The sequence below is a fragment of the Anarhichas minor genome, unplaced genomic scaffold, assembly GCF_050575085.1.
Source record: "Anarhichas minor isolate MPS153535 unplaced genomic scaffold, ASM5057508v1 ptg000042l, whole genome shotgun sequence".
Taxonomy (NCBI): domain Eukaryota; kingdom Metazoa; phylum Chordata; class Actinopteri; order Perciformes; family Anarhichadidae; genus Anarhichas; species Anarhichas minor.
Window position 1 is genome coordinate 5,463,218 of NW_027466488.1, and position 72,089 is coordinate 5,535,306.

Below are 72,089 nucleotides of genomic sequence, written 5' to 3' on the forward strand. Positions count from 1 at the left end.
AAACATGCCCTGCTACGACCCACAAAGTCACTGTGCCAAAGACGGGCTACGTCCTAGAAACATGGCATCAATAATATCGTAAATTGAACGTTAAACTATTGTTTAAATAAACGAATCTTCAAACGTGAACAACGAGCGTAATACCGACTTCATGTTTAAACCAAACAACCCTTACATTTAAATACATATAATGTTTACATATGCCTCACCTTCTGCCGGATACGTGTGCAAAACAAATGTGTGGTGGTTACTTAAGTGTTGCGCAGGTCACCATGTAGAAAACTGTGCATTACACAGGACAGGGACTTGTGTTGTTGATGTCCCGCAGACGATTCACTGACGTGTGCGCCGTTGACGTCGTGCGTCGTCACGTGGTAGAGTGGTTGGGTTGGCTTGATTTGTGGTCCGGCCCGCGCCGGCGGGTCCATGTTCAGCAGGTTGGCTGATGTAACAGTGTACGATCGTCCCTTATATTGCACTCTTCTCATATACAGTACATTAATGATATATATATATATATATATATATATATATATATATATATATATATATATATATATATATATATATATATATATATTTATATATATATTTATATATATATATATATATTTATTTTTACAAGAAAGTATTACAGCAGCAAGCTCTGAGATATTGATCTACATTGAAGACAAATAATAAATATTAATGTTTTTTTTTCTAATTTACCAACTCAGATTTGACAGAATTGTCAGTTTTTATAACACAACTGCATTCTGATTAAGACAATTTTACAGATTTGAGAATACACCAGATTAAAAGTCTGATCAGCGTGCTTTGGCAACAGCATTTGTGAAATTTTACAGCTGTCTTCATAAAGAGTGTCAATGGAGAGTGTCAGTTTCACAATGTGTTCACCAAAAATGATTTACAGTAATTCATCTCTAGGCAGTATCAGGGTGTACATGCAGACACCCACACACACACACACACACACACACACACACACACACACACACACACACACACAGTATATGTATATTAGTGCTGTAACGGATTGTAAAACTCAGATCAGAGTTACGGATTGATCACAGATCTCTTTTGTTTTTGCCACCATCCCAAAACTTATTTCAACCGCTCTGAAGTCTGTAAACCATAAACAATTCTAAACATTTTCCTTTTACTTTGTTATTGTAATTCATGTTTTTTCTTCTTCATAAAAACACACAATTCAAATGATTAGGAAAGAAAAGATTGTATTTTTATCGATTAAAACAAATCTTGTTAGTAGTTTTAATGAAATTTTGCCACCTCATTAGTGGGGAGCCCTGGCTCACCAACGTCTCACTGTCAGCCAACAACATAATGTACTAAAAGTATCACTGGGCTGCGGTTACAGTGTCCTTGCACATGACCAACAGAGGGCTCTTTCGAGCTCAGACAGACGTCATTCCTCTTTTTGATTCTACGCCCTTGTTAACACATCACACACTCTCACCAAAGCCACCGTCCTGCCACTCTCTCACTCTTTTCTCAAGTGTAACTCCGTGTTTTCCCATCATTTGATTTTGCCTCAGATGTGAAATGTGTTTCACTGCTCCTCCACTGTGTCAGGAATAGTCTAGCTGTAACTGTAGCTATAGTTTTATAAATAGGCCCTGGGCAAAGTTCAGCATGCGACTCAGTGTCTCAAGATATTTCAGATGGAGAAAGATCTTACAGAGCGACTAAAATACTGGTTAAAGTGTAGCTAGAAAGATTCAAATCTATGTGTGAAACGACCATATACGGTGGATATATGCTGCAACATTGAATTTAAAATACATTTTCAGAGTTTTAAGGTGCATGCTCTATAAGCTCTGAAATGCTCTCTAACGTATGTTTTATAATTCGTCAACTATGCCATTATGGTATGGAAGAAATTAGAGTGAGCAGCCTTGTTGCAATGTGGTTCTTGAATGAGCTCACTGTCTTGCTGCCTATTCTAAAAATGCTGCTTGAAAATGTGGCAGTGCCCCCGTAACAGATGCTGTGCATTGTCTAGATCAGGTGATATACTTGAATAACCAGTTGATGAGCATCGGTTGTTGAGCTAACATCCCAGAAAACAGCAATTGGGCTAACTACTAAAATCAAACAGTTGACTGGTTGTGGTGGCCCTGAGTCTTGAAGGATACTGGTTATATATAGGCAGGCTCTCTTTCCTTATTAGGCCTCAGGGAAAGGCAGGTGGGGGTCGGTTGAAGGCGGGTGGTGGTTTTTGTTGGCCTGGTACTTGGTTTAGGCTGACTCCCGGTGGATTCAGGCTGTCAACCGAAGTCGCTGCAAAGGAAATCTCAAGGGGTAAGAAAGCTATAATTTCCTTCTCTCTTTTTTTTTTATTTCTATCACCTTTGTATCCTCAGCTTTGAGTCTACTCTTGTTTCAAACCCAAGTGCAGCTGGTGGGATTAGTGGGGTGGAGGAATTAGGGAAAGACCAAGAGATGTTGTTTGGCCCTAGCAAGTGCTGATGATACTCATAGTGATGAATGATGAATGATAATTATATGAAGTATGAAGGGTGTGCTGAAATTCAATCAGAATGAATTAGTTAACTACTGTTTTGAAGATAATTGCCTTGTTTGAGACAAAACAACAGTTCTCTTTGTGTTCATAGTTAGACTCTTAATTGGTTAAAATGGAGTCCCTCTGGAGAATAAAACTCGGTGGGGACACTTAGGACTGTTGCTTCAGTGCACAAATTGCTGGTGTGTAGTTCTGGGACTCATACCTTGTTGACTTTGTTTGATCTTAAAATAATGAACTTACAATACAAAGGAGCCATTATTATTCCATTGTATTACAATTGCCACTATTGAGCACACAGCAAGTGTTGGTATCCAAATAGCAACTGTTCAGAGGTTTTTACGGTGGTTGAGCGTTTCAGAGGTTTACTGTTGCAGGCGGCGTGGCTCGGGTGTCATTTGGCAGACATTTGTGCTGTTACAGTCTTGGCTGGACTGACAGAGGCAGAGGACAGCCAGTGAGGTGTAGGGCAGATGGGACTATAATATGACAAGTCTGCAGTGAAAACTTGCCTGAGGGCAGTTGAATTTAATGCTGATTTTCTTTGGAAGCACGTCTCCCTATGTCTGCAGCTTTCATTTAGATTTTGTGACACTGCTCTAGAGAGTGTTGCATGAATAAACTGTACTAACTCACAAGAGACAGTAGGGACTTAAGCTGGTTTGTTGTTCCTTGAGTAGGGTGAAGAACATTTTCTGTGATACATTAGTATTATTATGGAGCTCTTCTACTGCACAACAACATGATTCAACCAGGATTGCCTTTAGGGGTTGGGGGCATTATGATATCATGTATCTGATTGTCTGGCTGCTTGATTAGCGGTTTTAAGACATTAGAAGTGAGTAAAACATGGGTTAAGTGTTTCAGAGATGTGGTAAACAGGAATGTCTTTGCCATCGGAGCACGTCTCAGTAGCTTTCAGGGTGTGGTTGGCCAGGGAGAATCGCTTCATGTTTCATCTGTCCTTATTTCTGGTGAGGCAATTATGTTTGAATGCCGCTATGACTGCATGATGTCAAAGTTATGCTCTTGCGTTGGTATGTGTACTGTAAAACGTCTTATGTCAGACACACAACAACTTAAACTACCAGTGATACGTGTGTAGCAGTGGTTCTCTGGCTTTCTTTTTTTGTATCATCAGTTTTATTCATGCCATGTTATGTCTAAGTCTAGTTACCAGTGCAGGATGTGATGTGAATAATAGAAACGTCTTATGATAAGAGCTGTTTTGTAGAGCTCGCACTAAGTAACAAACCTCTCATATTTCATTTAGTAGTGTTTTATTCACTTGTGTTTAAAGTTGAAAATAACTGTATTCACGGTCCACCACTGTATATAAAACTGTAATGAATATACAACTGCTCATGCTGAATTTGGAGCTGTCAACGTAATGGAAAGTGCAGCTGTACTCAGTCAGTTACTGTTCATATACATCACTGGTCCAACAATAGACTACATCCATGCCTTTTCTTTATGTATGTACATGTGTGTCTTTAAATCAATATAATGTCACCTTGTCATTCCTAAAGCTGACAGTGAGACTGCTGTGTTTGTGTTTGACAGTGTTAACAAGTCTATGTGTCCAAATCCCAGGAGCGCCTTTCTTTTTCCAAGGGATGAGGCAGTTAACACAAATATATTTTCCACTTATCTTACATATTGTCGCAAAGCACCAAGACAGGACTCTGTTTCTAAAAGCCCCCAAATGTCCTGTTTGTGTTGTATTGCTGTTGTGTCTTAACCAGGTCTCCCCTAAAAATGAGAGCCTGTGTTTCAATGAGATTACCCGTATGAATAAAGGTTTAATAAAAAATACACGCTCCTCGGGATAATTAACAAACTCTGTCCTTCCTTTGGTTGTCTTCATGACAGCATCATTGAGTGCATCAACTTCCTGAAGTCACGATGACAGTCCTTTAGGGTTGGTAGCCCTTGTGTTTGTGTATGTTGGCGTCACTGTGTTGCTGGTCCGACTTGTAGGTGAGGATTTACTGTACTTTGTTACCATGTCAGTCTGTGTGTGTGTGTTTTGTTGCTGGTCCAACAGGTCAATATCTACAGTGTCACCATGTCAGTGTGGATGAAACGTGGGAATTACAACCATGAATACCACCACAAACAGAGCAAATATGTGGTTAAAGAATACAGCAGGTACATGTTACACTCTAATGCTAAATACAACTAAAACATTAAGCTAACAGTAGTATTGTAACATTAGTAAGCTTTGACTATAGGTTAGAATAGAGGGCTAACCTGGTTAACATAAAACTAACATCAAGACAAAACTAATCCCGAGCTGGGCACGCTAAACTTGAAAATTGTTTTTTACAATGAATGTCCAAAGGTCATCTTCGAAATCCATATCACAGCATTTTTTTTTAATTAATTTTCTTTTTTTTTAATCGATCCTTTTTGGCGCTATGAAGGCTAATTGAAATTTAGTATTTCTCATGCTTAAGAGAGGCTGTCCAAACTTTTAAGCAGCAAGTCTGATCCTCGTGCCTTTTCCACAGATACAGTACAAAACACCACAGGAAAGGTTTGTTGCCGAGTGTGTTGTTAGATTTCAAGTATAACTTAAATTGGATTGACTTTACTAATTTTTACTCAGGCCTTTGTAAGCTGTATTGTGTAGAAAAATAGTCAAACAATCCCCAGTTTTCACTCCAACAAAGTCCAACACAGTGGGGGGGGGGGGGGGGGGGGGGTAAGCTAACACATTTCTTGTCACATTCTGCAACTGTTTAGTGCTGCTGTGATTGGTAACTATGTAGCATGTTTAGGTATTCGTGTTTGTTTTTGTGTGCTGTGTGTTTCATGTACTTACACCTTTAAAAATCTTTTTATTTCTGCTGCTCACTTCTTTTTGCTTCTTTTTTGTTTTTGCTAATAAGCAGCTAACCAGACACAAGTCTGTCTTTGTTAAACTTATACTTCTCTTTTAACAAAGTGCTCATTGGCAGGTGTTGAATTATCTTTACTCATCTAGTGGTACTGCTTATTTCCCTAACTGATTCCTTTGTCTTTTATTTCAAACTCAAGTAAGCATGCAGCTTGTATGTGTAACGTGCCCTGAACACTGATTGACTCATTTGCCGATGAAATATAAGTTGTCACATTTATGTTCAAAATAATTATTCCTCCACAGACCGTTCAACAAATCCAGGCACAATTAAACAACAACAAGAGATGATATTTTGTCTTCTTCTTCAAATATAATCAGTCCTAGTTGTGTAGGTGACAAAGCATATGGAGTCTGTTCTTTTCATAGGTTTACCCGCTCTCCTTTACGGAGCAGCCCCCTGACATTTTTCTTATTTTGCTGATTTGGACAAACCCGAACACATCCACAGGCTGCCTAAATTGTCATCATACTCCAACCTGGCATCCACCTGCAACACAAGACATTATTTTTGGTCATCTTCCTCTCTTAATATGCAACATGGCCCCTCCAGCCTCGGTCTCATCACAGTGGTGCCCAAACCAACTGCTCTGTCTGTTGCTGCCAGCTGATTCTCTGGACTGGAGGGTGCTCCCCTCCATTTTGCGGAGGCAGTGGTGGAATGACATCAGGCCTGAAGGCTTTGTGGACGCAGTGATGAAAGACTCAGAGCTTCCCACTGCTGGCTGTGTCTCCCCTGCTGGCAATCTCCTGCTCTCAGGCAACAGGCCTGTTGCCAGCTCTGGGGCAGCCTCTCGTGGGTTGGGCCTTCAGTGGCATAGTCTGCTGAATATAAGATTTGGCAATGCGCAAAGAGACTGTGTATAGCAGCGAAAAACAGGGAGGATGTTGTGATAAATCATTGTCCTTCTCTTAAACAGCTGTCTCAGCCACAATGGTTCTCGACAAAAATGACTCTACAAATCTACAACAGTTATTGTTGTTGTCCAGGAGGCTCGGTTTACAAATGACGGCAATATGTCAGTTTATTTGTTTGAGATTCTCAAGGCCTGATCATATTTTCTGTGCCCAATGGTGTACAGGCAGACCATAATAACCACATTTAAAGCTAATGACTCTCTGAAGCTCAGACTGCCATGTCTTGAACACAGATGTCGAACAGTAATCCTGTAATGCACCCTCTTTAAAAAAGAAGCTTGTATTTTGGGTGCTCAAGGCTCTCTGATGCCAGCCACCAGAGCCTTCCTATGACATTTCTGTTACGTTGGTGTCTCTTCCCCCCTCACAGAGGAGTCATAAGTGTTGATAGGCTGCTGGGTAAAGTCAGGCTCAGTCAAGGAGGCTTTACCTCTCTGTCTCTACTATGGAAAGTTCATGGAAGGTGTCCTGCATTCTTTGCATGAATCAGGTTTATACCCTTCTGTCTTATAGATCGCAGGGATTAAAAGCTTTGGGCTTCTCTCCCAACCCCCCAAAAAGTAATTTGTAATCCTAATATGGCAGCAACCACAGACACAACAGCCCATGTTCCAATAAGAAGGTGGGATTGGTGGATCAGTACTGTTTTTTTACTAATAATTTCAAATTTAGGTGCTCTGCTCTAGAGAAAAGTGAGCTGGTTTGCAGAGCTTGCTAGAGGCCACCATCTTTGCTCATATAGCTTTGAATGTAATGGATGATCTTTATTTAAAAGTATTTTTATAGTTACAAAAACGGCAAGAAACAATGTAGAATCAGATTTCAAGCACTGGCTATAGACTGCATACAACCTGTTGCACATATCAAACCAAACGTACATACAGCACAGCACTAAAGCTACTTTGGAGGCTTGTTATTTGGGCTGCAAGGCACCTGAATAAGTGAACCGTCAAGAAGCCCCATATACACTGTCAACAGCACAAGGCATTTTTCTCACACAGTTATTGTTTTGAAACTAGTGTTACTTACTGTAAATGTTATTTGGGCAGAGATGCGCCCTTATATCAGGCTACTGTCACACCTTGAATATTTGTAGACAGTTGTTCAAAATGACATTTTAACCACCTGTGTAGACGGACAACATTGATTGTCAGCAAAACTGACCTACTGTTTGTCTTTAGTTCTGAGGCGATGGAGGAAAGATATGAGCACAAAACACGACGTCGCATCCAGGAAGTGGTAAGAATTGATGAACTTTCCCTGTCCAGACCTGCATATAACATTCAATGAAAATGGTGTGTTATTATATGTACTATATACTTATTGAGACAATAGTAGTTACACTGCATTGTTTTAAAAATGGTTGTAGGTGGATACTATGGTATTAATATTTATTTGTTAGAATATAATTGAGTATAGATGTAGAAAATATAGCAATGTGGCGGGTGTGTGAGTAAGAGATGTATATTATTTATTTGCTTATTGGTATTCTTGTTTCCCTGTCTAGGTAAGGAGAAAGATCACGGACAAATATATACACGAGGAGCCGATGATCAGGGGACCACAGTTCATGGCCAGACTCAGATCCCACACCGTGTTTGAAAATACTCCAATCAAACTCTTCTGTACTGTTGAGGGCTTCCCCATGCCTGTTGTAAAATGGTGAGTAAGGCCTAGAAACCCATTTTTCTTTTAACATGGTAAGTTAATTAATTTTTTTCTTTGACAGTTACTCAACTGAAGACTTTCATGAGGATAGGATGGCCTAGCTATCTATTTATTTTCTTCTTAATATATAATAGTAATATGATTGTAGATCTGTTACTAAAGTTGCTGCTAAAATGTTTTCTATTATGGTTCCACATGTCTTTATGCTAGTGAGCAATCATTTCTTTCTCTATTTCAGGTATAAAGATGGTGTGATCCTGTGCCTGATCTGTGGACCGTACCTGTATGAAGCTAAAGGTGGAATCCATACTCTGGAAATCCCAAGGTGCAATAAGTCAAAAAACAGACTTTTAAAAATTATTTTAAAAGGTCTCCTGCGGTGGTTTTGACCACTTGATAAGCTGTTTTTTTTAACATGAAAATGGGCACTCACCAATTTTACTCTTAAAGGTCAGTTAACTTGATACGGTTTTAGTACCACTCGGCTTGTGAAAGCAGTTGTAAAACGTCTTCTGTGGCTCTGGGGAGAGCTTTGTAATGTCAAAATGTAGAAATTTAAGAGAAAACATGCGTTATAAACTGCAGATATGGAGATTGAAAGATCAGGGTGTTTATCAGGTAGAAAATGTGTAATGTGTAATGAAAGATTTGAGTTGCATTATGTAAATTGTAGGATCTATCATTTTTGACCGACTTGTCGCCTATCCCAAGACTAAATATTGAATCATCAGAAAATGTTCTCGTCAGTCCCATCAGGGTTGGTGCACAGATTCAAACTAAAGTATTAACGTCAGAGTCAGCTGACTGAACGCTCTCCCTCCAGTCCTAGGAAGCTCAGCTGTTGCGAGTGCTGACTTCAGTGCTACGTGATCCTCAAGGATTCTTTCAGTCATCACTATCTCCTTGGATCCAGTCACCTTTAGCGCCGTCTGTCTGTTACTTACACACAGTTCAGCCAACAACCCTAACTCCTTAAAAAGATAATAAATACTCCTTAACCCCATCACCCTCCTGTGTGGTCTAAAATCCACAGGATGGATTACCATTTACACTGAATGCTGTGTGTTATAAGTGGAAAAAAATAGGCTAGAAGACTTTAGAGGATACATCCCTTTTGACTTACAAATTTCCAGCAGCTCATTGTAATTTTAAGCCTTGCTCATGACAGACAGAGGAAATGCAGAATCCCTACCCCCCAGCTTCTCAGTCCTAGATCCTTACGCCATGGCATTCCTGTACAGCACCCCTCTCCCCCAACCACGCCCTACACACACACACACACACACACACACACACACACACAGTGCACCAGTGCAAACATTTCTGTGCATTTGAAGGTTTTGCTGAATGCTGCTTTTGCAACTTAAAGTCGCCCCCTCTGCCAATAACATCAGAGTCATCTCCTTAGGTCTACACCAGCCTACGCATTCTGCATGGGTTGAAATTCCCATGTTAGCTGACACAGTTGGTGAGGAGAGCATCAGGAAGAGAAAGGGATTCTGAGAGGGAGAGAGGAGGAAGAGCGAGAGACTTAAGGATAAAAGAGAGAATGAAAGAGATTTAACTTAAAGTCATGAATGCATGGCATGTAATGACAGTGAGACCAAAAACATGACTTTCTCTCTACATCCCTCCAACAAACCTGTAAATGCAGTTTTCAGTTTTTGCACCATCTGTTTGTGAACAGAACTTCGTCTCGGTCAGAAGCTTCTGCAATTTGCTTGGGGCTTGCTAAGATTGTTTAAAACATCTGTGGCCATATGGCTCTTGAGGGAACAAAAAACATCTCATTCAAATACGATTTAGAGGAAGCATGCAAATCATAAGAGACGCAGAACGTGATGTACTACATCCTGCAAGGATTTGCAGCTTGTAAAATGAGCATTTCTGTGAGAATGTCTTGGAAATTTTAACCAATTCTGACTGAAAAGCCCTGTCATCTATTCTCAAAGAAGACAGGCTTATGTCACAGCTTTGTGGCACTGTCTCCAAGTAGTATATCTAATGGCCAGTCTCGTTTAAGCATGTATCTAACCCGCCACTGCTGTAGGTCCTACTGTATGTGCGAACAGGGCTTTACTCAATCCCTACTGTGCCTTCTCAGCTGCTGATTATCCTTGGCAACATAATGCAGTCATGTGGGAAATGATTGCTTATTTAATGCATTCGTTTCTTCAGTGGTTTACACATAATCCTGTTGGAGCAGATCCTTTTGGATATACAGAACATCCAGTACTTAGGCATTTTCCATTATTTAACAGATGACTGTAAACGTTACTAAAGGCTCATTTAAACATCTATGGCTTGATATAAGGTAACTAAGATCCTTGCTACGATACAACCCTGACGCGTAGTGTCGTTTGTAGGCTGTTTTAAGCAATCTTTTAATCAAAGTACCACAAGAGTCTATGAGAACATTACAGGTTTATTGACCTGGAAACTTGTGTTGTTGTTTTTTTTCATAGATGCGCAACTGATGATACCGCCCAGTACACTGTGGTGGCTCGTAACAGCCATGGACAGGCCTCTAGTCAGGCCTCCATCATCGTTAAGAGTAAGTCCTGATTACCCTGTATCTGACGTTGTAGTGTGATGTTTATCATACAGTCCCATAACAACAAGTCTTGAAATATCAAATGTTTGGGTCTTGAATATCACATCCAGTTATTGGAGGTCACATGTTTTCACTGCACAATGGCAGCTCTTTAAACTTCAACTCAAGATTACTCCTTAACTAACTTACATTTATTTTTGGGACACAATACATTTAACGGTAAACTCTGGCAGAGCTGAGCGTTGTTACACAAAGGTGTGAATGATTCGTGTGAACGGGAAGGAGAACTACTGGCCGAGGTGAAAACGCAAATCGGCCTATCTAGAGTGTTTTGGCCCTTCTGGGCTACTGTTGAAACCTGATGCCGGCTGCGTGAAGAGGAACCACTCTTTATGTAGATATGAAATGCTCAATTCTACTTTTAAGGTAATTATTCACTAATTATGTACTTTTGGTATGTTTCTTTTTTAATCATGTAGGGTTCAAGCAGGAGGATGAGTCCTGTCCATATGCATGGTTGCCTTTCACAGGTAATCATCATGTTCAGAAATGACACAATCAGTACCACTACTTGGCTATAAAATGTCTCTCTTTTCAAAGTAGTATGTGAAACAACAAGCCGTTACCACCAGCCCTATTCCATCTCTCTTTCATTCTCTCTTTCGTCCTTTCTCCAATCTCTCAGCTGCTATGCTTCCCGAGATCCATTACACCAAAATCCTCATTACTTTTCTGGATAAGTTTGGACCAGTGTTTGCCACCGAGGGAGACTCTGCCAGGTTGACTGCTACCATGACCCTGAACCCCAACCTGGCCAACCTGCAGCCTGAGGCACAGTGGTATAGAGATGGTAATTGTTGTAAAGTAGCATTTTATGACGAAGTAATTACACTTTAATTGCTGGTAATATATTCTGCCTGACACCCCGATTACCAGACCCAATCTAGTCGACATGCAGCCAGAGCCGGAGGCGGAGCAGAGGAAAAATGGGAATATGTTATGGACACTATTTTGATTGCTAATTAATTATAGTGAAAGAAGTTAAATAGACTCTAGTGATATTGCCTCGATTCATGAGTAGTTTAATTTGCCATGTGTACATAAAAGGTATCACGTGGGATAAAAGCACATTTTGATAGGTTCATCTTTTATATTGAAAATCACCAGATGCAGTCAAACCTCATGTATAATTTAAAGAAACATGGTTTCTAAGCATTATACAGGAAGGGACACTGTATTCATGATCCTGTCTCATTTTCAGACACGCGTCTGTTTAACTCTAAATGGGTGAAAATTGACACTGGCAGAGGTGTCACGACTTTGACTATCCCCAAACTCTTCAAAGATGACGAAGGCCTCTACACAATACGCATGGTCACTAAAGGAGGCAGTGCAGAACACAGTGCATTTGTCTCTGTCTCAGGTAAGAGGGAATGAGTTCTTATTTCATTGTTATTGATTCGTTGTAAACATGATGGAACAGAACTCTGTTACTATTCTTTCTTAAATATGGATTTCTTACTTATAATATGATTGTTAAAATGCCACTGTGTTACTTCCTGTGAAGATGGTCCCCCCCCAATCCCTCGTGCACCTGGTGCTCCTATGGACATCAAGATCCATGATGCCAATAGGGACTATGTCATTGTGTCATGGAAACCCCCAAATACCACCACAGAGGGACCGATCCTGGGATACTTTGTGGACAAGTAGGAGTTACTAACACCAACACCATAAATAGATAGCCTGACCAACATAAAGACTGATTACTGTCAGTCATTACATAGAGTTTGCTTGACTATCTGTACAAGTGAAGGAGTTATTGTCATTAGGTACAGTACAGGGAATCCTCCCTTTTCCTCTACACTGACATATTCTACTGAACTTCTCCTTTCATTCTCCGCTCTGATCCGATTCCTTTTCCTGATTTTTGTTTTGTAGATGCGAGGTTGGAACTGAAAACTGGACCCAGTGTAATGATCACCCCATAAAGATTTGTAAATACCCAGTGTCTGGGCTGTTTGAGGGACACGCCTACTACTTCAGAGTCAGAGCAGTCAACTCACACGGAATCAGCAAAGCATCTCGCATGTCTGATCCTATCGCCGCTCTGGACCCCACTGAGTTTGAGAGGCTCCATGGTGGGTTTAACTGGATTAGTATAGAGAAATGTCAACCCTGGCTTTTATATTACATCATTTGAAGACTTGAAGAAATGTGTCCTGTAGTCCCTGACATGCCAAATGTCGCTGCTGTTTTGGTATGTTTGGATGCACTGACTGTTGATGATTACTAGTTATGTTGCTGTTTGTATGTCGATGAGATGTGGTTGAAGTGCAATTACTATGCTGCTCCATGACACCCTGAATTATAAAAGGTATAAAAAGATGGTCTAATGTAAATAGTTTACATTTTACTCACTGTAAATTCAGGTAGTTGAGATTTTCTCTGTCTTTGTTTTACATGGGATGCTGCATAATTTATTGCACGTCTGTGAAGTTTGCCACATGTAAGGGTTGTTGTAAAAAGTTGGTTTACGTTTGATGTGATCCTTGGTCAATGCAGTCTTAAAAACGACTGGTACTTCTGTAATCGTTGATCAAAAACTGACAAATAATTTGATATTTGATATTTGTTTATCTATAGCTTAACAATATTCTTTTTACAAAATGAACAATAAGTGAAGCCCTGTAACTTCAACATGACAGTAAAGCAGATTGGTGACAATTTTTTATTTTTTTATTTTCCTCTAGCCAAAAAACTCGGCGGAAAACTAGATGTTGTGTCTTACCATGATGAAGTTGAAGGTGAGTTTTGACTGAAATTGATACATATCTACAGGATATGTATTATTACAACATATCCTTTCAGTATATTTCTCTACAGAGTAGGAAGAAAACAGTGGGTTCCTCATAGTGCTATTGTGTATGTGTACTTTATCATCTTTGTGTGTGTGTGTGTGTGTGTGTGTTTCTCTGTAGCTGATGGAAAGCCACCAGGTGCTCCATCAGGAATTTATGCCGCAGAAATAGACAGGACATATGTTGTTCTGAGCTGGAAAGCACCTGGATATTCCAGCAAGGCTCCCATGTGGTACTACATAGAAAAGGTAACAAAACATGTCACACTGTTACCAATGCTGCTTGTCATAGGCCTACTCCTCTTTCTACTTGGAAGTCTAGAGGTGGATTAAAAGAACAGGATAACACTATTTTACGAACTATTGCACACATATATGCGCCCTTTTAAGGTATACATACGAGTGAAAACATACTCACTCAGACACAAACGCACAACAGCGAAACTGCTAAAATGATTATTAGAAGAATATTATTGTTGTTGCACAATGATTTATAGAAATTTCCTTCTCCCCTTATTTTTATTCATTTATTTATTTCCTACCTTTGTTTTATTCCGGTTTCTCTGTTGTTGCAAACAAATACGAAATAGAAAATAATTGGATAACTCAGCCAACTTAATCAGAGGAACATTAGAATGTATTTGATCGAACAATATTAATTTAATTTCTAAAGCTGACTTTAGTGTTGAACACCTCTAAATGTTGTGCCAAAGAAACAACCAAATAGCCAATGCTACATAAGTATTTTCCTTTTCTGTAGAATACATTGTTTTCATGTGCAATGGAAATAGCAGTTTTCTGATCTACTACAATCAGACTGTTGTGAATTTACCAGATTAATCTGAACTTTTACTGAAGATTTGCAATAAATGCAGGCTGAAATGTATCAGTATGTGTGTGGATGTACAGTAAGGGACAGCATGTTTTCTCTGTCTCTCTCTTCCCGCAGTGCATGGTAGACAGTGGCGCGTGGCAGCGTGTCAACACTCAGGTTCCTATTCGATCTCCCCGTTATGCGGTCTTTGACCTGTCAGAGGGCAAAAAATACAAGTTCAGAATTTTGTCTGCCAATATCCATGGAGCCAGTGAGCCATCAGAGCCGACTGGACCCATTGAAACCCTGCAACTCAAAGGTCTGTTCTGTTTTATTTTCATTATCACACAGATTTGTACAGCAATGGAATAAATCCACACTTAAGCTGCTGTTGTGTTTATGATTATCGTAATTTTTTATCATTTATTGAAATATTTGTTGAAACATTTTAACATTTGCTATTTTTTATATTCTTCAGGTGTGCCATCTGCTCCCGGTCAGGTGGTTGCTACCAGGGAAACGAACACCTCTCTTCTCATCCAGTGGGCTCCTCCCAAGGAACCCAACAATCTGATTGGCTACTACATCGACCAGTGTGTGAAGGGGTCCAAAGACTGGATCTCGGCCAATCACAAACCTCACAAGAGCTGCAAGTATGTTTTCAACCAAACAAAAGCGTGTCTTTCTATAGAAGTTGGTTGTTAGCATGAAAGCGATACTCAAGCATGGAAAGGGAAACTCATGCATGTGATTCTGTTTCTGCAGGTTTGTGGTTAGCGGTCTCGCCACAGGAGAAACTTACATTTTCCGTGTCCAGGCTATCAATGAGCTGGGTCTTAGTGATGAATCCCAGGAGTCTGCACCTCTGACTGTTAAGGCTGCCCTCAGTCAGTACTGGCATATTTTTGATTATTATTATTCACGATGATGGTTATGAAGTATTATTTTTGTAATTAATAGTATTAAAATTCAGTACTGCCTTTTCAGCCAACCCCTCTGCTCCGTACGACATTGCATTGCTGAACTGTGACGGACATTCGATGGTTCTAAACTGGAAGAAGCCTCTTCAGTCTGGAGGAGCAAACATCAAGGAGTATTATGTGGACAAAAGACGCAGTGGAACAACGATGTGGAGGGAGCTTCACATCCCACCCGTCTCAGAAAGACTTTATAAGGTACAATAATGGCAGTTGTTGAGGGAGCAACAATTTTTGCATAAATCCGATACAAGTGCGTCAGTTGGTTGGTTCTGACATGACAACGAAGGTTAAATCACATATGTGTTTAAATGAGGATTGGCATGTTTGTAACCGTGGTAGCATTTTATTGACAGGTGGAGGGCTTGACAGAGGGTGCAGTCTATCAGTTCCAGGTGTATGCAGCCAATCTGGCCGGTCTCGGACCAGCTGCCAAACATTCAGCCGATTTCAGCTGTGAGGCCTGGACTATGCCGGAGCCTGGTTAGTAAATGTCATGTTTTGACTGACTTTACACCTTTACATCAAACTTGAAAAGTCCAAAAACAAAACAAGCATCAGGCTCAGCCTCGAGAACTGGGAGGAAGAGAGTGAATGTTTTCATTTCAAAATGAAATACAAATGTGGTTTTGTGTCTCCTCTCGTGCGGTGTGTCCTTTAGGTCCAGCCTATGACCTGACCTCCGGTGAAGTGAGAGATAATTCATTGCTGGTTGAGTGGCAAAAGCCCGTCTATGCTGGTTCTGGACCAATCACAGGTTATCATGTTGAGTACGCTAAGGTGGGCACTTCTGACTGGACCACTGCCAATGAGACGGCAGTTAGTCACCGCTTCCACAAGGTGAGAGCATCTTTAATATGGTTTATGGTAAATTTATGAGGATTGACAGATTACCATAATTATTTATCTGAAATCCTGCCATATAGTGTTATCTTAATACGTTGCAATCTGACATAAAAGTTAGGCAGAACTGAAATAATACGTTTATTGAATGATTAATTGAGATTGAATTAAACAATTCCCCCATAGTATGTCTTTAAGCAAAAGTGCCAAACATTCTTTGGTTCCAGCTCAATTGTGAAAGTGTGCTGAACTTGTCAGTTTTCTATGACTGTAAAATTTATAATTTTAGGCCCGTTGGTCAGCTTGGACTTTAGCAAATTGAGATGAGTTGACAGATTTATCGATAATGAAAATAATCGTTAGTTGCAGCCCTTAATAAGTTATGCAATCATTTTTAAAGTTGATTCTAGTTCTTCAGCGGACATTGGTTACAAAATGTAAAAAGACAATATAATATACTGTGTATATATATACAATATGACAATATATTTTATAGTCTATAATATACTGTATATGTATATATAGTATTATAGACTATAGTGTTTTAATCGCCATATTGTGCAATGCAGTGATGCAATGCAGTTATATTAAATTGTGTGACAATGACATCTAGCGGACAAAGTAAACAGTTACAGGCTGTAGAAGAAGGTAGATGGAAATGCTTGTTTTAGAATGAAAAGTAGTAGCAATTATGACTTATATCATATGTGACATGGACAAGAAAGTCAACTTATCAACATTATATGTATGTGATTACTGTGTAATGCAAAACAATATTTAACAATCTGCTAAAACATGGGTTGCAAAACAGGATGGATTAATTATGAGTTAATACATTTATTTTAGATTTTTTACAAAAGAGCAATTGGTTTGTTGCTAGTATATCATATTACGTTTTGCAAATATTTGCTGCAACAGCTGCCGGATCTCAGAATTTACTACTTCTGTCACTATCTCATCAGCCAAATACGTTACCTCAGGAACAGTTTGAACAAAACATACTGAAAGAACGTTAATGTCAGTTGTCGTATCTGTCAAATTTCCCAAAATTGATGATTAACACCTGTGTAGTCGTACACCCTTCACCAACACTAGTTTGTTTTCTTGTCTGTTTGTTTCCTATAGATAACAGGCCTTGAGGCGAGCACTAGCTACACGTTTCGAGTGCGTGCGGTCAACGCTGCAGGAGTGGGTATGGCCTCTATGGCCTCTGACCCTGTGACTGCCAAAGCTTTGGAAGGTAACTTTTATTCACAAACAACAAAAAGATTATCTAATTTGTGTCATCAATTTCTGATGGAAGGGATGCACTCTTTGCCGGAGTGCTGGAGGCTGAATGGGAGTAGGGAGTCGAGCCGACAGTTATGATAAATGCCCACTGAAATATAAATGATACACACTGTGGCCCTCTGTGCCTTTCTTGGAGATTGAAATTGGCGTAATTTTTAAAAGACCACTTTTTGTCATTTTCTCTTTGTATTCAAGGCTCTCAGGAGGTGTCCTGTGTTGTGGATGAGAAATCAGGTGACATTGTTCTGTCATTCGAGTCCTGCCAAATAACCGAGGGTTCTCAGTTCGTCTGGAAGAAAGATTATAAAGAAATTACGGAGTTCTCCAAAGGAGTAGTGATTAAGACTGAAGGCAGCCAGTAAGACTACACACACACACACACACTCACACACACACACACAGGAATATTTGTGTGTCACATGTGAACAGTTGATACGGACATGCTGGACAAATGGACATCATCTGTCTGTGTCTCTCTCGTCGTGCATTTTAGTTCTAAGCTGATCTTTGAGCATGCAGATAAAGAGGACTTCGGGACATACTCTGTTTCTGTCACCAACACAGAAGGAGTGTCATCCAGCTACGCAATCTCTGCTGAAGGTAGGATTCACCAATCGCTGTATAACTGTTACTCCGGTGCTTAGCGACCAAGCCAAACTCTAGCTTTCAAAATGTACAGAAATCCAATACTAAACTACTAAAACCTAAACTATTGAATTTGTTATGTTTCACTTATTTACAGCCTAGACTGACACATTATGTTTTCCACTTGACACGCTCTCATTTAATTACAGTTTTGTACTCGTTAAAGTTCGGTGCACCGCATTAATCTGTTCCAAAAGCAGACATTGGATTGTTTTTCAATACTGGGACCTCTGTGGACTTCTTGCTGATAAATGAGGACATTTATTTATGGCTAAATGGCTACAAATAACTGAATAAATGAGGCATTACTAACAGCTTCATGATAAAGGCAATAATCAAACAAGAGAAAAAAAGATCTTAAATGGTGAGATCCACTTAAAGGTGACAGTGTTTTAAGTTTTAGTGGCATCTAGTGGTTCGTGGCAGGTTGCAACCAACTAAAGCGCGTCGGAGAACTACGGTGGCGTTCAGGGAGGGATAGGTATCTTTAGGATTTTAGTACAACAAGGAGCTACTCTTATCGATACTCGGTTCTTCTACATGACTAAATAATTGTCTTTAAAAAGATACTAAAGATTTAAAAAACAGAAGAGAATTAGAAGTTATTTATAATTTAGATTTAGCTACATATTGTTTCTAGAGCTGCAACAATTATGTTCACTACAGCAAAGTCTCTATATAAAGTCATTAATATCTCACTGGAAACACATGTCAATAATATAAATAACATTTCTGAGTGAAGTTTATAAAGAATGAAGAACACAGACATCCGTCATTCATCCTGTCTTCTGTCCACTTGTCCTCATGTCTTCTCTTCACCTTGCTGCTTTGTCTCAGCCGGCAGAGAAGTTTTTGGCCGATCATTCATGCTGTGCTTGTATAAACATAGCGGGGGTGGCTGTTTGAATTAGGTTTCACTTTCATTTACATGTTCACACATGTATTGATAAAGTATTGTTTTTTTACTATTTTATTGCACGTACAGTAACAAGCATAGTTGCGTCACCTTGAGTGTCCTTTACTTGTTCACTTCACCACAGCGACATGTCTGCTCGCGCTTCATGCGTGTGTGTGTGCGTGTTATTTGCATGTGTGTGTGTGTGTGTCTGTGTGCGTGTAGTTGGAGGAGGACAGCCCAAAATAGAGGGCAGAACTAATGCGTGCTGCAGTGTGATTAAAAAATGACATCAAAAGATTCAAAAGTACTAATAAAAAGCACCAGTAACGTTGGGGCTTATCAATACTACGATCTTCAATTATTTATCACCGGGGCCCGTTTAATTCCGGGTTTCAGAACGCATCCCAATCTTCAATGTTCCTTCTGAGCTGCTGTAAAAACATGGCAGTGCAAGATGGCGGACTCCGTGGAAGACGACCCGCTCCCTATAGGAAGATATAAATGGCTTTTTCTAAGCTAAGGAAAACATAACAATTCTTAGTTTCGGGTGATTATACACTGATTAAAACATAGTTATGAATTTTATATTCAATATCTGCCAATAAATTGGTGTGGTTCAACCAAAGCCCTCGTGGGCCAGCGAGACTTGGCAGAACAAATATATGAACGGCACAGAGGCTAAACACTGATTTCACTACAGACTAAATTAACAATGCAGTCTTGCATACGATATACACAGAGATATCATTATCCAATAGATGGCAGTGTGACCACATTGTGCAGAATGTATTACCTCAGAATTTTAGTAATTCGTCCATTTTATATCATACCATTGCCAATGTTAAGTCAACTTAAAAATGCACTCTTAGATTTACAACAGTGTCTTGCAGCTGTCTTATCTCAGCTCCTGCGTTGGAGGTAAGTGAGAAAAGAAAGAGGGGGGTTGCGTGTGTGTGACAGAGATGGGGAGGAAGAGAAAAGGAGAGTTCAGTCCCTTCTCTTGACTTGATCTCCAGCTATAATAATCAAATAACTCATTTTATTGTCTTCACATCCTTCTGTTACTTTGTTATCATGACAAAATATACATCTCGTCAGGGTGGAGAGCCCTGGTGCCTTCTCTGGCAAGTGTCAGATTGACACTTTTACTACTGATAGGTGAGAAGCCTGTTTACAGATCCAACAGAGTCTTCAGCAAAAAGGTTTATTCAATCCCCAGGTCCCCCACTGGGAGAAATTAAAGCTCAGTTCTGGGATCTGGAATGTCTGTGAAGCGCTCACCCCGATGTCTGCTGGTTGTCCAGTAGAATTCAAAATCAAAACAGGGTTGTTCTCACTAATATCTTCATTATTTCGTAGGCATAACATCAAATGACATTGAATATTTCTTTCCTCCATCTGTTAAAGTAATGCGTGCAAATATATTTCATGCCTTGATCATTGAACGGCTGTACTGCAACATTGGCACATCAAAACTACACTGTCTTTCGGAGAACTGAGGCGATGTGTAGGATGAAACACAAATGAAAGCAATGAGACTGTGCTTAAAAATGTCCACACTGTCACGTAGGCAACAAACATTTGTATTACACATCTGATGAATACTAGCAGAGCACATCGATTTCTCCAAGCTCGGGGCAGTGTTCGTTTTAGAGCCACGTCTTAATGGCAAAGGGCTTTCTGTCAGGACATTTCACAACATTTTCTTGCTATTGCACCACTACGCTACGAGTATTATTATTATTCAGTGCGCCTTACACTGATTGCTTCCCATTTGGCCTACAGTTTTTTCAGCCTAACTTACTATATAACCTACTATACAGGATTTGATTTATTTCACCTATATCAAAGGTACTTAAGGCTCCAAAACACAAGCCATAATAATAACCACATCGTCTTTCCTATGGCTGTATTTGCTTTAGTCTTTAAGTGTTTGCTCATTAATCTGTCTCTTCCTATTAAACATAATTACAGCAGTGACTTCTCTAACTCCAAACTTGGTACTAGAAGCACCCGCATGATAAAATGACATCTATGTACGAAGTGTAAGATGCATTTTAATTGCTTGTTTGTGCTCATGCTTGCATGAAATGACTAAACTGTCGCTTTATGTTTCAGAGTTGACAAAGATGCTGGCACTCAGCTATGACATCAGACACCCAAGTAAGTACCTCTGGCTGACTTTTTTGATCTCTCATAATCTCTCTCTCTTTGTCCCTTTTAATCTCTCGTCTCTTGCACCTTTTCTCTGCTACGTCTAATTTGTTTTACCCACTCTCTTTATTTATCAGTTTTTCCCTTTTGCTTTGTTCTGACTCACTTTGAACCTTTCAGATTTCTTTCTTCTTTTAGGAGCACAATTCTCTCTTTTTTCTTTTTTTTTTTTATCCAAAAGGTCTTACCTGCTTTTGCATCACCTGCCTAATCACTATTCACCTCACCTACTCTTTTGCCTCCTGTCCTTTTCTCACACTGATAAAGTAACAACAGTTTGATTAAAATATTAGTACGTACGTGCAGTAATGTTTTTGAACTTGTAAACTTATTTCCTCCTCTTCTCTCCTCTAGTCATCCCGCTGAAATCAGAGTTGGCCTATAAGATTTTGGAAAGAGGCAGAATGAGGTTCTGGCTGCAGGCTGAGGCGATTTCTCCCAAAGTCACCTACAAATTCTTTGCCAACAACAGGGAACTGTCTGGAGCTAATGTAAGATGTGACACGGTAGTTTAAGGCATGGACAAACAGTGTGGAGAAATGGAAAAAATACAGGCTTCAAGCTGAAAGAATTGTCTTTCTTCCCTCGATGTACGGTGAACAAGATTCAGGCAGCTGCATGTGGCAACAAATAAAGTCACTCTCAAGGAAATGTATCCATATTTTGTATTTTGTATCCATCTATTTTCGAGTGTGTCATGGCCTTTTTTAATTTTATAACAGCCAACTGTATTTTTCCACAGCCCAACAAGATGGGTCATGACGTCTCTACAGGTATCATTGAGTTCATCATGGACCATTTCACTGAGGAAAATGAGGGGACATTTACCTGCCAGATCACGGATGGGGGAGGCAAAGGACAGAGCTCACTGGTTCTGATTGGAGATGGTAAGAGAGGCCTGGTCTTTCTAAACTGGTTGAACCGTACAACTCTGCTATGGAGAACTGACTGCAATCCAGTGTTTCCCATTTTTTTGCTACTTACTAATGTGTTTATGATAAAATTGTTTACTACAGCCCAAAATTGTTTACAAGAGCACACAGTTCTTGATAGATGTAGCCTCTTCGTTTTGCTATCTACGTGCCCCCTTAGAGGGTCTGATGACCACTCAGTCTCACACAATCCTGTGGGAAACACTGTGATCTACCACCATCTACCATACAGTGGTATTAAACCACAATCGTAACTGTGGCAAAAAATGTTAGCTGCTGATGTTGCATGTTGCGCCGACATGTGAAAAAGGGGTTTGCCGTTGTTAAATCCTTATTTTCCTTCTTAACATGATATGCTGGCAAGCCTCAGTCAGAATGAACACAGCCTGTTGAGACATATGTGCTTGACTTACTCCAGCTCTACCATAAGAGACTACATTATGGAAATGTATCATTTGATAAATGTAAAGGTGGGTTTGAAGCTTTTCTGTATAAAGGACACTCAAGAGATTCAAATAAGGAAGCTTGATTTCAGAAATGATGATTCCGCTCTCATTCAGAGGACTATTAGCAAGCTAATCCACTGACAGAATCTATAGCAACTACTGGCAGCACTTTGATCTTTTAATTATCCTCTATGTATGTGTATCTGTGTGTGCACACAGCTTTCAAAGCAGCACTGGCCGAGGCTGACTTCCAGAGGAGAGAGTACATCAGAGTCAAGGAGGGTGAGCAATACAAAACATCATCCACTCTTAAGCATGTACAAGCTTTTACTCTGCCTAGCCTGAGACCAGCTCACCACTATGTTGCCTGGGAGACAACTAATCTGATGATGAGTGTACAGGGAAGAAACGGACATGCATTACCTGAAGTGGTAGTTGGAACATTAAAACAAAAAATGGACCCATTTGAAACGGCTCTCTACGTACAAAATAAGCTTCAAATGTAGAAATGTATAGAACAGCTACCATAGGTGCAAGGGTTGATTCCTTAGTGGAATTTTGCATTAAGCATTGAAACACATAACTTACAGGTAATAGAGCTCACACAATCTCGGTCCACATGCAATTTGTTGTACGGCTAAGCTCATGTTTTCCCTGAGCCTTTCGCTCCTGCCTTCATCCACCACAGGTCCCCACTTCAGTGAGTTCCTGACACTTCAGGTTGGAGATGACTGCTCTGTCACTTTGGTCTGCAAGGTAAACACAGCCAACCTCAGCAATTATTGAGTATTTACACTCCAAACTAATTTTAGTCTGTCTTGTGCTAATTGATAGCTAATTAGCCATTCTAGGAGGCTTGAGTACAAGATGCGAAAAAAAATGCTGTGTAATGATGAGGTCCAGATTGAAATGAACCAGAATTACAATTTTTGAAATGAAAGTATTGTTCATATCCCTCGAGACAAAGCCAACATCTATTTAATCTGTTTGTCACTACATTTTTAATAATGTAGAAACACAACAGACATGTGCAGAAAATGAAGTTGAGTGAATGTTGTGACTACACACAGCAGCTTCTTTCTTTTGAAGCATCAACCAGCAGAAATATACTTAATGTGCTGGTGATAAGTTAGGGTACAATACATTTGTTAAATATTACTCCACGCCAAAGTTCTCTTGACAGATTTTATAACCGGGAGAAGGGGTGAGAGTAATTGCCCAAAGTGCACACATTGAGATATCTCACTACATAAACTGAACTTTCCACACATCACTGACTTGTTGAATTTACATCTGGTAATGAGTTATAAATATAATGTGAAATAGCCCTGGCTGCCATTAAAAGATGAGGTGTAACACATCTTAACTCTGATGAGTGACTTTTAAAGGCAGAGGTCAATCTGAGACTTAATTGGTGGCATTGGGATTGGATAATGTGCTGTATAAAAAGCAAAACCCTCTTTTTAATGTGTAACCTTTTTATACGGTAAGTATGTCTGAATAATATGTGCGATTCTGTTTTTCATTGCAGGTGTCTAACTTGAAGAAGGAATCAGTGTTCCACTGGTATAAAGAAGACACTGAGATCATCCCTGATGTGAAGCCTGACATGGGATCAGGAGTGTGCAAACTGCCGATTAAACTGGTAATATTACTTTGGTACTGTTAATATTCTGAATGCTATGAAACCGTCTACAATAATATTGTTTGCATGGTTATACATGCACATACCAGGATGTAGTGTAGTGACTACACGAAGTCAAGGAGTAGATGCTATATTATCTTAACTGATTTGGGTGCAAACATGCTGCAATGCAAAAACAAGGACACACAGACCTCACAATGTGTTCAGATGTACAATTCAACAATCTGTGTCTCTTATATCCTCTACACAATATTTGATGCATTCCTTTTTTTGCGTCATCTCCAGTTTTCACTGAAGACAGTGGGAGTTTATAAGGCCACCATCAGTGATGACAGAGGAAAAGACATGAGCCAAATTGACATCTCCGGAAAAGGTAAACATATCTGTCTTACTTAATTTATCTCGCTGATTAATTAGGGGAGTAATTCAGTGACTTGCCGGCTGGCTGGTTTTCTAACTGAGCATAAACTGAAAACGAGCTTGATGCTCATTAAAAAGTGGGAGACGGGAAAAAAAATGTATGATCCAAATGTAAACACTGCATCTGTGGTAAACTAATGAATTTTTAAAACCCCAACTTTGTTTTTCCAACTACTCTATAGAAATAGTTCTTGCCATGTGACCGTTCACCTGCTGGCTGTATTTATTCCTGAGAAAATCTATTTTAATGTTCCTGTAAAAGTTTGTTTGAAATGAACTAAATCTAGTATTCTGTAGTAAGCGTGTTCTTCTGTATACATTTTGATGGCAGAACTAAATATTACTGTCCTTTTCAGAATCTCTTTTTCCGAGTCAATATTATAAGTTAGTAAATATTTAATGATTAGCTGACAGATAAAGCTCTTCACACCCTTTTGCCATTTTACCTAAGTAGTGACACCACCAAAGAACAGCAATTGTCAGTTAATTGGTAAATAATGGCAACAGGGATACTGAACCACAGGATGTGGAGTCAAGGAAACGCACCTTTCATTTGAACCTTTCTATGCTGAATTCTTAATGCAACCACCAGAGGGCAGCATTGTGACTTTGCCTTCTCCCACAGTAGCTCTTTCCCTGACCCCATGTTTTTCTGCCTCTCTTCTAGTCTTTGACGATGCCATAAACAAGATCAGCCAACTGGCTGGTGGGTATCTGCCTTTTACACACTCACACACCCACACACATGCAGAGAGGTGAATACACAGACATCAATTATCTCACTAACACATATCCGTATTAAAAACAGTCCTGAACATCACTATCATCCTCCTCTACCCACTGAAGGGATCAAGTGCAAATGATGTACACACAGCACAATTGCACCACATTGATAAGAGATTTAGTAGATCCATCACCAGGCTGATACATTTCTGTCTTTAAAATACCACTGCTGCACACACACACACACACACACACACACACACACACACACACACACACACACACACACACACACACACACACACACACACACTTATCAGCATGTAGCAGAAGTTATCATGCTGGAAGCATTTGGCCATCATGTCATCATGTGGTGAAATCACTTTAAAATTCCACTGCGCTGTCACAGTGACAGTGTGGAGGAGCATCTTACTCCTATTTTAAGAGACAGTCACTTGACTGCTCTGCAGAAACTGTTACAGCAGTGGTTGCAGAGGAGAAGAGGGTTCATTACTGCGATAATGGGAAACCATGGTGATGTGACCAGGTGGATGACACACTTGAGCAAAGTCCCACACAGATGTACTGTAGGATAAAACTCTATTTTTAGGTATCAAAGCTTCTGATGTTCGAAGCGTTTTATTGAATGCAGCATACAAATAGTCTGCACTCTAAAATCTGCACGCTGCTTCGTTAGTACAATTCTGCTTTCCTAAAGTGGGTAACGGAAACATAAAAGGGAAGTCTTATGGCTGCAGATGAAAGTTCGATTTTATTTGATAAATTCTGAGCAATAAAGTGCATCGTGTAAATGCCAGGTTATCCAGAAGCAGATGGGGAATATGTACCTGATTCTAATGTCAAATGTGCCACTCCACAACCTCTGTCACCTCCTCTAGGATCCAGTGCAGCAGAGCTGGTGATTAACTGCACAGCAACAGGCATTCAGCTGCAGTGTCACATGAAGTATTACACCTCAGAGATGAACATCACCTGGTGTCATGGGTAAGAATTTATATTATTATATTATATAAAACTAAAAACACTACTACCAATGCCACTACAACACCGGCAACAAGTAGTACTAAGGAGAAGACGGAGGACATAATGACAATAACAACATAGTTGTTGTCAGTGTTTTTAGGAGGTATAAGATCATTCTGATAAGTCTGCCTATAAACATGCTGACCACAAACACATTTATTTGATTTTCTCTCAAGTTAAACTGCTGGGAGTGGCAAAAACAATAACCAACATAATAAAACTTGTGATGGCTGTTGGCAAGTGTTTTCATTATCCTGGTTATTGCAGTAGAATGGCCTGTTTTGTGACAAAAATCCACCCATATCATTTCCCATAAAGAAGCAAGGTTAAAGGCACTCTGTTGTACCCTGCAGATTATAAAATGTGGCGTGAGGGGGAATAGAGTGAGAGAGTCAGAAAAAAAGATGGAACAAAAAGAAAAAAGGGGACAGGAGGCATTTCTGTTAATCAATTGTGTAAAGAACAAAAATGACGGAGATTAGATTGTTAACCTCTCCCTGCTCTTTCTGGGAATGTGTGAGAGAGAGAGAGAGCGACGGATAGCAAGAGAGAGGAATTGGTATCCCTATGCGTAACATTAGGCAGGCATGTAAAGATGATTTTCCATTACCTCCACAACAGGCGTCACCTACTCACAAATAAACAGTACATGTCTACACACACACACACACACACACTAACCTCTCCTCTCTTCTCCTCAGTGAGGCTAAACTCTCCCGCAGTGACAAGATTGTGATTGGAGGAACCCCTGCTATGGCAACCATGGAGGTATTATCGTCTCCTGTACAAAGCTGAACTGTATATACCTCTAAGTTGAATCATACATGGATAATGTCGTGACAGTAAAGCCCCTCAGGTAGTGGAACTGTTGCTTAAAAGTCCTCAGAGCGCCTTTGTGGAGGTGATACCAGGGCGACTTTGAGACAAATGAGATAATATCACCCTAAGAAGGGATAGCTAATGAATAAAAACTTCATACATTTCAAAATTCATTAAACGTAATTAATTTAACAGTGTGTCTTCCTTTTGCCTTTTGTGTGAAAGCTTTATCATTTTAATTACCTGGTTTTAAACCGTGCATTAAAGTAGAAATAAACAGCCAGACACAAATTTTTTGATGTATTTGTTGATTAATTGATTTACAGGTGATTGAGCCAACGGAGAAGGATAAAGGAATGTACTCCATCGTGATCACCAACTCTGAAAACTCACATAAACGCACACTGGATCTCAGTGGTGATGGTCGGTACCTCGTCTCTCTCATTTGTTCTGTCACTCACACTTTTTATTGACACAGTCACTTGTTTTTATGGAGCTCTTGGCTTCAGTCTGTAGTTTAAGACTTTTAAGTGATACTCTAACCAAAGCCGTATCTTTTGTGTATCAAACACTCGTCCCCGTAGGCTTGAGAACTGCCTGTAAAAAGTTTGCTGTTCGCTCACCTCCTCTGTCCTTCCGTTATGCTCACTATGTTCCAAATAGTAATATTTTTGACAAATATTGGATTGGATGTGGCATGATTTCTCAACTCCACTGCTGAAGCTATGTTAAAAGTAGTGTATTTATTTGTTTAACCAGCATTTATACAAGACGATCACTGCTACTACTCTAAAATAAAGTGAGGAGACAGTCAAAGTCTCTGCTCACTCTGATCAGTGACATTGTGTTTTTGTCTATTACAGTATATGAGAAGGCCTTCACTGAGTTCCAGAAACTTAAGTATGACGACACTTTCAGATCTGTTTCTTTACTTGTGCCTTTCTGTGTATATTTGAGTCGGACTAACTCTGTTAAAGATGAATCACTGGTTCCTTCACATTTGAACTTACTTACTTCATCACTGCAGGTTTGACAGGTGGTAAATAAAAGTAATGTATAATGATTGCCCAGGATACTGAGAGTGGTTCTGTCACTGATAACATGTTGTGTTGAGTCACTGTCACTCAGCTGTTACATTTGTTTTTTTATCTACTTTTCTGTTCATAGCATACATGATTGTATTAATATTTTCGTAAACACTGTACACCTTTATGCAAACAGAGCTGTATTTCAATTTCCATAATATTATAATTTGAGCAAAAAAAAAATCTAATGTTTTAAAAATAGGAGCAGTCAGGTAGCAGAGAGATCCTTTTGGGTCCTTTGGCCAATTGGGCCAAAGTGACACCCTACATACTGAATTTTGCAAATCCATTTAAAAAAAATCAATTGAAACTCTAAACACTGCATGCGGAGTGGAAACTATCCAACCCCCTTTTCTAATTAACATTCAAAGAGAGACATTTAAGCGAAATATTTTACAAACACATTGAAACAAGTGACATCCTGTTGCCCTTCTGATTGAGCATCAATATGCCGAGAGGAGAGCAGAGTCCCCCCAGCCATCTGGTCCTGTGGCTGACCTCTGGTCCTCCCATGCTGCTCTGACAGCCCTCACCCAGTGATTACAAAGCAGTATCATTTTTTTTTTGCCATAGAAAAGATTCTGTGAAGTCCCTGAATAAACTGCAGTATTATGTGGTTTGGCTCTTAACCCAGAATACCTTGTGGCAAACCATCTGACCACTGCTACTGACCCAAAAATGGAAAAGATATTAAGTGTGTGGTGAGTGAGCAGAGCCAGATAGTAGAAACAGACCACAACCAAACTTGGCTGTACTACATTTACAACAAAGGGTTGTGTTTCATACTTATTTGTTGGTTGACTAGTTAGTTAGTTGGTTGGTTGGTTGGTCGATTGATTGATTGATTTTTATTTTGGGTGTAAAAGAAAAAGAGACATAAATACATCCTTGGATGCACTTGAAATCACGATGCAACACCATTTCCAATGTGGATCTTGGTGTCAATACAACATTTTACATACACTCATCAAATACATCACAGCAGTAACATCAAATATAGTTACAATACATTACCATTGCAATGCTCAATACTGCTTTATCATACAAAATGCTATAAAATATCAAACAAACATAAGCTACCGGACCGAAGTCGGCATGACGTGTCATGACAGAGGTGCTGCTTTATTAATTAATAACTCTCATGGACCCCTCTAATCTGACTCTGTTTAATGTGGAGTGGGAGATCGTTACATGAGCCCATGCCAGTATAGAAAAATGAGTTCCTCGCTGTGCTATTCACCCGTAGGACTTGAATTGACGTAACACTTTGCTCCGTTGAAGTTTGCTGATGATGATCTCTCTATAATTATGATGATGATGACGATCATATGGCACATAACGTTACCTGGGGCCATTGTCTTGATGATATCATGCATATAATGTAGTTTCAACTAAGGCTGGTAGTAGGCCTACCTGCCGTTTTATTTTGAGACAATTTAATACTGCAAGATATGTTTTAGGTTACAGTGTTGTCCGATATGATAAGTGTACTGCTGAATGAGAGAGCAAGATGCAGATCTCTAACTTTATTTTCTGTGTGTTTCAGGGCTGAGGCCTATGCTGAGAAGTGTGAGTTAATTATTCCATTCTTCTGCTTTCTTTGTGTAATACAGTTACTTTATACAGTTATTGCTTCTGATTATTTAGTTATTGTATTATTAGTAATTAATCATCAATATTATAGGCAATAAGAAAGATTATTAATATTAACAACGGTTTGTTTCAGACCGTGGTCAGGTGGTTGGAGGACTGCCTGATGTGGTAACCATTATGGAAAAGAAGGTAGGTGTATATGCGATTTAAGTATCTGTAAATGTGCGCATGTTTTTCTAAAAAAGTAATCTTTGTTTCTATAGACCCTGAGTTTAACATGTACAGTGTGTGGCGAGCCCAAGCCTCAAGTCTCATGGTTGAAGAATGGAGCAGATGTGGAACTTGATGATCAGGTAAATGCTTCAGCCACACCGACAGAAAAAAGGGAATTCAAACAGGGCCTCCCTCCTTTCTTTGCTTCCTACCTATTACACGCTACTGCTGAATCTTGAACCCGATTACTCCCTTCTCCAAACCCAGCCCCTCCTGTCTTTCCCATGATTAACTACCTTATTAATCAGACACAATTGCTAGTGTGTTTCTATTAGCTTGTCGAGTGATACGATGGGGTCTCAGTACGCGTCTACCGAGTTATGTTGTGTTACTTTTACCTTTTAACATGCAAACTAATATCAAGAAATGGAAAAGTCATATTTAAATAAGAGATTACGAGAATGTACTCGGTAATAAACAGAGTACATTCTAAGTAGTTTATGTTTCAAGTTTTAATTAGTACACAAAACTGAAACTGATAAAATACACAAGATCCCCAATGATACACTTTAGTTCCTGTGACTGATTGCACTGCTGGAAGTGTCTATACAGATTCCATATGTACAGCTGAAGCGATAAGGATTACAACTTTTCAATAGCTTTTGCAAATTTTTCTAAACCGGCTTAACAATCTTCAAACTGTAAGTGCAATTTTTACAAAAATTTCAATAGTAGATAAAAGTTTACTTGGAAATGTCGATACTGTAGTACACAGAAAATGAATATACACAGGTGTATGAATACAGATCATTTATTTCATATTTGTGTAGAAATGTGTTACTGTAAACAGTAAGGTCATAGACGGTTAACAGAAAAAAGCTGCAGCAGTTCAATAGTGCGTAACGCAATTCCATAGATATTTATGGGATATGCACGTGTGTCTGACAGATTTTGTATAATTGAATGGATCATTTCAATCCATTGTGAATTGTGATGGCTGAAACAATGAAAGAATGCTTAGAAGTTGTGAAGAGTGTGACAATTTCAGCGAGAATCAACCCAACAGCAAGCCACGTGCAAGTGGTTATTGAGCAAATTGTAGACCATTATACTTACTCTTTCACATGTGTGCCAAAGAACGTGCAATCTGCTTAAATTAATGACAAATACAAATTGTTTAGAGATTTGAAGTTATTGTTTTGGAGAAATTTTTTTTTTCTCATCCAAGAACTAAGCAAAAGCAAATGCAAAAACTAAGAGCAACAAAGAGAAACAAAGGGCCTCTAAATGCTTTTTGGGTAGACTTCAGCACCAGTTACAATCCCTCACTGGAGGGATCTGCATACTTTAGGTGAGGTCAGCATTATCAGCACACTCCTGGATAGGTAATGGAACAAATCTACCTTTCATAACTCATTGACCTACTTGCCTTCCACTATAAGTCTACAGCCTATCCCCTGTCAGCGGAGGCTCTTTCAACAGCATTAGCATCCTGCGGCTCTTAACGGTTTTGGAGATCTAAGTCTGAGAAAGCGCGGTCCAGGTGGAATATGTGTTGTAGTTTGCCCTCTTCTTTATTCATTCCCTCACCTGCTAATAATCTGTCTAAAACAAGGAATGAAGTCCTTGGTGATGTTTTCTCCCAAGCCCAGGAGTGCATCTCCCCTACCTCGTTACCACGGAGTATACTGTTGAAAGAAAAACAAACAGATCCAGAGAATATTGCACTGAAGCTAAGATATGTGTTACTGTATAACTATACAGCTAGTGAGTACCAGAATGTATTTTTATTTATTTTTTAACAAAACTACCATAATTGCTGCTACCTTTCAAAAGTCAAACAGAAGTAAATTAGCAACCCACAGATTAGCCTACATGGGTCTAATAAATGAATGCAAGACCATATAACATGTTGATTAGAAAAAGTCAATTGCAAATATATATATTTTTAGGTCTATTTTATTTTTAGACCAATAGAGCTGTTAACTTGTTAAAGACAAGTGTTTCTCTTATTAGGATGTAATTAGCCTGCTACAAATGCAACTTCATAAAAATGTATCCAGACCTTAAAAATAGCAAAGTGTGCAGGTCATGTATGAGAGAGAAATGACTTCTGTAATAGTGTATTCACTGCACCACTCACATGGTGCAAGTCAGAATATAAGAACTCTATCTTGTCTCAGGTGTCTGAAGAACATCTACCCAAGTGTTCTTCTACTCTGAAGGCTTTGAACATCAATGGCTTTGTTTTTGGGGTCTCATATGTTTTTATTGCCATTTAATCCGACCCCATGGTTGACCTCACAGAGGTAAGCAGATAAGAATGGTGACTAGATTGGAGGCAATGATTTGTCCTTGTGTCCACCAAGCCCATCTAGCAGTGCTCAGGTTTTCTTGAAGCAATATGTTAATCAAAGCTCATGCTGCTGTTTTGACTAAAATATGAATCTATTTTTAAATAAAACTCAAAGTGACAGGCGTTTTTAAACGTTAAATCATGCCAAACTCCCTGTGCTGGCTTTCTCACTTCTCTAACCTTTGATTTCATATTTCAGTACGTGGTCTCTCTGGATCAGGGCAAGTTTGCCTGTATGACGATCAAAGGTGTTTCCATGGAGAATTCTGGCAGATATACTATGATTGTCCAGAACAAATACGGAGGGGAGTCTGTGGATATAGTGGTGAGTGTCAGTGCTGCGTATCACAAATGACTGGATTTACTCAGAGCCGTGGAATTTTTGTGACCATCTGTGGCACAAATCTTGTTATTTCACTGGGGCCCAGCAGAGAGATATTTTTACGATAGCACTTATATTTAACTCAGAGCGGTTACAAAGCTGATATTTGACCTTCTGATTTTTGTCTGACACTGATTTGACAGTTATATCATGAAAAAAACAATGCAGAATCCTGACCTAGAATATTCTTTACCTAAGACTCCAAAGGATGTGTTTAAATGCTGTACAATTTTTTGCATGAAAGGTGGTAGACCTTTTGAACTCTCTGCGGCCATACAGTAAAGTGAATTCATGTATGGGCAATGTTTGCATCATACTAGCATTATGTCTTATTCTCCCTCTCCAGGTCAGTGTGTACCGTCACGGAGAGAAAATCCCGGAGGTGAAACCAACTCTGACCCCTAAAATAATGATCCCTCCTAAACTCCCCATTGAAATACCACAGCCCAAGACCCAGCCTGCTCCAAGCCCCGCCCCATCCACTCCTAGCCCCGCCCCTCCTAGAGCATTTGGAAGAGGAATGAAGAGTCCCACTCCTACAAGGAGGAAGTAGAAAGCATGGCAATAATAAGTGGGGAAGAAACATATTCACAGACTGGTGCACATGTTAACCACACACGCTTTCATTGTTATTCTCTTTCTAGACAAATGTTAAAAGCATTAAATTAAATGGAGCTACCACACTTGGTGTTAAATTAGAGAGTCAAGAGACCTGTGATAGCTAAAGTATAACTGTTATAGTAAACAAAATAAATTGGGAAAATAACTACTGTTATTTCCCTGTATAAAAACAAAAAAAAAATGAAATTACTAATACAAAAGTAGTTGATATCTGAACATGACTTAATTAGAAATGACTAATTTAATTGAAATGAACTGAAATGAAACTTGAATAAAGTTGAAATTCATTAAAACTGTTGCTGGAAAGAGACTGAAATGTGTTTTTAAATTGACGCTGGAATGTAAGTGAAGTAGAACAATGAAATGCATTTTCACACAACAAATGGAACAAACAAAAAACCCAATGTAGTGCTGGCTAAAATAAAGGAGAGATTACATTTTAATTAAACAGATGCCTTATAAAGGATATTGTTGGTCGCCACCATGGAGACATCTGCTCAGACTGCTTCAGCCCCTCAGAGCTATAGTAACTGTCTCAGAACATGGTCCAACAACATAAAACACAACATAACCATGTGATACCTCAGGAACAATAGCTTTGATCGTCAGTAGGGAAACTCATCAGTATCCTGCTGAAAAGACATCTTTCATTGATGCCTGCATTGTTAATGGTGTGCAACATATTGTGCTCTATGACGCCCTTGGCAGAATTTCTCAATTCCCCCTCAAACACCAACACTGCCACGACCCTTTGAAGACGGGGCCGAGCCAAGTCGTGGCCCTGTGCAGAGAGGTGGGCCCACTCTGCCTATAGGGAGGGGCGGCTCTGCGTATGATCAATGGTTTGGCTCGGCCTCCCGGTCATGAGATGTGTTTTATACATGAAAAAAGTAATTTACATTTCGGAAAGTGTCTTTCTTTTAATGCTTTCTGCAGGATGTTGATGCACAAAACAACACAGGCTTAGTGTCACAGCTCCAAGGCTCTGCTACACCCAGCAAGACGAATGTTGAAGGGATTTAGTTTTTACCTTTACTTTCACAAAGAACCTTTTAACACAGGTACAGAGAGAAATAGGCCACAATGTACAAAGCCATTGTTATGCTCCCACCTCTGTGAACTGATGGCTGCAGATATATAAGACCGTCCTCCTTAACGTCACCATGGTGAGATATTGAACATGCTGAAGATCAGCTGGCAGTGAATCACCACCAGAGCCGTGGAACCGTGTCACACATAACCGATCTAAATACTGACTCTGACTGTTAGCACAAAACAAATGTTTTTGGAAAATCTTCACGTATTTTACCTCACAGATATATATCAATTATGTACAGTCCTCCTGGTCACCAGCCAACAGTCATGCTATAAGTAGTCAGATTTAAAGTGCAGGAAGTAGTGATGGCAGAGCTGGTGAAAAGATGGCTGATGAGATTTGTGCTTCATTAAAGTTGATGAGAGGAGAAGAGCAGATTAGAGGAGTGAGGGAGGGAGGGAGGGAGTGAGGGAGGGAGGGGAGGGTTACTTCATTGTTTGTGTGTTTGCTGTTGCTAATAAAAGAAAGAGATTACACTTTGCTGAGCCTGTTTATTCACTCTGTCAGAGAGAAGGGGACCGAGAACAAGAGACGGTTTGTGAGAAAACTGGAGTTACGGAGAGACTGAAAGAGAGAAATTGCTTTGGTTTTGTGTTACTTCTGCTGCTGATGTGTCTGCTCTGGCGCTATGAGACGAGCCTTGTCAAGCTTGTTAACAAGTTGAGAATGGGTTGACTGAGTGAATGAAATGCAGAGAGAGATGGTGAGAGGGGTGCCATTTGTGTTTGTGCTGTAGTTGTGTGCAAGTTATTTTTGCCATTGCTGCTGTTGTGTTTTTTTTGTTTGGACATGAAGACAAATCTCATTATGTAATACATTTTGTGTGTACGTGTGAAAGGAAGGAAGAAACCTGAAGAAACTGAGACAAAGCGCGTGTGAGAGATGAATGCAGATAATTCAGGGTTGCGTAGCAATAAAGGACTTCTGAAGTGTGACAGAGAGATGAGACAGTATTAGAGAGAGAAAAAGAGACAGAGATCTAAATCAGTCTGATGTTTCGCTGATCATCTGCTGTGAGATCATTTTCCTGACTTTTTAATTAATTTTCACATTTTAATCAACATAATTACTGAGAATCCAAATGTTACCATGACAACCAACTTTTAATTTAAAAAAAACAACTTGGAATTAGGACTCATCTCTGTGAAACACTCAGACAGCCTGTGCACTCACTGACACAAATAGATGCAAACATACAGACACATCAACCGTGCTCACAAGCATAAGCACACACACACACATATACACACACACACACATATACACACACACATATAGACGACTGCTATCTAAATGGAATAGCTAGCCAGTACTGATAGCATGAAATTGTGTTTCCAAATATAACACCGTGTCATTGGAGTGTGTGTGTGTGCGTGTGTGGCGAAACAAGGCTATAGAATGTATGCTCGTCGACAGTCCTCCACATGGGGGCACTATGGTAACATGCACACACACTCAGACGCTGTACTCACTTTGAGACACACACACACACACACACAGATAGACAGGCCTGTCCTAATTAAAGCAGTGCTGTTCATACAATGAGATAAACTGGGAGCAGAGACATTTTGTGGGTGTGCACTGACACAGCCACGTTTTAAAATACTGCTATGATGCACACATGTAGGCTACATTCACACATCTTAATTTGCATTTTGCGCTGTGGGTAAATGCTGACAATTATTCTGATGATGATATTGATTACTGCTGATTTTTGCCTAAAAAAGAAAGGAGGAGTGAGGTGCTCAGAAGGATATGAGAGGAGGAGGGGTATGAGGAACAACAGAAGGAGGAAAGAGAGGAGAGAGGAACTAATAAAGGACAGAGTGAGAGGAGAGAGGAAAAAGCAGCATGCTATTTTGTAAGCTTGTCTTGCTGTTTCACCACAGATGATCATTTCTCTATTTTACTGTAAGTAGAAAGACAGCTATAGGAGAAAGGAAAGGAAGGTGAGGGTAATGCAGAAAGGGAGGCAAAGAAAGTTGAAAATGAGTGCAGAGAGGGAGCAATAAGGGAGACAAAATGAATAAGGAGGGAGGAGGAGAGGAAGGGGGGAACAAGAGAGGAGGCTTTCATCTTTTTGTCGCATGCTCACACTACAATCAGACAGCAATGGGGTGTCACACACTGCTATAACTGAAATAACAAACATTTATTAGCAAGTCCGCAAGTGACGTTTCAAGCTAATGCTCTTCTCGAGACTCAGCAATATCAACAGCCACGCCATCTTTCAATACATATGCTCTGGTCACATGATAGTCGCATAATAATACCGTGGCACAATGCAACCCACACAAAACACCCAGTTATGTTAGATATACATATATATGTATTTAAAGATGGCATCTCTGTTTATATTACTAACTTTGAAGAACAGCATTAGCTTGAAATGTTATTTGAGGGTGTTCTAATAAATTGCACTTAAGGGCGCTACAGTGTGCGCACCTTTTATTCATATATTCAATTCTATAACTGACCATTTCGGCATTAAAAAAACTCAATCGGCAAATGCTGCATCATAAATATAAATTTTGACATAATAGCTAGAACACAAGATAGCATAAGATAGCTGGAACATGTCTGCTCATTGATCGCAGCAGTCTAGATTGAATTTGTAAACCCCTCACACTACCACATAATCCCGATTGACCGTTGGTCCTGTCTAACCTCTGGTTGGGATTTCCCCTCAGATTGGCGGCAGATCAAGACTAACTCAGCCAAGGAATCCTCCGCTGTGCCTCCAGCTTTACTACTGCGACATTTGGTCTGTGAAATACAAATGAAGTAATGCAGACAATATAAAGTCAAATTCATCACAAAAAGAGCAAAGGACAAGGACATAGGTGAGGAGGATGAGAGAGAAACGTGGAGGGAAGGGAAGAATCGAGAGCGGGGAGATCAAAATAAAGAGGTTAAGTTTCTTTTACACGTACTGCAGCTCCACTTCTGTACTTGTGTTTGGCTAGCTGGGCTATTGAGATAGTTGTATGAGATGAGAGGAGATTAGATCCATGCTGTGATTATTAATCCAGTCTTTAGACATCTTTTCTTCAGGCATGATCATTTTTTTGTGTGTGTGCTCTATTCCTGTCACATGCTCACATTCTGGAGGCGAGCTTTAGGTCATATCTGGTATATTTCCAGTGATATTAAGTGATGCATTGCAGGAAAACATGCTTCTCCCTCTGCAGGGAAGTCGGGTAGCTCAGCTACACAGCAGCTCCCCTGGAGCTCGTAGTGACTCAGTGTCTGGCTGATGGAGGCTTGGCAACATCGGGACTGAAACCCTGGATCTCTTGTCCAAGGACAGCACACCTACTTGCCATTCAACTCTGCACCCCTAATGCCACTCTGCTGGGACACTGTGGGCACTTACATGCAATAAATCTAGAGGCAGTGTTTTTGTCAACAACATGCAATAATCTGACTGAAAGAACCATAAGGATCTGCTTTACTCTCGGTGGAGCCGTGTTGGAAGGGTTGGTACAGTGGCTCATTGTTTTATAAAAACCTGAGAGGACATGCAAGCCCTCATCTTCATGCCACATTACAGACATGAAATGTAGTAGGATTGGAGTCTCTAAATTGCTCACATTTATGACTGTGACTCATCATCTGACTGAGCCTGTGTCACCCTGCCCTCAATGGAGATGGGGTAGAGAGAGTGAAATGACAAGTGAAACGTCAACAGCGTAGTTTGAATGGGGTGTGTGAGAATTGGCGACAATGAGAATGGTGAGTGATTTTAACTTCAGTGGCTTATTCCTAGAAAGCTGAATTATTTTAAGATGGAAGACTCTGCCTGCCCCCCCCACACACACACAGCTAAATTACTAACAAAAATGCAGTCAATATTACCATACTCTCCTCAGTCTGTCTGTCTCCCTGTCTCTATATCCTCTGTAACTCATATCTCTCTACTTTCTTTTCATTTCTACTCGCCTTTCTTTCTCTATTTCTTCTATTTCTCTGTCTCTCCTCCCTCTCTTTTTTCACTCCTTCTCCAATCACTGTGAAATTGCAAGGAGGCTGGTTGGGGACTTTTCTGACAGAGAAATTTGGCTCCGATCAGAATCACCAGCGAGCATTCCTGCATTCCTTTCCCAATTTAAATGATTTTGGAGTTTCACAGGCACACCCACCCAGACAGCCAGACATACTCACATTGACACTTTGCAAGGCTCCCGCCCTCTCTTTATCTTTTGCAAACACTCACTCTTTCTTTTCTCTCTCTCTCTCTCTCTCTGTCACACACACACCACATAGACATAGAAAACACAATTCAGACCAAAAATGTTGAGGTGACAATAAGCAGGAGCCCATACAGTTGCTTCACTGGCTTCAGTTGGATGAGAAAACAGATGTGAGACTGAAGAAGAGTGATGGAATTCGATGGTGTGACAGTTTAGCAAAGTGTATCGTTAAAACATGTATAACATGTTCATCCTGGTGTATATCTGTGTGGCAGAATACACTATGCGCACGCTCACAATACTGTGCCTTATTTCCTCCCAAGCCGCATGTAGATGAATTTTGAGCTCCTTGGAAACAGAGCAGTCCCTGATGCGTGTCAACATGTCGAAGTCACGCAGAAAAAAGAAGCTGTCAAGTCTGCTGGCAATTTTTATTTTTCACTTGATGTGTTGCTGGCCAGCTGTCTCACTGAGATTATTATGTGAAGGCAGCACACTAGGTTTGCCTCACCTGTCTGTTTCATGCATCAAATGTTCTTTCTGACTTTTAGCATTGAGCTGCCGAGGCACGGTGAACAGGTGTCGGCACCTCATGAGGCTAAGGGGGCAGATTCAGAGGAAGAAGCTGCATCGTAATCAACCAATTCAAATTCAACATTTCACCCTGGCTCAGAAGTCATCAAGCCATTAGCTGCCAAGCCTTTCATGAGCATTCATTCATCTCTTGAATTCTCTTTTGATTGTACAATTTTACAATGTATCATTTTCAGATACTCCTAAATTCTTTCCACTGTACAGCACAGTCTTTATTGGTGTAATGTAACTCGGTATATACCCAATTACTGTATGTACTGTACTCAAGTACAAGCCCCTTTATACTTTTAATCCACTATATATCAGAGGGAAATATTGCACTTTACTACATTTATCTGAGAGCTGCAGTTACTAGTTACTTTTAAAATTAAGATTTTACATACTAAATACGTGTCCAGGTCATAAAAAATGGTCCATTTTGAAAACTACTTGGTTAAGGTGACATAACTTAGTACAAGAGACTGCAGCTGTATCAACATAAACATACACTAAGTTAAATGAATGGTGGCCTACTTATTTAGTAAGGACAGTATGTAAGGTTAAAAGTCACATCAGATTAAATCCAGCCTTTGGTCATGTGAAATGAGCCATTGAGCTATTACTGCTGCGTAAAAGTATGCTTTAATAGGTATGCATGGACATGAGAATACAATGGTTGTGGTTGTGACCTTACAATTAGAGGAGAGGACTCTTGCCCACAAGGTCCGAAGGATCAAATACCCCTGTGGCAGCCTAATGAGAAAGACTCAAATGTGCGACACACCTGCTGTCATTGCATGTATTCTATGTCTGCTGCAGGTATAATATGTGGTCTGTGATTCATGGTGGAGCTGCAGGTTGAGGTGCACTTCATGTATCAAAAAAGCTTTTGTTTTCCTGCTTCATAATTCTAATGCAAAACAGTTCAAATAACAATCCAGTATTGTCTTTTGCACAGTGACTTGCAACATACCCCACAATATATTTTACTAACGTTAACTTTCACGAAAAAAGAGCAAAGACACGATTTGACACATCAAATGCCATATATTTAATGAGCGTGACCACTGTCATCCGGTAATTAAACTGATCACGCGATGAGATTGGTCAGAATGCTGGAGGTTTACCACCTTTTCTGAATAATTTCTGTTGGCCACCAGGAGCCACCAGAACAGCATCACTGAGCTGCAGAGCTATAGATTATTTATGTCTGTGGAACTTCACTGGAGGAAGGAACAGCATTCATCAACAGATATTCTCTTATGTGGTGTTTTTGTTAATGGTGATATTCCAAAATCATTACTTATTAAACATCTATGGGTGTGAAGTTCTCAGCATGTCATTCACACCATCAAACCATTCAGTGAGTGACCCTTGCTGCTCTTTGTGGAATAATTTGCATCTTTTGTAGTTCTCCACTCATTTATTCCATGTTTTCCTTTTTTGCCACCCATCTGCGCACTATATTGTGGCATTAGCGAACATGACAACGATTTTGATAAAAACATTAACATTTGCATTTAAAGAGAAAGAGAGAAAATAAAAGAAGTTGATGAAGAAGAAATGGAGAGAAAGACAAAAACACAGCGACAAAAAGAGTGGCAATGGTGAGAATAACAGAACACTCAACAGCATGTAAAGTAAATGTAAACATAAAAATCCAAGAAATATTTAAAGTAAAATTGTTAAGTGAAAATATGATGGAACTCTATGTTTATATATATTTGTGTATGTAGTAGCAGGAGGCTGTTGCTCCAATACACTTTCCCCTGTCATGGGCAATCATTGTCAAGAAGACCACAGCCACACACACACACACACACACACACACACACACACACACACACACTTTCTTGCTCTCTAGTAATATGAGGGTCAGCTGTTCAGTCACCCGTACCGTATTTTCTTTTGCTTTCACATACACAGAGTAGACATCAACAAGATGAAAAAAAATTGTACATAGTAAGTACTTGACTATGTTTTGACATTTGAACCTCAGGACTAAGCTACATGCTCTGTGGTCCAGAGCAGTGGTTCTCAACTGGTCTGGCTGCAGGACCCACCATATATATATTATAATTATATATATATATATATATATAATTTATATATATATTATATATATATATATATATATATATATATATATATATATATATATAATTTATATATATATATATATATAATTTGGGTATATCTATAATCAAGAAGTCTAGTAGTAGTAACGTCTCTGTGTAGTAAACAACAAATCAACAAATCAAATAAAGAAAGTACACATCAATTATATTTTAACAAATATTATTCTCAGTTTTCAAATTGAACTGGATGGATTATAAATAATACATAGAAATACATCAATAAATGTTCTTCTCATTTCAAGTAAAATAACAGCTGGATTAAAAAAATAATTACATAACGAAATTCATTTTAGCAAAATTATTTTCAGTGAATTGCCCTGCAGCTTTAAATTCAGTTCATTCAGGGTGAAGTGAAAAAGCCACAACATTATATTTTTCTCATCTTCTAAAAAGAGAAATTAGTGTTGGAAGAATTCACTTATATGAGTCTGTCCAGTCAGAGTCTAATGCCTCTGGTCTCTATGGACATTTTTCTCTTTTTGAAATCGTCCTATGATTTGACTTTCACAACTCACACTTAAATAGTCCTGCTCTGCTGTCTATATCCTCGTCTCTCCCCCGTGTGTCACGGTGTGTACATCTTACTCAAGTCAAGAAACTTGTCAGAATACCCATATTTGATTGGCTGAGCGACCCACTGAAAACGGGTCGCGACCCACTTTTGGGTTGCGACCCACCAGTTGAGAATCACTGGTCCAGAGCATCATCAACACATGTTTGTGAGTGTATGTTCTCTCTCTCTGTCTCTCTCTCTCTGAAACACATTAAAGTTCAACCTTACCACCTTAACAAAAACTCAACATCATAAATATGAGCTCATTACATCACCTATTTGTGAACAGACATTTGTGAAATGACCAAAACATCTACATTACAGGTATGCTTTTACACCCATCCTATACCGCAGAGAGGGATTAAACGTGGGTTGTGTTAGCATTTGGTTTGTGTGTGTTGTTTGTTTGTATATTTTTGTCTGTATTTCTTATGTCCTAGTTCCCAATCAAAGACATATGCCAGCAAGCGGAGCACTTACATAATGCTGTGGAGGTAGCTACAGTAAGTAAAAAGATGGTGGGTTTCTTTATGTGTGTGTGTGTGTAGACATCAGATGATCATGACAGCTGCTTTAGTTACTAGAGCACCAAGAGCCAACATGCTTCATCCCCTTTTGTGTCTGTTCATGCCCCCTCCTTCTATTCTCTGTCTTTCTCTCTTCCTCCTCCTGTCTCTCAGCATATTTTAATCGCTGTATTGGCATACTGAATTGATAATATTTGATTTGCTTAAAGTGGGATTTTGGTAGCTGTTCATGAGTCTTAATGTCTTCTCTGCTACGCCTGTACTATGACTTTTTTATGACTTTTTCGACGACTATACTGACTTTTTAATGAATACTATACTATGAATGTATTATTAATGTTTTCAAAATACTATACCGTGACTTTTTAAATGTTTTTTTTCCATCATACTATGCCATGACTTTGTTATGACGTTTTGCAACAGACTATTCCATGACTTTGTTATGAAATACTATAAGTTGAGTATTTTCAAGGTACCATCCTCTGGCTTAAAACAAATTATTTGAACATTCTTTGGTGTGGCTTTTTATTTACTCTTTTCCATACTATACTATACGATGCCATTTTGAACACGTAATTTGATGACTTTTTTCACATACTATGCTATGAATTTTCTTTGTCTTTTATGGGGATACAATACTATATTTGTTATATGGCTTTTCTGTGGCATACTATATGATGACACATTTTATGACACTTTTGTTACCTTTTTACGGCATGATGGTTACATCTGGTGATGCACTTGGACACATCATTAGTGCCTGGGGTTATTGCGTGTTTCGGGTGTTTCAACGTCCGTGATCTGGCAGGGAACAGTTCCCGTCCTGGTTCCAAGAGGCATTCTTCCACGGCTTGTCCCTCCTGATCCACAGCCATCTTGAAGTTTTCTCTGCTGCCTCTAAAGCTCTGCAGATGACTTTTATTTTACGTGTACCAGTGATGCCCAGGAGGCTGTAAGCTTTGCACAGTAATTATCCACAAAGCCCCTAGCCTCAACTTCAACGGGCATGCACCGTGTGTGCCATGCATCTCAAGCAATCCTCCACCACTTTCCCCTGTTTCCTCTCGCAGGCCTTTTCTTTCTGCTCCTCCCGGGTCACCGTGAATTCCAGCATAAAGACCTACTTATATGTTACAGAGACAGGGTGGTTTTGGACATTCTCCTGCTGTCAAAAATGTGATTCAGTTGCTACATTCCTTGCTAAGGCTGTTGATGTGGATTTTTAGCTTGTTACTGTTAAAATAGAGGGCAATGCTGCTTATAATTCTTGTCAAACCCAACTGCATATGGAGGTGACACCTTATACTCCTTTTAAATCCCTCCACAGTGGACAGTGGGAATTCATACACCAGCAGTGGTCACAAGATCTTTGGTAGACTGCCATGCTGGTATATCCAGCCTTTGAATTTTCCCGGTAGTCTTGATCTGTCAACAGCTGTCAGCCGTACCTCCAATTGTTGGTTTGCCACCCTGATAGAAGCAGCATCCTTCAGAGTGAGGTCAAATTACTTTCAAGACTCTTTATGGATTTATCTGTACTCCAAGAGAGAAGTGGAACTGGGCAATCCTCCACCCTTTCTTAAGTACCAAGGACCTGGATTTAGCCAGGTTGAAACACATCCCATCCAAGTGGTAAGCTTCTCAAAGCTCTGACGGATCCATCTGCTGTCTTGGTTAGAAATTGCTGTTACTGTCAGGTCTTTCATAAAACTCTGATAGGGGATGCCGACGGGGTACATCCAGTGATGACCCCTTTCTCTAGTCAGGATGTGACTGATCCAGCAGCGAACCTCAGATTAAAGTTGCCGTAATTTTACAGTGCACGGTGAACAAAGGAACTGAGGTGGTATAAATAGTGCCTGACTAACAAGGCAAGTGAGAACAGGTGAGCATGTGGTGATGTGAGGGCAGGACTGAGGGACAGGTGAAACTGATCAGAGCAAGGCAGACAATCTAAATGGCAGGAAAACTCACTGGCCCAATCCCAATGTCCCCCCTTACGGACTCACGGACTTTGAGGCGCGCTCCCGCGAAGTCCGTGAGGGTTTAGGGATGTTCCACTGTCAAATCGTTGAGTGTTTGGAGACTCTCTCGCAGACATTTTGAGCCCTTTATGAACCCTTTCCGTAAGTCAGCATAGGATGCTGACTTTGCCAAAGGGAATTACCCACAAATCATTGCAATGTGACGTTAAATACAGGGTAGCCAGTGGACGCATGGAGATGTAAAAAAATGGTATACAAAGAGGGCGGCTCACTGTGTTCAGCCTGGAATATTACATTTACACAGAAACATTAAGAGTTAAAGATGGAACAGAAAATAACACATGAAATCAGAAGATATTTATTCATCAAATATTTGATTTTGTCATTGAAACTGTTTTGACAAAAATGAGTAAATAGATTATATGAAATTACCTCTCATCTAGTGAGGAAAAAGCCTGGAAGACGTTCAAATCAGGGAGTACAAAGTATAAAATAAATACCCACAATTATACATCATATTTTTTGTTGTTTTCATGGTAACGTGATTTGTTGCAGCAAAGTGCTATCCCATTCCTATTTACACCATCTCAAGCCCTCACAGTCTCTCACACTCAACCACTTACCAGGTGACGTCAGTAAGTCCTTGAGGGTTCAGGATTTGAGGCTTTAGGGAGGACATTGGGATTAGGCCACTAAAACAGGAAGTAAAACCAAACTTGACACATGAGGAGTGACCTTCAGGATAAAACAGGCAAAAGATCGGAAAAATCCCTGACACGTTATAATCCAAGATGAGGTCCTTGATTCTATTTGGGACATGGTGCCACTCTAATACTGTCTCAGTCAGTTTATGGTTTATGGAACCATAAGCATTGGCAAAGTCCAGCCGCAGTACAGCCATGTCCCATTTTCCTTTCTGTCCCTCTCTGATCATCTGTGTTACCTCTCCAGGGTGTTCCTGGAACCTCTGAGATTACCCGGTTCAGCACAGAGGAGTCGATGAACTGGTTCTTCAGGAGGTACTCTGTGAGCCATTGGTGACTGATAGTGTGAAATATCTTCCCCTCAACAATGAGCAGCGAGATGGTCCTAAACTGGACAACCTTAGTTGAGTTCTCCTCCTTTGGAACCCATACACCTTCTGCACATACCATTGTTGGGTTACATTCCCCTTCCTCCAGATCGCCCTCAGGATCTTCCACAGTCGGTGCGTGAGCTTGGGGCACCTCTCGTACTCTAATACTATACTATGACTTTTTACTACATTTTTATTGCATCCTATATTATTACATTTCATGACATTTTCTTCTTTTTTTAGAGCATACTATAAAATATAATTTTACCATTTTCAATGACCCACTTTTTAATGACCCTGAAAAATAATTTGCTACCAGTAATTTAAGTCATGTTTTGTCCAATTGTGGCTGTTGAATTATACATTTTTATTAAAACATAACATGTCATGTAGATTAGGTGGAAACTATCTTAAATTCTTAATCAGGACAGTTTTATAATGAAGACTTATTCTGTATGTATACCACTGTGGTGCAAATGCAGGGACATGGATCATGCTAATGTACAACTATACTGCTGTAGGACTTGTGTAGGACACATGTACTTTATCACAGGGAAAAGAAAGGGGGTGCTGTGTTTTCTTATTTTAAATTATTTAAATGCAATGACAGCAACAGATTAAATGCGTGAATCAGTTAGAGTATCTTTCTGTGTTTCACATGGAACAATAATTCTGCCCTGATCACGAGCGTGTCCACACAGTTGAAAAACCTCCAGCCTCTAGAAACCCTCCAGCTTAGAGAATCATTTTTACTGTCCACTATTTTCAGTTTGATATCAAGCTTGACAACTCTTGAAAAGCTGAATCCTACTCATTGAACTATATCAGATGATAATCCCTCTCTTGCTAGCTACCTGCTGCTGTTCGACTCAAGAAGCATAACTGTAAGTGGCAAAAACGTATTGACTCCTGTCAAACATTGCAGAAAGGAATGAAATAAGACACACTCGAAAATATCACTGTAGAACAGATACAGGATAGATTAAAGTAGCTATGGCCTTGGTTCATCCATTTATTAATTTTCTACACCCAGTTGCATACCAGTGGGGCCAGGAGTCTGGCTCTGCATACACTGGACAAAATGCACGCAAACACCATGAAAGGCCACCGATCCATGACAGGATGAACACAGATACAGTATAGCAACACATCCACTCATACTACAGGAAATTTCAATCTTGATGTCTCACACTCACATAAACAGCTTGTGTTTGCAGGAGGAAGAGGAGAAAGAGTGGGAGGAGGAGGAGGCCCATACAAGCATTAAAAGAAAATGCAAAGTCTACACCAGCTTTCAACTGGATGCCCTGGATTTGTTCTTGACACGGAATCGCTACCAGCTCCAGGGTTGCCTTAAGCAACTAGACAGTCCACAGCAAGGTCCAAAATGAACTTCATGGTCTATCTGCCAATAGCTGGCAAATATTTTCAACTTGCTATAAAACTACATCAGATAAAAATGATGACAAACAAATGAGCAGGTCCTATTTGTTGAGTAGGCTACCTACGACAAATGCTGCAGCTCATTGTAATTGCAATACAATCATTGACAGTGATACGTTGCATAATCAACGCAGCACAAAATGTGGTCAATCAACTTATGTGTTGTAGTGATTTGTGGTGAAGAAGGCTTAGTTCAGCAACCAGCCAATGGCGGCCGACCTCCTTCATTTTATTTGCCAACATAGATTTTTACTTGCATTTGGCGAGTGCTAATTTGGGATCCTGGTCCAGATATAACGCCTGTTTTACCAACATACACATCTTGGGAGCAAAAAAGAAGCACACACGGAAGACTGAATAAATGCAGAAACAACACAATGTGCGAGAGGTAGGCTAATGATCACCACTGTGTCACTCGGCAACCTGCGAAATGCTGAGAGGACATGGATTCTCAAAACTTCCTTTGCCAAAAGAGAAACCAACATTACACAGTGCACGTTGCATAAGTTAGCCATTTTCAGTTGTTTTTTATTATTATTTATCACATTAACAGACTCCGTTCGACTTGGTTGACTCAAATAATCTAAAATTCTCTCAAAAGTCATTATTTGTGTTCCAAATTTTAGTTTGTAGATTTCAGATTCTCATTTGACAATCAAGTTTCATGAAGGATATTGGTTGTTATATTCCCAAAGTAAAAAAGCTAATGAAGGCAGACTGGGTGCTCAGGCTAAGGCTGCCACTATTGTATAAATGGATCTTAGATGCAGGACTGAAGACTTTATCATTCCTTAAGAGGAGCTAAAATCAAAGAATGGAAGAAAAAATTGGACCAGACTCTATAGAAGATAAGAATTATTAAAAAATGTCTGTCTTTGGTCAAAATCTATTTCCAGGGATAGAAGTGCTTGATAAAGCACCAGAGAATGAAGCTGCTGGGGCGACAAGGGGAAAGGACATACACATCTCTGTATGTCTCTGTCTCTTCAGATTCCATTACGGTGAACTGCCACACTATCACAAAACCCATGATGTGACACCTGTGTGTCTGTGTAGGTCATTATAACCTCTGCAGATTCCTGGGTATAACACCTGACACCCACATGCACACACCAGGCACACAGACATACACGTACAAAAACACACACAAACTTCTTTGAAAGGTGGTGGAATTGATTTTACACAGGAAGCTCCAATCCAAAATGACTTATCAGACCTGCCAACCGTTAATGCCCTGCCCACCTGGCTGAGGTGTTTGTGGCTCGGTTGACCTAGATGTCACATTTCTTCCTTTATCTTTCTATAGACCTATTTACCCTTTCTCTTGTGCCTATTAACACGTATTTTACCTGACTTCCGTCTCCTGTCTCATTTTTAGTCATGGTAGCGGCATGGCTCCATAGCAATGTCAATTGGTCCACCATTTTTGTCCAGTCTGAAATATCTTAACAATAATTGTCTGGATTGTCCGATTTTTTTTACAGATATTCATAGTGGCCGAAGGATCAATCCGAATGGCTTTGGTGACCCCCTGACTTAACATCTAGCACTTCAACAAGGTTTATTGGGAAATATCTCAAAACCATTTGGATAGACTGCCATAGAATTCAGTACATTCATATTTCCACAGGATGAATTGTGATCCCATCACTTTTAATCTTGCCCCTTCATTAGATCAACATTGTCATTTGTTTTTGACCAAATACCTTCACAATGAATGACAATGCCATTAGCCTCAGCTGTGCATTTACTTAGCAGATGTTAGCATGCTAATAGGCTAAACTGAGATGGTGAACATGGTCGACATATTACCTGCTAAACATCAGCATGCAAGCGTGGTCATTGTGAGCATGTTAGGAAGCTGACCGTATAGCTCAAAGTCCCTCTGTGCCTAAGTAGACTCTTAGCCTTGATTCACTTTGTCTTTGTTTTATCTTCAAGCTCCAACTCCTGCAACCACTGCACTCGGAGAGGACAAACACACACATAAAGTGTTCACATCATTTTAGCTTCCGTTGCATGGTACAATTGGTTAGGTATTTTATCCCAGGGACAAAGCTGTGTGTGTGTGTTTCAAAAGTGTTCTCCTAACTTGCTGCCATGTTAAATATCCACCATCAACACCGTCCGTGTTCAGACAACCGGAGAGAGAAAACAAGCAGAGAGAAGCAAAGACACAGACAGAAAAAGACAGAGTAAGAAGACAGAGGGGACGAGGAGAGTGCAAGATGAAAGGAGATTCGGTAGGCATTTGCCTGACAGGAATCCTGAAATTTCCATTCTTGTTGCAGACACACAAACACGCATAAGCACAAAGAAAGAGGGAGAGAACGAAAGAGAGAAAATGATTCACTAGCACTGCCAAACGTAGATGATGCCAACATGATAATCATGCCCGAATCCCTGCAATGATGCCAAAATCCATTGCCATTTCCCATTTCAGGCGATTGGCCAATACAATAAGTACATAATAGCATTTCAGTGTTTCCCCAAGATATGTTTTTTGGCAGTATGAAAAGGCCCCTGAAACAGCATTTAGATGTGATACTAAAACTCTCCATTGAAACCAATAATAATGAAATTCTGTGACAGCAGAACACGTGATGATAAAGTTCTCCTGTTAAATCAACAACTGTCTGCCAAAGATTAAACCCTGAGTGGAGAGCGCTCTAATCTGTGATGTTATCGAGAGACAGATGCTAGAGCCTGATAATGAGTTACAGTCTCACTTTTGTTTACAGTTTTTCACTGTCACTTAAAGCCTCCCTAGACTACATGATATCAGCCTGACAATGGCCCTATCAGATTGACATCAGGGAATATGAGCTTCATGGATGAAGACTCATCATTTTATCACACATTGTGTGACACATAAGAAGACAACTAAAGCAGCCTATGGGATATGTACAGAGATACATACATATCAACTGGCATTATTCATCTTTTGAGCTTTTGAGACAACTCTGGGCGTTGGTTTGATTGTGGCACAATGATGATGATATTGATGAATCACAGCAAAATGTGCTGACCATGCTCTAAAAATTGGCAGTACTGCTTTAGTTTGTCTAGTCTGTAGAAAGTTTGGCCTTCAACGTTTGGTCTTCCCCATCCATCACCATTTTTAAATTGTAGGACTACGTGATTGCTTTTATTTTGTCCGATCTACTTATATACCCATTTAATTTTTTTTTTTAGGTGTCTTAATGTATTTATGTTGATTTTAAATGAGTCACACACATCTACTTAACAAGGTAAAGCAGTTAATGTTCAATTTAGAAGAAAAAAAGATGGTTAAGATTGTTAGCTGCTGTTTGGAAACAACGATGATGGAAATGAAATATCTTGGTTTCAGTCCCACAAAACTGATCACACACCCAATTCTTCCCCCTGCATAGCTTTGTTGTTTGTCCTACCTGGTGACCAAGATTGTATAGTCTGTATTATGATCATAACTGAGCAGAGTCCAATGTAATTAAATGAGGGAAAAAATAATTGCCTACTATCAAACAGCATAGAGTACACAATGATTACAGGTGTCTACAGCTGTAGATGGACCAAGTATGACAAGTACAAGTAAACTTTAACTGTGTGCCATAGCCATGATGAGAACTGGTGGATGAGACATAACAATAAAATGATGAAACTTTCTATCCCTTCATCTAAGATTATGAACATACATGACAGAAATATTTATAGTATGATCTCCCACATGGTTGGCTACTACGGAGAACTTAAAACACAGGTCTACCTCTACACACACACACACACACACACACACACACACACACATACACACTGCTGACTCCAGATGTGGTAATCCATTTTGCCCGCCCAATCTCTTCACTTGCTCTGTCACTGATAAAAGTGTTTGTATTGTCCAAGTGTGGGGCAGCATTGTGAAGGAAAATGCACTCTGTCTTGCACTAGTACTGGATATCAGGCAGATAACAGACTGAATAAACGCACTCTATCTGAGAATTTCCTAATTACAAAAACGTGTTACTGATTATTAATCCAGACTTTTAGCAACATGACTTCCTGTTTTTACATATTTAAAAACATACTTGAGCTCTTCAATAGGGTCATATAAATTACATTTTATTGAGAGCCTCTTAACTGATGTTCTATGTCTACAGTATTTAGCAAAATCATTTAACTGGTGTGGTAATCAGCAACGCCTTGGACTTGAAGGTTAATACCTGAAAATGATATTAAGGACACTTCTTTGTCTTTATGTGTTGGTGATGTCTATCTGTATTTTAGTTAAGAAACTTGAAACACTTAAAAATTAAGAACAATAAATAATCTCAAGCAACAGTAATAATGAACAACTTGTGATCCAGGCTATATGAACAATATCACTGTTTAACATGGGAAAGAGTTTGTAATGCTGACAGGCAGAAGTATAAAAGATCCTGTGAGACGCAATTAATACACAAACACAGCACATCTGTGTGTGTAGCTGTGTGTGTGTGTGTGTGTGTGTGTGTGTGTGTGTGTGTGTGTGTGTGTATGAGATACAGAGCATTTGCGCGATGTGGAAATGAGTGGAAATGTGATGTTACAAACGCTCGCTTTTACTCTGTTTCAACTGACAAAAAAACAATTTTGAATTTTCAGATCAGTTTAACAAAGCATCAGTGAAGACCATCTGTTTTGCAAAGTCAATGCACGCTCGCAGAGATCACTGAAATAGACAAATAAAAATAAGAATATTTAGACAAATAAAAATAAGATACCTCAAAGCACAATTAAGTTACAGAAGCACAGATAGCGTTCAATTCCATATCACCAAGTAAATGTTAATGACCAGATGAATTATGCTGATAAAATGACATGGTGCTATATTTATGATACAGTTTCATGTCTCTGTTACTTTCTTTCTCTTTGAACGGGTGTAAGAATGATTGTTAAAGTGTCTCTGTGACAGTGATCTAAAAAACTGCTAGAAATGTGCTGAAGGAGCCATTAAAGCTGTCACATCTCAAATTGTACTGATAACAGCTTCTTATTACTCTGTCAATCAAAACAGTTTCTTAATTAGTGGATTATATCATATTTCAAATCTGATATTGCAGCAGTACATACTATTAAAGTATTATAGTATTTCTTAGCCTAAGGTGGTGGCAACAGAAAGTTAAAAATGTCATCACTTTGTGTTTTGGCTGGCGGATAAAAGCCCTGTTTCGTAGTAATAATTAGCTCCCCTGCGTTATGTGGATGGAGTGTAATCTCATGCAGTTAACTTGCTGAAAACCACCAACTGTAAAACTGGCGATCTCTGCGTAGGCTAGTGGGTTGAATTATCACTGCATCTCTGCATATTTCCCTTAAAGTTGAGATGGTGCAAGGCTGCAGGGTGCGGCTGCATAACACTGGGCTTCCTGCCTCAAATGAAGAAAGCATCTTAAGTCAGCGAAAAGTGAAACGTGCTGTTGTTAAACATCAGCTAGCTAGATCACGGGTCAGTCAATGCGAGGGTGAATGATGTGTCAAGTCTTCATTATTGTTCACACTTATAACAATAACAATATGTCTTTTACTACAAATGTCATTGCAGATTAATTATATCAATCATTTGTGCTCCTTAATTTATATTCTATGCCTGTATTTAGTCAAATCAACCGCTTGGTGAGTTAATTAGTAGGATCAAGAACCACGACAGCGATGACTTTGAAGCACAATACTGCACATTAAAATGATTTGAACACCCAAACATATTCCTTCAACCTGTTGTCCCGTTACGTAATTAGCTCACCAAGTCAAGTTTCTCACAATATTTTGAAATGGCAATAACGTTAACTCAGCTAAACTCCAAAACCTTATGATTCTTTATATGAAGAGGATGAAGACAATTAATATTAGACACATTATGTATGAATCAGGATTAGGCCTTTCAAGATTCAGTTTTTCAATGCAATTATTGAAATTAAACAGTACAAATTAAAATGATGTGACTGCAATTCATCTTTAATGCAATTATTCAAGTTGAGCGATTCAAATTCAGTTTCTAGTGACACATATTTCTGCACATACTGTATATATAAAATATTGACCCAAGATGCCACATTTTCATGGTTGCACCGACATAATATGAAAGTATTGTGCATTGTATTCTACATTTCTCTCCAAATTGTATTTTTTATCCTTTTTGGGATCTAAAATATTGGATCACCACAGAAACTTTGATTTAACCTAAATGGTTTTAAATAGAAAATGAGTTTATAACGATGGCATCAGCTGGGGTGACGAGCCTCTCAAATTCAAGAGACAGAACACATTAACTGGCATATTTTCATTGGTTGAAGCCTTTTATCAATGTCAGGTTTCATTTGTATTGCTCCAGTCTGTCTTTTCTGTTTTCCTTAATTATATTTCGTCGTCCTTTAAATTAATGAAATAATTTGCTATAATTACTTATGACTTATTTTTTGTTCCATGCATTTTATTTCTTGTTTAGGTCTTTAAATGTGTAATCCCGTATTCTCCTGTAAATCAGTTTGTAACCCTGTTTTGTTAGATGCTGTATAGATAAAGTTTCATCCATCATCATTCAGCCCCTTCTTTTAAACCATGAGTCACATGTTGCGGCTGACTGGTCGTGCTGCTTTTCTCCCTTCACCGCTCCAGCTTTCTCCTTCTCTAGTTTCATACGAGCCATTGATGGAATCTCTCTACCTGTGAATCTCGTGTATTCAATTTCTCCCTGATATGATTTGCTGGTGCCAAAGTTTCTGACCAACCTGCATAACCATGGTAACATTCTGGTAAAATAGCAAGTCATGAAAAGACATTTGAAACTTTTCTTTCAAAGGCTTAGGGTCTGACCATGGTGTGTGCACGTAGAGGTGGAAATACGTCGTATATGGAGAATAGCTTACACTTGTTAGTGTACTACTTGGCACACTTGTTTTAAGGGTGACAATTAAATTTAAAGAGCGTACTATAACAACATATTAGTAACCAATGCTTGTCACAATGTGATACATGAGATAATCCACTCCAATCCCTACAGTTAGTTAGCAGTAATTAAACCTTCACATACTTTGCTATCAGCAACTGAACGACCCAGTGTAGATTATTATACACACAATGCAGAGGCAAAGATACGGTTCTTTTAGCTCACACTTTGCCATGGATTATCCCTTATTAATGTCAGGATTAAAGTGCTCCTAATTGAAATGACCAACCTGCACAAGGGTTTGACTGTAAATTCAAAATGAAGCAATTAGTCCATAGTGACTATGTTCGATGAGCCTGTATTTCAGTGTGTCCGTCCATCCATCCATCCATCCAGTAGCCTATCCCAACATGGATTTCGTGTGAGGCAGGGTTTATTGGGAAAAGTATTTTAGAGGGCTAATAAACCTTGACAAACAATAACATTAACTCACCTGACGGGTATATATTTAGACTGTGCGGGAAACTGTAGCACCTGGAGGAAACCGAAGCAAACATGCCCACAGAGAGGCTTTAACCAGGCAGGTCGGATTCAATCCAGGACTAAAGGCACCAGGCTGACTCTGTGTTTGTAATTGATCATATTCAACCAAACAAAATCATCCCAAAGACTAGTTCACAAATCAGGATAGCGGTGTACAAAAACATTGGTACAAAGGAGAGAGTATTGTATCAAAAACTTTATTCTCAAATAATGTTTTCAAAATAGCTGATAGATAAACTGTGATTCTCTTGAACAGCAGGTTGTGAAGCTGCATTCACATATAGTATCTGTTGTTCAACCATTTGTAAGACTCCATGTCGTTTCTCTCTCATGGGAGGACAGAAAAAGGCAATTTTCCATCCTAACTTCAAAACTTAAGCATTGTTTTACCAATCAAAATAGGAGCATCCAAAATGGCCGATATGCTAATGCTGCTGTTAGAGCCTAAATTCCCCACAATTTCATCTTCCACTCTAAACCCATCATGTCTAAACAAAGGGAACCATATTCCTCCTTGTTTAGACTGATATAAGGTCAGATTTTAGGCCATTATAAGGGTCAAGTCATCCAAAATCTTTTGCGTCTGTGGAGGTCATCCCTCTCCCAGATACAGACATTAGGATCAGCCACTCACCGCTGCTTTTACACAAGAACACTGCATTTTTTAAATACTGTTCATGACATTGTGAAACGTAACATCTGGTGTGTATTTTTTGTTCAATGTAAATTACGTGTGTCTAAAATTAATTTAAAAAAAAATGTATGTCAACATGTTTAAATGGAAGAATTCACCAATGCTCAGGCAACTCGGAGATACGGCTGCCACATTAAAAGTCACATAATAAACCATGTTTTTGCAAGAAATGGAGACTTAAAAAGGTTGATGTTCAAAAGTAACACATACTACTGGCACCAAGCTGCAGCAGAGTTGGAGCTGACACATCTTGTATTCTACTAAAGTGTTTTGGATTGTGAATACAAAACTTTTTACAGGTGTGACCCAGAGATAAGTGTCTCTCCAGCACAAAGATAATTTACTCTGAGTCCCACAATGTTTTCTGTTCCTGTGTAAAAGCAGCCATAATGGACAAAAGAGATCATATGACATGTTGATATTTGATATTCAGTTTGAACCAGAGATTTTTACATGGTGTGTAACAGTAAAAACATTGACTTTAATGAACAAGATTGTGTTGTACCTACATCATTAATCATAAAAAGTACAGCATGTTTAATAATTTGTTTTTGTTTTTTACAAATTCTCCATAAAAAATAGATTTCTGTACAAAACTTTTTTTTCTTTTGCACCTACTTCAAGTTCAGCAGCACATGATGATGGTGAGATAATGACGGTGATTGTGATGCTCAACACAAAATCATTAATGATGATGGCGGCTTCCTGGTGAGGACATATCTATGTGCCATTTGGAAGAACAAAAATGAAAGAATATTTTTTTACACATTCATGAGCAACAAACTTACTTACTGCGTGTAAATATGTGTTGCTGAGAACGCATCCCGTCACCATAACGTGTGAATACAACACATATATGTGTGGTGTCCCAATCTACAAGCTGCCATGTGTAGAAATGACAATTATTCATCCTTTGCACTGATGAGTGAAACAAGGGTGCAGTCAACTCACGCTCAATTCAGACACACAAGGTTGTGGATTTTCTTTAAAGCTCTAATGCTGAACGTATGGCATGAGAAGTTTGTCCAATCCAAACTATTGAGAAGAAGGTGACACAAAGGCCTGTCAAGGGCAATACTGAACATTTTAATATGAATACACTGCAAACTGAACCCGAAAGCAAACCACCCACCCACACCCGCACACGCACACACACACACACACAGAAAGGCCTGATATCCATCTGGCAATAACATTTAAGCACAGATAAAAATCAGGTCCATATAGCTGATAAGCCACATATGAACACATGTATGACACAGTTGCTCTCCAAGCAGGGCTGTGACTGGATTTCCCCGACACTAATCTTAAAGGAAAAAGTTCAGCTTGGTGTAATTTACAAACATCTGCATTAAATCTATTCTGTATTTTAAATAAAAAAGCTCATCTCATGTGACACTGTGTGAAAAGGCAATGTGCAACATTTACAATTTTAGCTGGTATTATTTTAAGCTTGCAGACACCTCGGCCCCTATGTTTCAATGAGGACTGCTGACAATACCCCTTTAGAGAAAGTATGGGACAACGTTATTCACAAAAACTGGGAAAAGTCTCAGCTGAATAATCTGAGACAACCTTGGCCTTTAAAATAATTAAGTGGGTATTTTTTTATTACTTGTAGCCAGCTGTCGCTCTATTAAACGTTGAGGACTGCTGACAAATGTGGAAAACGCTTCACAAATTGTGAAGAAAGTCAAGATTGATATCCAAATTTTGAAGGCATCTCAGAGGAGGCACTGTATGTGTCATGCTAAGAAGGATACTGATCCATAAACAGATGAAGTCACTGTATTGTATTTCCTTCTTGACTCTATAGGAAATCTCATCTGAATTAATCCAATCAATTAAAGTAGAAGCTCGGGTGCACGCCAGCAATAAAAAGAGAGGAGGCCCACTATCTTGTGAGCAGACGCTCTACTGTTGTTTACAGATGTCTTGTTTATTTCTGTGAGGCGATTTTGAATGTGTGTCTTCTGTCTTGTCACCCTCTTTATTAACTATTACCAGTATTATAGCTAGTACACACATCTGCATATCTTTATTTTCTGTGCCTCACATTGTTGTACGTGTTTCTGGCTTTCTGCCCATGACCCTGACACTGAGGCTGTGAATGACAAGCTAACAATGAATATTATAATACCAACAATATCCCATAGTCATGCTCCCAAACATAATCGCCATTGTTTCAGGACATTTCATTTGCAACATCCAGGTCAGCCGTAGATTCATTTTTAATTAAATGAGCTAAAGATGAAAATAGAAACTGCAATTTATGCCTTAATCCATTCTCACTTATTTCTAAATAGGTGGATGTGATAATCTTCTCATGCCAAATGTTTTTCTTTTGAGTATTTCAGTTTTGGGGAAAATCCCCTCTGATGTTAGTGAATTGATTCATGGTCAAAAATCATAATTCTATCAGTTGTCAGAAGTTTTCTTTATCTGACACCACATACATTCCACTCACCATTCCAGCCCTGTCGCCTACACATTACATTCCCGTACAACAAAGCTGCTTTGGGAATTACATTTCGAGGGAAGTGTATTTTGTCGAGGATTACATCTGCTTTTGACGTATCACAAATAAGTTTCAAATGAGTGGGTGAAAATCTATGTGGGTATGAGGCCCGGATAGTGGATGGTTAAAAAAAACACACACACACACACAGGGCTTTCAATCATTCAAGTTGGAAGTGCAGTTGTATGGGAATGTAATTTTGTAGGAGACAGGGTTGTTGATATCATATGTGTGAATGAATGGATTTGTGATTGTATGATAGTGTAATGGTTTGAGGCTGAATGAGATGGAGAACATAAACGAAAATTATTTTGGACATTAAAAATCATGCAAGTTAAAGGAAACGCCTGAAGTGTAACGGCAGAATAGTGTGCATGGAGAGTGAAACAAACAAAAAACAGGCCTGAGGACACTGAAAGACACGCACTGAAAGCAGTTACATCTGTGATCTAAACCAAGTGCAGCATCTTTCGAAAAAATAAAATTATTTTGAGAGAACACTGCGAAAAATAACAAGCTTGGCAAGTGATTAGAAGCTAGTGGATTTTCTTGACTCCTACAGAATCACGGGCGTTGGTACGACTTTTTGACTTAAAATACCAGGAAATAAGCTGAATGCAAGGATGCACTCGCTAAGCTTGTGTATTTGTTGCAGTGGGATTCAAGCATTGATAAGCAGGATGTAACTTACTCTCTGCACACGAGGTATTTCTCAAAAATGGCGGGGTTCCGGGGGGCGATAACTCTCGACAACAATAATTGTGCATGTCGTCGTTGTGTTTGTCCTCCAACGTGACCAATTCTCAAACAGAAAGAAGCTGTGGGCTCTTCAAAAAGTTGTGTTGAAATGAGATCATGTGCATCAGATCTGTAAAATGTGTTCGAATGTATGATAGTGTGAGTAGTCATCTTTTTAAAGAGAGTTAAAGAAACAGTCACATTTTCTTTCTGAAAGCTTACACTGTCTGTGAAACTGAAACAAAATAGCCCATATTGAGATACTATTACATCTCTGTGTACTATCAAGTATACCTCAAGAGTTCTGTACAGTATCTCAGAAACGAATGGCGTTTAATGCCTGTAAATAAAACTAGCAATGTGGCACCAGTGTTTCAGTGGGACCATACTGCATATCATGGATGTGAGCCTTTATGTCTTCGACATATCGCAGCAGTAACAGTATTCAGAATGAGCTTTCAGGAAAAAAATCTGTGTTGTTCTAAAAATGGCAAAAGAAAGAAAGTGGTGTCATTATGTGACACTAGAAGCTCGGAGGTCCGCGGGTACACTGATCCCAACGTTCTGGTTGGCTAGCATGTTGTCGTGGCAACAAAATTAACAACGATTTATAGCATGTGGTCACACCTAACAGGGAAGGTGAAATATAGATGTGTATATACAAACACACTGTAACCCTGTATTTTGTTATTTTTGTCACCTTTTTAAAGATAGAAGTTTCTGAATAAAATTCTCTTTTTTGAATGACTCGTTTTCAAACCCATTTCAGACCCAAAAATTATTCTTTTTCTTTTTTTTTTCATAACCCAGTCAGAAAAACACACTAGTGCAAAATTTGTGCGGTTTAAGAGTTCATATAAAGTTTATATTTTGGGGTCCCCCAGCAGCAGTGGTTTGGGAAGTACCATGGGGCCACTGGGTATTTGAACATAGAGTCTGTTCATCAATATCTTCACTGAAGAAAAATGCCAGAAGAGACAATAGAGACAACTATTTGTCTCAGTTTCCATAGCAACCTGTCATTTTCTCTCTTTTCCAGCAGGACTGACAGAGTCGTCTATCCGTCCATTTGTCTGTGTTCGTCCGTCTAATTTCCGTCAGTCAACCCGTCCGTCTGTTAATACGTTCTTCTATTTATGATTTGTGGCTGGAGAGTATGCTGTAGGAAAAAAAATCCGTCATCACTTGACTGATAATCCCAACGGAGTTATGAGAAGACAAATCATTTCCTGGATGTGGCCACAGCAGATTGTAGCGGTTGATGATCTTGACAGCTTATTGCCTCCAGGCTTCCACTTGTTCAGCCACCAAGCACAGGATCCTGGCTAGTCCAAGAACAACAATCAGTTGTCTGACACTTTAATTGTGTTAGACAGGCCTCTGGAAACCGGTCCATTGTGTACACCAACCCGGCAATGAAAATGTCTGGTTTTCTGGTTTAGCACAGTCTGCCTAGTGCTAGTATGAAATATTGTACATAGGATTGATTTTAAGTATGTAATACCTTCATACACAGGTTCTTCTGGGAAAAATAGCAGTTGCAAATGCCTGATTTGGTATGTTTTAGCCTACACAAGTTGCCAAATACTGTAGGTAGACATTGTCATAATAGGCAATGCAGTAAGTGGCGGAAGGTAAAGAAAATCACAGGAACCTATTTGAAAATTCATTGTTGACTGACAACTCAACTTACCTAACTCTGTTATTGTACGGCTTTACTAAACCTAACCCATTCAGTTCTCCAAGTAGGCTAAAACAAAATTTAAACATATCTGTAACTGCTATTTAACTCTAGTACGCCAAGTACTAATGTAATACTAGTATCCAGTACTGGATGAGAGTATCATTTTATTAAAAGGAATTGGTCTGGTTGAGCTTGTCACTGCATTGACTGCATTTCGTTGGTCAACTTTACAGCAGTCTGTACGAACGATATCAGATTCCACCAAAACAGACTCTGTAAGCTGTAATTAGGTCAGAGAGTCCAGTCCAGCGTGATGGAAATCCAGCGAGAGGTTTTTGGTCCAGCACCAATGATGGTTTTTGTGTTGACGTATAGGAACAATCCAACTACTTTTCGATGTCTGGAGGGGATTTGAAGGGTGGAATAGTGTGCTTCCCCTGAGGGTAGAACCTTGCACCGGTCACACATGTCTGGCCTGCAGCAGGGGAGTTAAGTTAAGGGGAGGTAAGTTAAGAGTTAGTGTGTACCACTGTGCAAATTTGGCATGGGGTATGGCGTTAGGTTGGGTAAACAATTATTCAGGTTGCAGGAAGGGCATTTAAGAACCATATGACTGGCCATATAAAGCCCTTTTCACGAGGAGGTGGGGTCAAATTTTGCAGAAGTCAACTGATGCTGGATGAGAACTGGGTCAAAGGGGTGGTCGCACTTGGAAGAAGTTCAATTAATTAATCTTTCTGTGTTTTTCCTTGGTGCCTGAAAAGCAACAGTGCTTAAGAAGACTTGTGGTCCCAGCTTTAATCTCCCGAACATCACTTTTGATGTCGTCGTTGTCTACTCCCTTTTGTATCGGTTCCAATTTATTTTGCTGGAACAGACTCTAGGGACAAGTGGATGGTATCGTTGTTCAGGTAGCAGGTGGAGCAGAGCGGCATTACTGTGCAGATTGTGCTGACAGAGGACCAGCGTGCTACAACACAGACCGCTCACAGTGACGAGTCCAAATCATTAGTTTGTTCTTTCTTTTCTTTTCTGTCAAACCCCCGCAGACCAACAGGGAGGTTGGACTAAACCACTGTATAGGTAGTGGCAGGTTTGTTGGACTATACCACAGTGCAGACTGTATTGAGTGTGGTATCAAATCGAACTGCCTTTGCCTCAGTGGGCTTCATGTTGGTGTCATACATTGGGTTTTCAAATGATGCCTGACCATTGGAGCTCTCATGGCCGACATAGCCATTGAACTGGGCCTTGGGTCGCGTCCTGCAAAACAAAATGAGAAGGAAATAATGGTGAACAAATAATGATCTTCAGAAAAGATCTATTTATGGTTAGGAAAAAGAAAACACTGAAACCAAAAGGGTGCAGGTCTCTAAAACACAAAATGACAATAAAAACACAAACAGAATTTGAATTTGTTAAGTCATTAATTTGATTGAAAAGCCACACAACACTTCAAGATAAGACAGACTACACACACCATGTTATAATTTGCATTACATGTCATATTTAACATCCCTGATTTTAAAAGCACAGGTGTGAAGGATGTATGAGTTTAAGAATTACTGAACAGCAGAATGTTCTATTTGTACTGTACTCATGCAGAGAAACCTTTACATAGGGGTAGGGGTATAGATTTATTATAATTAACAGAGTATTGATTATATTTCTATGTTATGTTGTCTCTATTAGTTCTACAACTAATTTAAAATAAAGTCCACTTGTAATATTTATATACATTATCTGTCCCTTTGGCTGTCTTGTTAGAGATTAAAGGCGAAACCTTAGTAAGAGCAGGTTTCTGGTAAAAGTCTACAAATTGCAGAGAAAATGATGGCAGGATGGAGAACATGAACCATTACAACTGCCTGCTTCGGTGGTTTAGCTGCCCAGAGCCCATCTGCTGCTCTCATGCGAGTGTGTAACCTGCCATCATCCTGAATATGGTACACAATGGTTTTAGTTCAAAAGAATATATTATCACTGAACCTGCCTGAATGAGGATTTCACTGCAGGGGTTCAAAGAGATATTCTGTGAAATATGACTAACTGTCCTAATTCGTCTGTTTGTCACAGATTACATTTTTGGATAATCAGGTCCTATAATCCAGTTAGATATAATCACTTACTCCCAAACCCTGTGGAACTATTAGCAGGGAGGAGTGCTGCAGCTGAAACACTGTTTGACTCTGACCTCATTAAGAGTGTGTGTGTGTGTGTGTGTGTGTGTACGTATCCAACCCTGGGGAGCCACTAAGCCCACCCTACATGCTCAACCCATTACTTTACAAAACTGCACACACACCAACACACACCGCAGACCCCCCTACGCGGTAGTAGTTCAAATCGCTGCACTAGTGTCTGGTTGTGGCTGTAGGTGCAATAGTTTAGTTTTATTGGCAGAATGAAAAACAGCTCACATAATTGCTTTGACAGTATTATAGATACTGTACAGACTTATAGAGCCAAAGCAGGAAGAAACTGCAGTGTGCACACTCCTCGCTTTTATTTTCTCATTTACGATATTATATTGTTGTACAGAGAAATCATTGCTGTTGGCTTGCCATTATGTTGGGCTAGGGCATAATGTCAGCAAAGCTAACTTTACCACACACCTACTGTCAAGTCAGGATGAAGTGCCAGTAGAAACATATTGAAGTACTGTATACATTACTTGTCTACTTTATTCAATATTGTATTTGTTCTTGATGACATCATGTTGACAGAATGATTGCTGTTTTGACACAGTAGGGCTGCACTGCTTTTAAAAACGATGTACTGTGTATCACCTCAATTACTTTTAGCTGATATGAGGAGTCAATGTGTTCAATTTCCCTGTGAATTAATATACATTTTGGTTTACAAGTTTTAATTATATTTTCAACTAATACAAAACAGTGTAGGACAAAACACACAACTTAGCTCAGTTTAGAACACTTAGAATTCAAATGTGGTCAGTTGTGCAGCCTTACGAAACAGCATGAAGCAAAATCGAAAAACTAAAAACAACGGATGACAAGTTTGACGGAGGATGTGGCGGCGGGCGGAGGTCTGGTTGCTGTTTGAAACCAGGTGAATAACAGGTGCCAGTCTTACCTGCCGCCAGGCCCCCAGGTGTCTTTTGGTCTCTCATTGTCATCTGTGTCAGCAGACAATGTCCTGCATATACAACCATCAGCTTTAATATACATCAGCTATCATTGCACACTGTTAACTGGTGAGCAGGTTGTGTAACACAGTGTAAAGTAATACAATGGTAGTGTTAGTAAGTCTGCTTGGCCCTAGACAGCAGTCACCATCTTAGCATTCACAGAATTTACAGCAAAGCTCATTACTCACAAGTCGCAACACATTACAGTCTGTTTCCTCGATAACATCAATAGGTCAGGACTCTACATGTCTCACTGCAGATAGAGTACTGCAGCATACAGCTAGCATAAATGGCGAACCAACGGATTAACGTGTAATAATGACTATAGTTGATAGATGACTTTGTAAAACTTTGAGTGATGAAGTTCAAAAGTCAGAACATTCCGTAGATGTAGAATCTTAAATAGGAAACATGAATGATGACATTTTACCCTCAATATAGCTGTGTATTATCTGCCATCTTAGGGCACTGCAAGTCTTTTGTGCACTTTTTAGGAACAATAATTAATATCTAAGGTCTGAGTTTTGGAGCTATAACTATGTTTAAAAAAATGACGTTTTCAAAGAAAAACATACATCATTACTCTCTTTACTACACAGGCTCTATTTTGATGTTGGTGCAAATTTGTCAGAGGAACACATGCTGATGGACTTCCACTTTGGAAGGTCGCAAGTATCTTACTTGTCTGCCTACAACTATTTGGTAATACACTTAGTTATTTTTCATCTCATACGCATCTAAACTGATATCAGTACACAATCCTCAATGTCATTAAGGAAGATTCGTACAAGGTTAGATTATAAGGTGACTATAGTGTCCTCCACAATTGCTTGTAAGAAATATAAAAGTCTTCCATTTAAAAGTTTTTGTCATCGAAATGTGTTCTTTATGGGAGGTGCACATTCAGGCAAGCAATGGATTAATATAACATTTGGCCCGTATGGAAACTGCCAAGGTGTCATGGCAATGCAACTCTAACTGCTGTCAATGTCTCCGGCCTACTTGTCTGTCCTGCAGCCGGGCTGCACTTCTACCTCTGGTCACCAAAACATAAAATAAGATAGAGAGTGGAGGTTTCAAGGAAACGTATGCAATAAATGACGAAATTAGGGAATTGTGCTGCACTGAAAAAAAATGTACATTCAAAGGAACCATTCAAATGCACTGAGAATCATGAAAGTGTATCTGCATAAGGACATAATGCAACAGGGCAAACAGCTGCTTTGTATTCTAGTTTGCTGGTGGTCTGTTTTCACATGATGGATTGACATTGAGGATGTAGCTTACCTGTGCTTGTAGAGGTAGAAAGCAAATCCAGACAGGATGAGGGCAAAGAAAGGAACCAGGATCGCTGCGGCCACAGAGCTGCTGTTTGTGTAGGGGTTGGACGGGTCCATCGCCATTGTTACGGGGCCTGGGGACACAAACACAGATGAACCCTCACATGCATGGACACATAAACACCCTTTTGTGTATGTGTAATTGAGGCTTTTTGTATTATTAGTCTGTATATTTGAACTCTCGTGTTTATTCTGTCTGAAAATAAAATTATTTTATATTACACTAACAAAAACATTTCAATAAGATTTCTTCAATTTGTCTGAATGTTTTAGTCCCACTCTCAATATGACAATGTGTAATAGGAAGATCAAGGCTGTGTTGTTTGTTGTGGTTGTTATTAGAGCTGATGTTAGACAGACATACCTTGCCTTGTCAGATGAAACTTGCCAAAGTCTTTACTGTGAATATGCCCCTGGTAGACAAAAGTCTTCTGATCTGATTCTGCAGTAACCTGGAAAAAACAACGCATTCAGTGTTCAGATTGCAGTTTATATAATAAGTTATACACTTTCCATTCAGATGGACGGGGGCTTCTGTCACCCTGGTTTTCCTAAATTAGAGATACAGTTAACTACAGGTTTATATGAGCTCCTGAACAAACAGGGAGAGATACTGTAAAAGTTCTCTCAGCATTAAAGGATTATGTGATGGTGGTACAAAGTACTGCAGAATAGTGTTTGACACAGAAGTAGAATATGATGGATGAACTTCAATTCTGTCAATCAAAACCACAGCAGGACGCCGCTGGGAAGGTATGTGTAATGAAAGTGTGAAGATGTGGCTTACTGATCACACATAGGATAAGACAGCTGTGGTTGTAGGGTGACAAAGTTTTAAGCATATTTTAAGGCAGGTGAATATGTAATTACCTTCCTGCAGCGTTCACACTTAAAAAGAGCTAGCTCAAAGTTCAGATCCCACAGATTCAAATGAACTGAATGAAGTTCTCATTATGCATGTACTTACTACATTCCTGTTACATTTCATTTCATCCATTTGAAAAAATTTGTATAACTTAATTTCATACATGTCTATATTTTATCCCTATATTTTCACTTTCATGTCTATTTGACTTTTACTTGTGTGATTTTCTTTTTTCATACATACATATTTAATGAGCATTGTTGAAGGGAGCCTGATATTCAAGAGCCAGCGACTACTTCCTTTTAATTGTAGTGCATTTGATAATAAAGAACTTGAAACTAGTCTCAAAACCCGCGTACATGAAAAACAGGCGTGTGTACGTTGTATGAGCGCACGGGACAGTATCCGCGAGAAGAAAAGCATCATCACAACAGATGATTTCTGCGCCGCGTGCACAAATCCAGTCCCACGAGCACGGGGCTCAACCCTCACTACGCGCTCACAACTACGCACTTGCTCTTCAAGTTGACTTTGAGACTTGAAGGTGGGGATGAAATAGACAGTGCCTGATATGTCTCCACTTGCCCTAGACATGGCAGCAGCCGGCCACACAGTACGTGAGCGTCGTTAACTGTCCCAAGCATTAACGACGCTAATTAATGCTTGGGACAGTTAACGACGCTCATGTTCACACTCGTTATCTGCAAAAGGGACATATTCCTTTCACCGAAAACATGAGCAAATTCAAAGAACGCAATCTTTCAGTTGACTACAGAGGGACGACAACATCGCGCTGACAGTTGTCATCCTTGAGGAATACAGTCTCTATTTTTTAAATACAGTATGAATTATGACTAAATGTGATTCAGTAAAAAGTAATGTGATTTTTCACATGTGGGTTCCCTCCGGGTTCTCCGGCTTCCTCCCACAGTCCAAAGACATGCAGCTTAGGTTATTTGGAGACTTGAAATTGCCCGTAGGTGTGAATGTGAGCGTGAATGTTTGTCTGTCTCTATATGTGCCCTGCGATGAACTGGCGACCTGTCCAGGGTGTACCCTGCCTTCGCCCAATGTCAGCTGGGATCGGCTCCAGCGCCCCGCGACCCTCAACAGGATAAGCGGTTTGGATAATGGATGGATGGATGGATAATGTGATTTTTTAAATATGTCATAGTATTGTGGCATGCATTCATTTGTTCAAACTCAATGAACTATTATTTTTTTGTATTTGTAAATTTAAGGTTTCACCCTGTCTTCTCTCTTCATTGACAGCACAGTGTCTCTCCACCTCCTGTACTTTTTGGCCTTTCTCTCTCTCTTCTTCTTTTCCTCTCCTCACCATAATCTTGTTTGGAGACTGAAGCAGCAATCTTTTACCCATAAATCTATAGTTGAAATTGTATCTTCCAACTGTAGAATGACTGTTTTTCAGAAATCACAACTAAGCCAGCCTGATTCTTCCCCTCCCTCACTTTTTCTGTCTTTCACAACATTATAAATTGGCTGTCCGTGTGCCTCCTTTCTCTTCTGTCCTTTTACAATTTCCTCACTCTGTTCCTCTCCCCCCCCCCGTCAGCAAGTCAAACAGGATCAGATTTTTAAACCATTCCCCAGTTGTAGAGATCTTCAGAAGTCCCAGCTTCAAATACAACATCGAATGGAGTTAAAAAGTCTACATGGAACATGGAAGCTGACTTGTCTTTCCTTTTAAACACTCTTAGCAATCAATGTTTTCACAGTCTAAAAAACACGCCATTTATGCACACCATAGAGAGATAATGAACACACAGAGCAAATGTGCAATAAATCCACAATATTTGAGCCCTGAATCTTTTGGTGTAATGGGAAGCTACATGCTGGAACTATTTATCGGCACGGTGAGTAACGTCCTGGAGTCTCTGTGGGATGCTTTGCGATGTCACACAAAAACATAACCTTGCAACAAATGCTTCTTGGTAAGCCGTGATTTATCATTCACCATCATTTCTCTGTTTGAAAAGACATTTGAGAAAATGTTAATTAACGTTTATTGTATTTCAACATCTGTTTTGTATAATGTGACTGAGGATTTGTCATGAATTTAAATACCCCTCTTTCGCAAAAACCCGTCCAGTGTAATAGAGGGTGTGGGCTGAGTAATGCGGTGTGGACGATGCTACATTATTGTAATGGGAGTGATATTGATATTATGATATTGATTTTTGTTATTAATAAAAAAGATGTGTAAACACAGCATTAATTTCAAAATGTTTGATATAGAAAATGAGAGGAAGGTTGTCTTACATATCCATCCATAGCCCAGTTGTCATTTTTGAACTTGCTGTAGTAATGCTCTGTCGGCCCCTTCACCTGGTAGACCTTCAACAGCAGCTGGTTCTCCTCTGACTTGTAGGTACCTGGATGAACAGATATATAGAAATACATTGTTTTTGAGGTAGTGGTGTCATTTAAATAACAGCAACTTAACTTCTAATTTGTGTTGCCACTTGGCAGGGAAAAGAGAAAGACATTGAGGCAAAGGTCCCACGGGAGGTTGACAAACAGAAAGACAGACAGACAGGGAGGGAGGCAGGTAAACAGACAGACAAAAGGAGACACCTTGACATTTCAAATTATGATCCTCTATTTCCTTCACCCAGCACTTGACACATTACTGGGGAGAAAGTGACATTTACCCTTTAGCTACATGTCTATTGGTTAACTATAGTGCCAACACAGAAACTGCTGCGGTTCAACATGACAAGTCCATATCACGGATTCAAAATGAAACAGCTTTATACATTCAGAGCCCTTTCCTCCTACCTGCAGACACTCTTTCAAGACCCCGGCATCAAGCTGAACTATTGACTGTGAAATATTGTTGTGAAATGTCAAAATATACATGAGTGTCAGCAGGAGAGTCAGACAGTTTGTTAAACCCTACTCTTTTGGGGGTTTTCACTCAATACTGCAGCTTTACCTGTTTTGTTAACCTTCCAGCTCTTTCCATACAATATTTTCTGTATATCTGCAGTGCAGTTGAATAAAAACACATCATGTGCTCAAGAGTACTACTGTGGGGGGTTATGTTGCTCAGGTACAGTGATAATGTGGCCCTTCAGACTGGTGTGGTAATTCTTCAGATGCATCAGTGCAGAGGGGCACAAGTACACGACTTGTTAGGCGGTTCGTAATTCCAACCAGTGCCCCTTGCATGTTATATTATTTAACAGATTAGCGCTCAAACTCAAGCACAAACCATTTTTTTTCTGCCCTGCAGACTGTGAATGTTTATAAAAATGTGAATGTACTTAAATAAGTGCAACATAGGGAATCGCACCAATTTCAATATAGCTACCAGCGATGCTTTGCTACAAAGTGTGAATGAAAGCTGGATCTTTATCAGCCTGCTGGGTATTTACACTGAATTTCAAGTCTTCAACATCTGGAATGTGATTGCTCTTTTTTTAACCTCCCTGATAGTGGTGCTACAATGCTCCTTTGAAGTTATTAAACAGGTCCATTTTATTCACTTTTAGTGTCATGTTAATTCAAGTATTTTCCATCCGTTTTCTATATCCACATATACAGATCATGGTCATTGTGGAGGGTATTTTCTATTTCACGTTAATTTGTGAATAACGTTTTAGTGTTTTCCTTGTTTTTTTTTTACCTGATAGTCTGATTGACACTCCGCTGGTTTCCAGTAATGTGACGTTGACTCTGCCACTGGTAGCGTTGAACCCAGTAACTGTAAATGTGGTGGCCTGTCTTTTCCCGAGATACTCGTAAAAACCGCTCCACTCTGAGTGTAGAGCGAACACATCCACTGGAACTGTAACGGAGAAACGGAAACAAAATTCTTGTTATACCACCTTTGCAACTTTTCCCTGCCACAAGTTCAAAGTAATGAACCGAAATGATGGCAAGAAAAGGGTCATTGTTAGGATTCATCCCTTAGTGTTTGCCAACAAACAAACAAAAGACATGCACCTCTGGTCCCTTCATAACTGACTGCTGCAGTGTGTCTGATTCACACACTTAGAAATATGACTTAATCAAAACTCAGTAGCTTCAGTATTCTTGCAAAAAACCTTGGTCTTTTTCTCTGGTGTTAGTCTTTCTTCACTGGCTCCCTCTAAATGCATATATTGATTATAAAATCCTACTTCAAACTTACAAGGTATTACATGGTATTGCACCTGATTTATTTACTGCGTCTGAGCCGTCGTCCTATAAATCTAAAATAAGACCGCTTGCCGAGACAGAGGATCCTTGTAGTCAACACTCACTACATCCTCCCACCACAATAGCCATTCTTCTCTGGAAAATACAGTTTGTACATCTGTGATTTAAGTACTACAATCTGTGCTGTAGTTGCTTATTCTGCATACCTCGAATCTTGTTCTTCTGGACATCTGACTCTCCTCTGCCTTTGGGATTGACTTTCACTCCAACTGAAACATAAATCAGCATTACATTTAGTTTAGCTCACTTCATGGTTGAGATTAATCTCTAATCCCAATATATTGCCATTTGTCAATTCTGGGGTTACACAGACAACTGGAAGTCTATTTTCTGTCTGGTTATATAACTGACTTTTTTTGTTTTTATTCATCACAGTATTCGCAGCCATCTGCTCCTTGTCTTTGAGATAGGAGTATGTGATAAAACAAACAAACATCACCCCTGCCTTCATGGAACGCCTTACGCTGACTTTCGAGAGCACGGCAATAATATCAGAGTGAAAATCTGTATTTAACTTAAACCTTATGACATCTAGTTAATATTCAAGGCTCAACATCAGCCCATTTTATACAAGCAGTGCATTTTTTCCAAGATCGGATCTGAATACCTTTACAGAGCGGGGGTTTGCCCGACCATCTCCCATCACTTTTGCAGGTTCTGTGCTCTGATCCCCCGGCCAGGTAGAAACCGTCTTGACAGGTGTAGATCAGCGTATATCCCAGGGTGGGCAGGTCCATAGATCGAACATCAACATTACTGGGGGTCTCTGGCTGTCTGCATGAATGGGCTGAGTGACAGGGAAGAGGAAAATAAACACAGAGTTGTCACTTGTATTGCATTATTCTCCTTAAAGCCAAAATAAGTATCGAGTAAAATGCAACATAAAGATAGAAAAAAAAAACTCATCAGTGACAACAAAACAGATTAATTAACAGACACTATGATAAGAAAAGATAATATTAGTACACAGAGTAATAACAGACATAGTTGTCTCTTACCTATGCATTCTGGTTGTGTCCCACTCCAGGTTAGGTTTTCTAGGCACGTTCTTGTGGTGGAGCCAAGGATGTGATAGTTCTTGCGGCACTTGAAGGAAATCTTACTGCTAACCTACATGATGTAAAAGCACATTAAGAGTTAATCTTTACCCGCAGCTTCCGAAGACATTCCGCACTCAGCATGGGGTAGTTGTCGTTTCATTTTAAAATAAAATAAAAACTTTTATTGACTCACAGCTAACTATTTTAATCTTACAAAACATGAAACAACAAATACCTACTTTTATCAGCTTGTCATTTTTAGTGAATGTAATATTGTTAGTACTGCGTAATGTGGGTGGTGACCCCCTCCTATCTTTGAAGAGATGTCAGGGGAAATATGACATATGGATGATATCCAATTATACCTCCACGAACTGAAGGATTTGCACGTTTGTTTGAATTCCATTATGACCAATATATTCCATCAACAGGTTCTTCTCTGTGCCCCAGACAGTCTGGTCTCATTGCAAGAAAACATTGCCAAACTTTGTCATCTGCAAAGTATAACTTTAGAAATCTGGGTGCCACATTTACAAGGCCGTTACTTTTGACCTGCATGTAAAAAAGTGTCTTGTATAGAATTAAAGGATGTGTGTCTTCTTCCAACTGTTTAAACTATTGTGCAGTCAAACCTTCATGTCTGTCCTTGACTATGGAGATATTCTGTCTTGTCATGATACCCTGTGTATCACAGTGCATTCCGCTGTATCACAAAGGACACGTTCCAGAAGTATACTGTTGACTGTATGACACGGTTGGATGGACCTCCTTATAGAAGGACTCGAGAAGAAATAGCCATCTCGTGTTATTCATTTACAAAGTTCTACTGTTGAAGCTTCTAAACTACCTCACATCTCTTCTGCCATTTAACTCTAACCACACATAGTACATGATCCAGTAACTACTTCATCTTAGATATCGTATTAATGTTGGCAGAACTGGTTTCAGGTACTATGAACCTTTTAACAAATAAACTGCAAACTGCCATAAAACAAGAGACTTGCATACCCCAGGGAGATTTTAAAGCTTCATCATCTAATGTTGTTTATGATTCCTGTAACAGGTTTTAAGTCTTGTAAATTGTGTAGCTGTTTTGCGGTTTGTATCCTTGTGAGTGTTTCGTGTTCTCAGGTCTCTCTTCAAAAAGAGATCTTAATCTCAAAGACACTGCCTGATTAAATAAAGATAAAATAAAATAAAATAAACATTTTTGATTGGCTCTTGTTTTTCCAACTGAGGAGCATTGCAAACCTCAGGCTCACTCTATCTCAGTTTGAGTTTATTATTCATGAATTTAGTCATTTTGATAACATTGTTGCAACTCATGTTGTGGCAGAATCCTGCTGCTATATTCTGACATGGTGTACTTATCATTACTTAACAAAACGTCAAGTTACC

General features: G+C 39.5%; 3 protein-coding genes across 5 annotated transcripts in view; 1 reads left to right on the forward strand and 2 right to left on the reverse strand.

The window, feature by feature from the left end:
• rnaset2 (ribonuclease T2) overlaps positions 1-344 on the reverse strand; it is a 7,403-nt gene extending 7,059 nt beyond the window's left edge. Inside the window, exon 1 of one of the 3 annotated variants that reach the window (XM_076110048.1) lies at positions 210-344. The gene's annotated coding sequence lies outside the window, so the exon portion shown is untranslated. The remainder of the gene's footprint in view (positions 1-209) is intronic. The other 2 variants (XM_076110050.1, XM_076110049.1) reach the window with 2 other exon arrangements.
• A 4,168-nt stretch (positions 345-4,512) lies between these two features.
• On the forward strand, positions 4,513-33,882 carry myom2b (myomesin 2b). The gene is made up of 38 exons (XM_076110275.1): positions 4,513-4,696; positions 7,547-7,604; positions 7,873-8,027; positions 8,272-8,358; positions 10,499-10,587; positions 11,067-11,117; positions 11,273-11,437; positions 11,849-12,010; positions 12,155-12,296; positions 12,529-12,728; positions 13,341-13,394; positions 13,569-13,696; positions 14,397-14,580; positions 14,740-14,914; positions 15,027-15,148; positions 15,249-15,436; positions 15,595-15,721; positions 15,900-16,078; positions 17,207-17,321; positions 17,567-17,729; positions 17,865-17,971; positions 21,033-21,077; positions 21,483-21,619; positions 21,871-22,015; positions 22,726-22,788; positions 23,195-23,262; positions 24,038-24,151; positions 24,437-24,524; positions 25,239-25,277; positions 26,194-26,299; positions 27,040-27,106; positions 27,484-27,580; positions 28,021-28,057; positions 29,789-29,811; positions 29,969-30,024; positions 30,099-30,188; positions 32,604-32,729; positions 33,133-33,882. The coding sequence occupies exons 1-38, from the start codon at positions 4,614-4,616 to the stop codon at positions 33,337-33,339; spliced, it is 4,242 nt and encodes a 1,413-aa protein (XP_075966390.1). The 5' UTR covers positions 4,513-4,613; the 3' UTR covers positions 33,340-33,882.
• A 27,289-nt stretch (positions 33,883-61,171) lies between these two features.
• The window catches only part of LOC142970066 (CUB and sushi domain-containing protein 1-like), a 362,809-nt gene continuing 351,891 nt past the window's right edge, over positions 61,172-72,089 (reverse strand). The window contains exons 67-75 of the mRNA XM_076110217.1: positions 70,650-70,761; positions 70,259-70,438; positions 69,798-69,860; positions 69,077-69,238; positions 67,708-67,820; positions 64,924-65,011; positions 64,507-64,633; positions 63,165-63,227; positions 61,172-61,331 (exon numbers count right to left, since the gene is read on the reverse strand). Of these exons, the coding sequence (XP_075966332.1) occupies positions 61,172-61,331; positions 63,165-63,227; positions 64,507-64,633; positions 64,924-65,011; positions 67,708-67,820; positions 69,077-69,238; positions 69,798-69,860; positions 70,259-70,438; positions 70,650-70,761 (1,068 nt within the window). The remainder of the gene's footprint in view (positions 61,332-63,164; positions 63,228-64,506; positions 64,634-64,923; positions 65,012-67,707; positions 67,821-69,076; positions 69,239-69,797; positions 69,861-70,258; positions 70,439-70,649; positions 70,762-72,089) is intronic.

Bases quoted from the DNA above. Each gene is read 5' to 3' on its own strand.
- myom2b (XM_076110275.1), top strand. From the start codon at position 4,614: ATGTCAGTGTGGATGAAACGTGGGAATTACAACCATGAATACCACCAC. The intron at 7,605-7,872 runs GTAAGAATTGAT...TTCCCTGTCTAG, and splicing joins GACGTCGCATCCAGGAAGTG to GTAAGGAGAAAGATCACGGA. The intron at 28,058-29,788 runs GTATGACGACAC...TGTGTGTTTCAG, and splicing joins ACTGAGTTCCAGAAACTTAA to GGCTGAGGCCTATGCTGAGA.